The sequence below is a fragment of the Mytilus edulis genome, chromosome 10 (assembly GCF_963676685.1).
Source record: "Mytilus edulis chromosome 10, xbMytEdul2.2, whole genome shotgun sequence".
Taxonomy (NCBI): domain Eukaryota; kingdom Metazoa; phylum Mollusca; class Bivalvia; order Mytilida; family Mytilidae; genus Mytilus; species Mytilus edulis.
The window spans coordinates 19,025,919-19,098,007 of record NC_092353.1 but is presented as its reverse complement, the minus strand read 5'-3'; the positions used below and the strand labels follow the sequence as shown (position 1 = coordinate 19,098,007).

Sequence of the window (72,089 nt, the reverse complement as noted above, 5' to 3'; positions counted from 1 at the left end):
AGCATAATAATTCGGAAACCTTATAACATAATTTGTTATTTTGAAATCCAAGTTCTGTATGTAATCAATCGCACTTTCGAAGGTTTTTTTGTGTCAAATCGAAACTTAATTTCATAGTTAGCTGTCAGGAAAGATCGTGTTTAATTTGATTCAATTGAATTTAAAATAACATCTTAATACGGTTTCACTATGCTTGGTAAAGCATTATTGGTTTGGAATTACCACCTTTCAGTGACAGTGATTGTTTCCAAGAACTCTGGAAACATCCCTATGTCCAGTTCTAATAGAACATGTTACACAAGTGCGAATGTAAAATGCAAATAGAAAGTTTCGCATACAGAACAATATATGCTACAATGACCACATCATTCTAGTATTACTTGCTGTCCATTTTTTTTATGTATCAAACAATAATTATCTTCATTGATAGTAATACTAATGTAATTATACATGATTAAAAATAAACGTTTGTAATCTAAGCGTGCACGTGATTCCTAGACGGTAGATAGTGTATCCAATATTTAAAACTTTTTATAATAGGACTTATTGGATATAGAAATGTTAATGTTTAATTCGAACTGGTTAAATCTTATTTGTATAATATAAAATAATGTGCAATTCTATTCTACATATCTTGATATCAACCAATCATTTTGTTCGATCATCTGTATTACTGGTCACTGAAACCAAGAAATGATAAAAACTAGCAACTTAATTTATACTCACCAAATATAAGCGTTAAAACATCTGATATCGCAAGACTGAACAGGTAGTAGTTTGTTGTCGTCTGCATGTAATTATTTTTCACGATTACAATACAGGTACAAATATTGCCCACAATTCCGGATATGAAGATCAAAGAATAAACTATCAACAATGTTATTTCAACTGGTAAGTCATGTCGCCGAGGTCCAAAATTGAGCAACAATAAATCTTCAATTGAAATATTTGCACTTTGATTCATAAAACTATTGAAACTTCTATTTTCGGCCATTGCCACTTTTATTCCTTAAAATATTTCCAAATATCAAAGATCAATTTTCAAAAATGTCCTCTTGTATCAAATTGCTGCTTCGCGTCAAATCTTTCGGTAATCCATCATCATTAAAGACGAATGACGTCTTGAAAACACTTCATGAGTATCTAAAAGAGCAAAAAGTTAAAAGTGAAGCCATATGATCGATAGTAAATATTTTATGAAGCCGTTTTAACGCCAATACATTGCTGTATAAAATTAAGTATCAAGTTTAGTGACTATGCTGGAAATTCAAAAGCGCGGAAAGTCAATTGGAAATGTTATATATATGCTAATTGACAGACTATTCAATTAAACTTTCAAGAAAGACAAAGCATTGACAATATTTAATTAAGATGCGCGGTTGACATGATGCTTGATGGAGGAATACTAATAACATTTGCAAGATAAACAATGTATTTGTTTCGAAATCCTCAACAATGATTGTAAGAGATGACATCATTGTTGGTGTACATTTATCCTTGGTGCATGTATTACAAGTTTTATTCTTTTTTTTGCAATAACCATAAATAAACATGCAGCATGAAAACCGTTTTTCTCGATCGATGTTTAAAATTTTAATTGGCAGCTTAATTATCAAAATTAAATAATAAATACGCATTTTACCATATTTTTCTCTTTTAAATTTGATAGCAAAAACGAATATGTAAACCAAATTTTAAAAGTTAAAGAATGTATGAGAAACTTACCGATACTGACATCGTGATCTGCTTTACGAAACCTAAGCATTATTTTAAAGCAAATTTAACAGACCAGATGTTGCATGATCGCGTATCAGATTTAGTAATTAAGCTACACAATGGTTCCAATTAACAAATGTTCGTGCAATTCCTTAACTTTCGGAACAATATTTCCTTATATTAATGAAAGTTCCTGTAGTCGTCCTTGGACATATTCGTATCAATATTCATCTGTAATGTACTGTAAATATGGCATAAATGTAGATTATGGATCAAGATTATTAAGTTTGATTCGCCGACTCCCTAAAATGCGTTGATGTATTTGACTTTTTCTTTCTGAGTGGTCATTTATCTGAAATTATTAATCAATTGATTATAACGGTTCATGAATGGTCAGTTCTTGGAATTGTAGATCATTTGATTTTGAGTCAATTACCCCTGAATCAATTGTTAACGTATGACTGAAATTCATAGGACGTAAACAATTACCGACGAACGTAACGTTTATAAAATATGCCAGCGCTGATTTGCCTTTTTGTCTGTCATCTAGACTTAAGGTATCATTTAACTATAAAGATTAATTGTAAGAAAGTTGAACAGGAATATGTTTTCATTATTTTTTTACATTTATAAGCCTAATATGTCTATCCACTTTCGCGAAAAGACATTTTAATAAATGGAAACATATTGTAGGACAGCGAAAAATCTTTAGGTGTCATACCCGTCTCTGAAGAGCTTTAATTAATAGCTGATTGGTTCCGTGTTGTTTGTGTAAAAACAGTAGGACACAAACATGATTATTTTTTATTCTGTGAAATACTATCCTAGTAACAGATAAGTTTCCGTGAGATCTTATTCTAGGATAATAGCTAATCAAACAAAATGAAAATAATTTTGTAAGAAGCTATATTGAAAAGAAGATGTTGTGTGATTGCCATGGGTGTACCACTTCATAAGAGACCAAATGACAGAGAAATGAACAACTATAGGTCACCTATGAATATATGATTTCGAGTTCCTTTATAAAACCATAATCACTTTAGTTATCAAAGGTACCAGGCTTATATGTCATACGCCAGACGAGCGTTTCGTCTGCATAAGACTCATCAGTGACGCTCAGATCAAATTAGATAGAAAGCGAAACAAGTACAAAGTTGAAGAGCATTGATGACCCAAAATTCAAAAAAGTTGTGTTAAATACTGCTAAGGTTATCTATGTCTGGGATAAGAAAATCCAGTATTTCAATTAGTTCATACTTTTGCAATCAGGAAATTTACAAAAATGACCATATAATTGACATTCATCGCAACACCGATGTGTTAATTGACATTCAAGACTGATGTTTAATATTAAATAATAGTAAGACATCAAGTTAAAACGTAGACTCTAAGGAGAAAATGTAACGTTAAACAAAAATTATGCATGCAACTTTATCATCCCATAGCCTGAAGAGTTACAATAGTAATTGCTTGGCGTCCAAAGTTTATCTTTTTTCCCTCTTATGCTTAAAACAAGCTTCCACCGGTTATCAAAATGACCTCAATCCGACTAAGTTGTTACTTGAGAAAAAAACATAGAAAAAAAGATGACTAGCAATGACATACGTAAAAATATCTACAGAATCTGTCCATTACATCTTTTATAAATCATTGACCTAAGTGTTAACATAAAATATATTTTGTATAATTGTCAGTCCATCAATCACCTTTCAATTGAAGGACAAAGGTATATTTCGAAAACCTTATAAAATTATTTGTTATTGGAAATCCAAGCTCTGTATGCAATCAATCGCACTTTTGAAGGTTTTTTTTTTTGTGTCTAATCTAATAATAATTTTGATTCAAGTGTGTTTAAAATAAAATCTTTATACGGTTTCACTGTGCTTGTTATTGGTTTTGTAATACCACCTTTCAACGACAGTGATAGTTCCTAAAAACTCGGGAAATATTCCTATGTCCATTTTTAATGATGGATTTTACACTAGTGCGGATGTAAATGCTAATAGACAATTCCACATACAGAGCATAATATGCTTAAACGTCCACACCATTCTAGTTTGAATTGCCGCCAATTTTTTTGTGTATAAATTTTTCTTTGAAAAATTATGTATCATGTCTGTTCGTTGTAATGTCCAATATGTTTGGTACCTACTGCCTTCCTGTTATATTTGTGTGCATTATAAAGTCCTCTTTTATAATATGTTCTATAAAGAAGGTGTATGTTAACGAGTATCTCATCTCATCTGTGGAAATGAGCCCAAAACTGAAAGATATCACGTTTAAACAAATATCTATGAAATACGAGTTAATAAATTTCCAGTCGTGAATTTTCGGAAAAGTAGTGTACTTGTATACCTAAACTACCCTTTGAGAAATTATGAATAGTATTATACATTCTTGACACTGCAGAGCAGAAACGTCATTTGAGTTGTCAGCATTAAGTCATAAATATTTTCACATATTTAACTTTAACATATGTTTTGGCAAAATTACAAATGAGCCAAAGACTTAGATATAACAAATTTTACATTTTTACATCGTTGTATAACATAAATTTAAGATATTGTGTGGCAAGGTCTTGAATAATATCAAAAAAGTAATGACAAGACCTCAAAATAAGACAACCAAAAGGTTTGATATAGAATTATGGTCCTCCTTGAGTTTTCTGTCAAATGTAATAAAACCTTCGAGTCGAGAAGTCCGTTTGGCTATGCATATGTTTAAACATGCAACAATGTTCGGTCGGAATCGAGACATGAGTTGGAGCCTCGTTTAAATAGAACACTTTTAAGAAATTTGGAAAGAAAGTTCTTAGGGTCAGTCGGTTGCCTTTTTGGAGGTTTATAAAAGCACTTATTTCAATCAGCAGTCTAAATCTCAAGTAATTTCATAACGGTCGACCCATTACTTGCAGAACCAACGTGTTGTATTAATAGGGGTTTTATTTTCTTCAGAAAAAAAACAATTTTATTTAGGGGCCAGCAGAGGATCACCTCCTGGAGCAGGATGTTCTCGCTGCATTCAAGACCCATTGGTGGCCTTCGGCTGCTGTCTTTTCAGGTTATATTCCAGAGTTCCACTCTCAATTTTATGAAATATTTGTAACTGTTCGAAAAGCCATCCTTATGTCATTCATATATATATATATAACAATTATTAAGCATATATTTGTAACACATTAAGCAACTTTACATTTGTATCGTGAAAACCATTAAAGTTGTACTTCAGATCATGTTCCTTTTAGGAAAATAGTAGTCAACTCCAGTTATCGCCTATACAAATGTCTTGTTCGAATTTATGATAAATGTAGTGGAAAGATTATCAAATCCATCATATTTTCTTTTCAATAACTGCATTGTCAAGATCTTAATACGACCAGTGAACTTTAGTTTAATGAAATAAAAACAAACAATTTCGGATGAATATTGACATTTTGGTATTGATTTCTTTTCAAATAAAACCAAAATTATCTTAAGTTACCTCATAAACAGGAAATTAGGACAATTACTGCTTCAGTTTGGTAGACAGGGGCTACAATCATCTCAACAGATAAAAAATTTGATACTGTAAAATAGAAAGTCGTTCACACCAAGCTTCAACTGTTTCTAAAATTACACACAGGAAGGCAGGATGCTCTCCTACAGTATGTTTGACAAAATCATAACATTTTTCTGGAAAACAATCGGAAATATAGCATAATTATTCTAATTAGAATCATTCGAATCGAGGACGATTCTACTGTGATAGAGTTCCTACAAAAGGTCAATATACTAAATTCAGCATGTTGAATTTTGGATTGAAATTGCATGCTAGGAAAAAAATGTAAAATTACAAAAATAATGAACTCCGAGCAAAAATTTCAAAAAGGAAAGTCCCTTATCAAGAGCTCCAAACACATCAAATGAACGGATAATACCTGTCATATTCCTGACTTTGTACAGGCGTGTACGTATGTACAAAATGGTGGATTAAACCTAGTTTTATAGCCAGCTAAACCTCTCATTTGTATGACTCGTATCAAATTCCTTTACACTGACAACGATGTGTGAACAAAACAAACAGCAACAGTAGGTAACAATGTTAAAATAGAGGTACAGTAGTCAACATTGTGTTATAATCTTAATCACCACAAAAACAAACACATATTTAACTATATGATAGTTAGTTATAATATATTTGCAAAATGTTATCTTGGTCCTCGACATTTTCAGTGAAAAACGTTAACAAAAACGTTAGAAAAACAAATTAAACGTAAACAGAAGGACAGGGATAAGCAATATTATTGGACATTACAACACACTTATCACAACTTACTAATCTGAAAACATAAACTCTTAAATAAAGATCAACATACACTAGGAGTATCGTTCATTGCGCAACTAGATGTATCTTTAAATTATACCTTTTATTTCTTTATTTAAAAAGAGCAACTATACTGCGACATCACAATATTTTTATATCTATTAGCAACGTTCCTATCGAACCTGGCCCCATATGTCACATACATTAAATTCAGTCGCAGGGGAAGACGATAGTGAGCAGAGTGGAAAGATTTGGAGCAAAACATTCCGTGAGTCAACATTATTTGTTCAAAAAGGCACAAAAACAAGAAAGAAAATGAAATATTTCAATATCGCAGCGGTACCACAGCATTATAAGTTTTGTTTTTATAAAATAAATTGGTAATATCGTCCCTTGTTTCCTTTTATAGTAAGCGTATGTACATTAGTAGTATAAATGAAAATCAAACAAAACAATCATCAGACAATATTTAAACGAATATCATTAACCAAAACTGAAGTCGTTTGTTATACTAATGGACTTTCCTTTAAATTTTGATTACAATCCAAGACAAAAGATGGGTTGTTACATTCTAAGACTTAAGATGGATTGTTACATTTATGTTTCAAGTGTATGTGTTATCAAACTTGACTGAGTTGTTTAAAGAAATATTGTAATAATGTATGTATTATTTTTAATAGTTTTCTGATTGGTTTATTTTCTTGTTTATGTTCTCTAAACAACAATAACAATGTGATTTCAAGTTAATCAAACGTTTTGAAACTACTGTTCAAAAATATCTAATGTAATCAAAATGGAACGCAAAATTTATGATAATTGCGATTGACTAGTTTACCTTCCCAAAACAGCATGCCAGATTCATATTTATTCCCCATTTCCATTCTCAATTTTATTACCATCCCGTGTGCAGCTTAATCAACTTTAAATCATAATATTTGATTCGTTGATTAACTTGTTTACAGTGTCAAATATTTCAGGCATATTTAGGAATAAATAGACAGTTTCGGCAAAGTTGGTCCACCAGTACTAAGGGTATGACTGTCACTTAAAAATGATATTATGGATAGAAGCTAACAATTTTCCTTTCAATATATCATAGAGGTTCCTTTAAAGTACTTGTTGTTAGAGAACTTGAATATGCATGGAGTATATCTGATGCAACTGTCGTACAAGCAAAATATTTAGCGCTATAAAACCTGTTTCAATCCACCATTTTCTACATTAGAAAATGTCTGTAACAAGTTAGGAATATGACAGTTGTTATCCATTCGTTTGATGTATTTGAGCTTTTGATTTTGCCATTTTCTTAAGGACTTCCCTTTTTGAATTTTCCTCGGAGTTCTGTGATTTTACTTTTTACTCCGTTCGCACGATGCATATGTTTATACGTCCAAATTTTGACAAGACATTTTTACGCATCCCACTCAGTAAATTAGAAGGTCTTCTATAACAAGTGGTTTATTTAATTTTAGAGAGCTAGAGTTTACCACATTTCTATACACTTGGGCACATGATCACTTTCAGGAATAGTACAAAGATATTCTTCCCTCTTATTCGCATCATTTTGTTTGAATACACATCCTTTCAATGACCTAGATCTTTAGACAACAACGAAGAACCAAAAGCAAATAATTCAATAGGTGGTACACATGGCTATAGACTTATCATAGATAACAGGCTTCACATTTAGACAAGATTAAATTTCAATTTTAAATCGGCAACTTTTTGTTAAATAAGATTATATTTAGATGTTATTAGCAAAATTGTTTTTCTGTTTTCTTGATTTGTAAAAGTTGTCTTCTAACTGTTTGATAGCGCAATATGTGACTGACATAAAATAAAATGTTTCAAATGTCACTTCACAATTTACATGGGATGTTGATAATTTATGTCATGATTGTTTATTTAGCGATAAATTCCATAGTGTCAAAATTTTATATTCACTTGATATAATTAACAGGTCATAAAAACCTTTCGAAAACAATGTGTTCATAAAATTGATATAGAAATAATTGATTTGAAATATAGTTCTTCGAGCTCTCGCTAGATCAACCTGTTGTCTTTAAAATAGTTTCGCTCTAAACATGCATGTAATAATTGCCACTGGATGTTAAGTCATGCGTTAATAAATCATGGTAGTTAAGTTGCAATACATTACTATATAGTTTTTCAATAATTTAGAATTGGAGACAGGGTTGTCTTTAAGCAATTTAACTTTATTTTATTAGGCAGGATATAGAAGCATATCCAAAACTACATAGAAGGGGTACACACGCTGATGTTGAAGCAAGAATAAACAATGCCAGAGTCACTTTCAACATTCTAGAGAAAGTATTGAGTGGCAAGAACATCTCAAGAACACCAAAATGACCTTTTTCAACTCAAACGTAAAATCGAGTCTATTGTATGGATCAGAAACACGAAGAACAACTAAAACAATGTGGTCTAGACTCCAAAGATCAACTACTGCCTAATGAGAATCATGAACAGTATAAGTAAAAAATTAAGAAATATGGAAAAGAGCTAGACAAGAACCTATTGACGTCAAAATCATGTAAGAAAATGAGTGTTGATAGGCCACACACCGCGAAAAACATTTAGCAGCATTACAAGATAGGCACTTAAGTCGAATATGCAGGGGGAAAGAAACGGAGGACGACCAAGAAACACATAGCGCAGATACACAGATTTTGAAATTATGCAGCATTGACACAACTGGAACACTTTAGTAATACTGCAGCTAAATTGAGTTAGATGGAGGAAGTTCATCAATGTCATATGCTTCCCGGAGGAGCCAAGGGCCTAAGTGAATAAATAAGTATTCCCATGCTAAGTATTTTTATACATAGAGAAATAACTGTACAATATATTCATTTTACGCAAAACTGTTAAATCCCTTCTTGAAAATGTAAAAGGAATGAGGAATGAAATCAAAGAGCATCAGCAGAATTGCAAGCCCTAAAATAGATACATATTGAATGATTGTTTTGACACACTTAATGGTATCAGAGAAGAGGAAAGAGATGGTTTTACAACTTATCTTTGTAATTTTAAGAAATACATTTCTCGTTTTTGAATATCCATCAATGGTAATTGATATAATTTTCATCATTATTTATCACTCTGATTAAAAACAAATCTAGCATTGTTAACTTATGTTATAGTCTTATCAACTTTAGTTGACCTCGACCTATGAAATTGTCGTTTTGAAGATGTTATATTACAAATATGTTTGAGGGAAATATTTGAAGTCTCTTTGAGTATTAAATGAGTTAGGTTGTTTTAGATTAAAGATTAATTATGGACATGTATTCAAAATTATATATAACATACTGTTATGTTTTTAATATTTTATCCTTGATATCCATACCAAACAAAAAATACATGGAAACTCTAGCTCCTTTTGTTAATGCTCCTGTTGAGAGCTGCTCTAATTCATGTCTTAAGAAAGGTGTGGCAGACATTAAAAAGGGGATTTCAAGTCGAAAACAGACTGACAACGTTATTGCAAACAAAACTTAAAACGTCCAAAAGACAAACAAGCAAAACAATGAAAACTAAAAACAAATACCACTACCCGGTATGGTTGGTAGAGCCTGCTCTTAAGATTGTACCGACTTGTTGCTAATAAGTAAATATTCAGGGATAAGTCTAATTTGATTATGTAAAACTCGAGAAAATGGTGGCGGGGTTACAGTCACGACAATTGGAACATTACAATAATTGTCAGTAAAACAGATATGCCATAAGTCAATGAACTCGTGATTTTGTCCTTTATATTTTCGAACGGTATGACTGTAACGTCAATCCTTTGTTTAATATGTACTACATTAGAAACCAGTTCTGACAGCTCTACCAAGGAACTGATTCTGACGGATCTATCAAAAAAGCAAATATGACAATTCTTATCCAAAAGTGATTGTAACTGTTTAACCCTAGAACAGACGAGTATTTTGGATAATTTTGAGTCTGCGTAGAATGTCAAAAACTGGAAACTGTAAAACTTTATAAGTTCGTGTTAATTGGGAAGTTGCGCACACTGATAAAAGCATTATAAATATATATTTATGCGACGAGAAATTACATTAGGACAATTCTAAGATGAGGATTTAGTAGAAGCCATGGCTTATTTATGACCCGAAGATAATGTATGAAGTATATTTTTATATCTTGCTGTATTCAAATGAATTATGTAAATGGTCTTATTTTAAAAAGGACCAGGCAAAATGTCAAATACAACCATCACTCTAACCTCCCTAGCGTTGTTTGCGTTGTAAATAGAACGCGATTATTGTAGGTCAGTTTATTTATCAGTGACATATTTATATTCAATAACATTTGGCGAGTGCAGATTTTTCTCTTTTCTTGCATGGTGTATAGCATTTCAAATTACTTAATTTCAAACAATTTCCCTTGATTGCAAAACGTCTTTTAAAAAGTCGTCAAGTTTGAAATTGCATCATCTGCATGCTTCACCTCTTTAAAAGCGACATTATCACAGTAAAAAACCCATAGCATAGTCGATAACATGTTTAAATCACCGCAGAATATCCCATATTTTCGACTGAATTACTACCAGCTGACGTTTGTGACAATAACATGGAGATCCAATGAAAATTTGTAATAGATTTCTGTATTGACAATTACACAATTGGACTCATTTATAATATACGTATGACACGAATCGTTCATGATTGGTTTCAATGTCATTTATAGTAGCGAACAAGTTTAGCTAAATTTTCAAAATAGCCTTCATCACACTGACTCACTTGTCACTTGTTATTAGATATCAAACATTCCCTTTTTATTAATGAAAACAGTTAAGCTCGTAATAAACTATCAGCATTCTTGAAATCATGCATCCAAATGATTTGGTTAAATTACAAATGGTATTTTTTTTTACACTTTGCATGTTAAACAATATTTGTAATTATTTCATATTTGTCTTTTTCAGCTTGCTACATTATGTAGGTTTTGTTCTTTTTTACAGTCATGTAATAAAACGGTACGGAAGGAAGGCAACAGCTTGAATAAGAACTAGTAGATAATGGTGTGAAACATGCACGATCATGGCACTTTTTCTGCTTGAGTATGTAGTACACCTTCTTTTTGAAGATATAACTAATACTTCGACAACCAGTTGATCCGACATCCTGTAAAAAGTAAAATCACAAAAATACTGAACTTAGAGGAAAATCTAAACGGAATGTCTATAATTACATGTCAAAATCAAATTAAAAAACACATCAAAAAACGAATGGAAAGGATCTGTCATATTCCTGACTTGGTACAGGCATTTTCAAATGTAGAAAATGGTGGACTCAGCCTGGTTTTATAGCGCTAAACCTCTCACGTTGATGACAGTCTCATCAAATTCCGTTATATTTACAATGATGCGTGAAATAAACAGACAAAAAAATAAAATAGTCAAAATATGGGTTTAGCAGTTTTAATCGTGTAACAACTTTAAAAGGGACAGTTTAACAGAACACAAAAATATCTATCTACAAACACATTCATTGATTCGCGTGTCTGACGTCAGAAAATTTTATCCGTCACATATATTTGTCATTCAATGTATTACAAACAATTTTAAAATTACACATGTGCAACAATAGCATACAGGGTTAAAAAATCAAAAGTATGTAAGAATCAATTTCAGAAATAGACCGAGATTTAAAATAGTCCTAAAGTTATATAGAATTTATAAGAATCCACAAATAGTTCATTCTACTACGCGATTGAATAATTTTGACGTTTGTGGTTCAACGTATTTTGTAATTCATAATAGAAATATATCATAATAGAAATATATCATAATGACATATAAATAGAACAATATCATACTGACGGGATCTTTTAAAGTACAAAGTCACGTTATAAGAACCAAAGATACACAAAAAGTCGCATATACAAAACACACGACCAAAAAAATGAAAGATAATACAAACACATTGACGAGATGTATAAGTACCGAGCCACGTCAAACGGATATCACATAAAACCATTCAATAGTAAAAGTAATATTAAATATAAATCAATTGCTTTAAAAAAGCAATTGTAGGGGGTCTTTCCCCCTGTACAATTAATTGAATTGGGGGGTGTTTGTTTGTTTGTTTGTTTGTTTGTTTCTGTATGGGGTCTATATTATTGTTACCGGAGAAGTTTCATGTTTAGTTTGGAAAGTTTTTCTTTTATTTTAGGTACAGCGCGCGCGCCACATCACGTGACACGGGTTTATAATAACGAAAAGATAGTCTTTTTATTTCTTTTTAGGTGGGGACGTTAAACAGACAACATCTATAGAGATGGAATGTACACAATGTAATTTCTTTTGTCATTGTAGGAAATTGACATTTTGATGACAGTTCACAAGTAGTGCATGTTTTGGATTTAATTGATCCGGTGTAACTTTAAAACACATTTATTGATTATTTTCTGATAATGTACATTTTTCAGCACCTGTTTGTAACACAGATTAGTATTTCAAACTCGGAGCGGACATTTTATTGTAGGTTTTTACTGAGATTTACGGACCTAGCAAGCTATTTTTACGGCATTGCCATTTCTTTTCTCTAGGAAAAGCTTTGAGAGATATCTGCACCAAGTTTTTTTATAAACGTTTAGTACATGTATGCCCTGCTGACTGCAAATTTTGAGGTCGATTGTACTTGTAGTTTCAGAGAACATGTGGATTTTTTTTCAGAAGTGACGTAAGAACAATATTAAATTTCAATTTTTCTTGAATAATTGAGAGTTTGTTCCTTCAATAAACTGTCATGATTAAACAGTCATACAGATTGATTGATTGATTGATTGATAAGTTGGTTAGTTGGTTGGTTGGTTGGTTGATTGGTTGGTTGGTTAAACACGTTGGATAGGGTCAATTGAAACACGGAAAAAGAAACAAAGAAGATCTTGGACCCTATATTAAACACATGAGACGGAAACATGATTGATTGATCATGATCATGATTGATTGATTAGTTGATTGATTGATTAATTGATTAGTTGGTTGGTTGGTTGGTTGGTTGGTTGGTTGGTTGGTTAAACACGTTGGATAGGGTCAATTGAAACACGGAAAAAGAAACAAAGAAGATCTTGGACCCTATATTAAACACATGAGACGGAAACATGATTGATTGATCATGATCATGATTGATTGATTGGTTGATTGATTGATTAATTGATTAGTTGGTTGGTTGGTTGGTTGGTTGGTTGGTTAAACACGTTGGATAGGGTCAATTGAAACACGGAAAAAGAAACAAAGAAGATCTTGGACCCTATATTAAACACATGAGACGGAAACATGATTGATTGATTGATTGATTGATTGATTGATCGATTGATTAGTTGGTTGGTTGGTTGGTTGGTTGGTTAAACACATTGGATAGGGTCAATTGAAACACGGAAAAAGACACAAAGAAGATCTTGGACCCTATATTAAACACATGAGACGGAAACATGATTGGTTGATCATGATCATGATTGATTGATTGATTGGTTGATTGGTTGGTTGGTTGGTTGAACCCTATAAGAAACACATGAGACGGAAACATGATTGATTGATTGATCATGATCATTATTGGTTGATTGATCATGATCATGATTGATTGATTGATTGATTGATTGATTGATTGGTTGGTTGGTTGGTTGGTTGGTTGGTTGGTTGGTTGGTATGATGTTGGTTGGTTGAAATTCAAACACACATAAAACTATTTAGATAGTGCCAAAACCACATAATTTGATGACCTTGACCTTTGACCTTGTAACCTTCGTCAAGGTCATTGCTCCACAAGGTCATTGCAAAAGACCCTATGGGTCAAGGACCTTTTGTTTAAGAGTTTTGCCTAAAAATGGCCTTTTAAAAACCATCGATGGGAGTTATGTCCCTTACATGATGGTAAAATCAATATAGTCATAATGTAAAAAGAGTTGCCCCTTGAAGTACCAAGCATTTTTCACTGCTTAATTTTTTTGTATCTATAACCGTTCAAGAGTTATAGGGAAATCAAAGACATATGAAAATCTAAAATATGACCTTGACCTTTGACCTTGACCTAATTTTCTAAGTTAGGAATCAGGGGACTCAAATAAAAACATTCCAGGGTTATACGGTTAACGGTTTATGAGTTAAAAAAACATACCGACAAATTTATTCCGAAAAGATAGATAACTCCTATAAAATTTCTTCGAATCGCTTCGATCCAAATACGCCAAAAATTACTGAGGATGTAACAAACAATTTTGTAAAATAAATTTGTCATAATCTTTAACGGTTGCGAAGGAGATGCCATAACAAGGAAAACAGTGTTTGGGGAGATAACTCCTACAAAGAAAAGTATTCGTTTACGCAGGGTAAATTTCAAAAGCGCATAAACTGTTCGATATCATATACAAAATATCTAAGCGACATATTGCGAAACAAATGTTTATCGCAAGAACAAAATTAGGCGGAAGAAAAAAAAAATAATCAGAAGAAAAACAATAGGTCTTTCCACAGAAAAGTGGAAAGACCTAATAATAGAACAAAGACAAATGAAAGAACAATAAAACACGCTGTTAAGATGATAAACAACATCAGTACGCAGAATCTATACATCAAGACCATCATGTATTATTTGTGAAGTTGATACCGAATATTTATCTACAAGGTCTTGGTACCTTCCAATGAACTTTTTTAGAAAAAGAACGAGACGTTCTTTGACATAACCCTGGTAAAAGTAAGTGTTAATTAAGGTTCAACATAAAAGACAGCATACACGAAGTTATCGTATACCTTGGTCAAGGAGAAATGGAAGTGATGAAATAACCCATGGTTCTAGGATTGTAGGTAATTTACTTTCACAACCTATAATGCAATATTACTAATACATTTTAATAAAAATGTACAAGAAAATGCAGCACTAGATTGCACCGATACAACCTTATTCATTCGATTAGAATTACTATCTATCATATTTCTTCATATTGCTATCATTTAATTATTTAAGTAGCCATTCTATAAAACATACGTATAAATACTAAAGTGAATCGAAATATTAAGCAATAGAATGTGTCTGCATAATGACGTCATAGGATTAGAGGAAACTTTGTCAACACGATGAAGAAGACAAATACAATAATAAATCTTCAATGGGTGTATGGACAGATTGATAATGTACGTCTAGTGGCAATAAAAGAGAGATCTGATAGGTCTTTGCTCTACCTTTTATCATATCAATACCTACCATCTACATCATAGAGAGAAGCAGCGAATACCAAACTTTAAATCATTAGGTAACCTGACGATCTAACTTGAGTGACAACGAGACATATCCGAGGTGTAATAATAATTTGAAATTATTTGTTAAAGAACTTATGAAGTTAATGTATCAAATACACAAAAGGCAACAGTCGTAAAATGAAAATCCAGGTCTTGATCAAACATAAAACATACCTATGATTATTTAGGATTTTTTTCATTAGAAAGTGTCGCGGGAGTTTATGATGGGTTTTCATGTAAATTTGAATTACGTTATATACCATTATCAAACATTTTATATGTACAGCTTATTTATCCTTTGATAAAGTGTGCAATGAAAAAAATCAATAAAAACATTGCAAGCATGTGTCCATCTGTGCAATATACGAATAACCATTTTATCATAAAAAGTTGTTTAAACTTAACTCTATCTTTTATAAACAGTCTGTAGAGTCCAAAATCAATAACTAGAACAATATATGATGAAAATACATAATTTCAGTTTCGTTAACTAATGTAGCCAGATGAATCTGAATCGGGTACAAGTAATACATTGCATCTGAAATTCATCGGGTACAAGTAATACATTGCATTTCACCAAAGAGGAGAACTACTATGCAATGGCCTATTGAGTAAAATTCCTTATTTTGTATTGGTAATGTTTTCAGGCGGAAAAATTAGTAAACAATAAAACCAGTACCTAGTTTCTGTATAGCGGGTTAAACTACAATAATTTCGGATGTTTAAGTTAATAATATTTCACTAGCAGAAACTAAGGGGAGCGCTGATATATTGACTTTAAACAGATTCAATACGGATCCCTAAAGTAAACTTGAAGTGCCTTTTAATATGTAAAAATCTTAACAAGGGTCGACTGCTGTTTTGAAACATGGTCACATTGGCTTTTCCAATCCGGTAGTAGAAAATTTGAAAATGTATGCTGCTTTCGCAGCGCTTTTTTTAATTGACTCCTTACACAAAATCTCAACAGTTGATTATGTTAACGTTAAGAAATATTATCACCCCTGGATCAGACAATAGAACTCTAAGTGGAGAATAGGAGAAGTCCTGATGAACATATTTCTAAAGTTGGTCAATGCCTGGCTTTACTATTGATCTATTAAAAGCTGATCACAACTTATTTGTTTAATTTGCTGCAAAAGATTGGTTTTCTTTCAAAACTTTTCAAAAAACATTGTATGTATTTCTTCATTTATTTTATATGCACATATGATATGATGTGGACGTCACTGATACAGACTGCAAAATAACACAGTCGTTAGTTCAGAATCCAAGATCCAAGATCCATATATATACACACAGAATATAGCATATTTTGTCTTTAAAACATAAAGGGTACAATGTGTGCAGTCGTATCAGTTATAATTACAAATTTAGATATAACTCAAAATTGTAGCATACTGTTAATGTTGAAGATGACAATAAATCACTACTGACAATTGTAAAATCAAATAATTTCAATGCATCCGAAGCGCTTTTCTGGATTTATCTTCATCAGGAACGCTCAAAGCCAAACATTTGAAATCCGAGGATGTACAAGTACGGAAACCGTTGAAGAGCTATATGAAAAAAAATCCTAAAATTGATGCCAAATTCATCTAAAGTCAACTTTGCCTGAGTGGACATTTCAGTACTAATATCTATGACAATTAAGGCGATTTTTATTTTGAAATAAAAAAAAATCCCACTTGAGAAGCAATATACCAACTTCACTTGCAAATGACATATATATATTTCCGAACTCATTCAGTATTCAAGAACTTGCAGCTGCTACTTCCACTTTATAATACTTAACCAGTGTTTGATAAGAAAGTTGATGAACCGGGGTTATGTCATAGAGACTCTCAGGCTTTTTCTTAAAACATACCAAGCCCTTGATGATAAATATTCACTATCAACTTAAACAATAGTTCATGATGGTCTTAGTATGGATTGTAGGTTCTGACGTTGTTTTTCATCTTAATTAAGTGTTATAGTGTTATTTTTAAATGATAAATTTTAGGAATATATATTAAATCTTAATTTACAAGAAAACCACATAATCATATTAACATTACACTTTATAAATTGCGGGCATCCGTAAAGGTTATAATGATTTACCTTCACCAGAAACATTGACGCCTTTAAAACATTTCAAAGCCAGCTATATATAAATACATCGATAAATACGGTATTTATCGATGTATTATACGTATAAAACATTAAAAACTATATGATTAAAATGGACTTAAATAGAAATACAATATTTAGATAAGGCCAACTTAGAATGTATAATACTAAGCCGATTCATGTTAAAACATATATATTTCATTGTATGTATCTCAATTTAATAATTGAAAAAAGATACGATTTTCTTCTCAATTCTGCAATGCAGTACTATTAATCTAGGTTTTTTTTTATTTTTGGTTGGGAATAAATGAACTCATCATATATACCAGTATTAAATTGTGTATTTACGCCAGACGCTCGTTTCGTCTACAAATTACTCATCAATGACGCTCGAATCCAAAAAATTTAAAAAGGCCTAATAAAGTACGAAGTTGAAGAGCATGGAGAACCAAAATTCCAAGAGGTTTGCCAGATACAGCTAAGGTAATCTATTACCGAGGTAGAAAAGCCTTAGTATTTCGAAAATTCTAAAGTTTTGTAAACAGTTAATTTATAAATATGACCATATCAATGATACTTCATGGGAGAGTATGTGTCTGTTGATTCCAGCGTCACTGATTATTCTTCTGTACACAAAACGCGCGTCTGGCGATGTCTATATAGTTGTCGGTATGTATACATACGCAGACACATGCAGTAGAGATTGGTAGTCCAATTGGTGTTCTATACGCCATGATCATTTGTAAATTACTAGATTAAATAAAAACGTAATAGATTTTCCTTGCATTGTTTCACATTTTGCGATTTAGAAAATATTGAAATGTTGATTACTTGATTAAAGATTAACAAACTTACTTCATTGACATTCTTTTATTGTTTACGCTCGAAATTTTTATAGAATCAATGAGTACCAATAATCCAACAATAATTAAGGAACCCAAATTGTTTAGGATAAAAAGTTTAGTTCGGCATTTGGATGATGCTAAGTAGCTGTACAAATGTATTGTTATTTTGATTTGAAATTATTCTGATAATGAGAGAAGAAAACACCCAAGTCGAACAACATCCCAAGAAGAAGATTTGTACTAAACATAATACATTATATTATGTATGTTATGAGAGTGTTGATGTCATGTACATATCTTGAAGACAACCGCTTACTGTGTTCATTACTCGTAAATGAATTTGTACAACTCGAAAACAATCGCATTAGTTTTAAACAGAGCTAGACCTTATGCATCGAAAAATCAAGTTTTCAATAAAAAAAAATCACATTAGAGATAAGCATATTCAGCTAATTTACTGCAAAAGAATGGTTTTACCGAACACGAGATACAAGCGCTTGTGAAAATATTTAATATTGAATGACGGGACATCATAAATATATTTGTAATTTAAATTAAAGAACTTGATATTAAGATATTTTCCACAATATAAAATATTGATAATATCATTGAGTTGAAGATTAGTTTGTATCCTTTATTTTGTTCTTTTTTATTCGAGCGTCACTGATGAATCTTTTGTAGAACGCGTGTCTGGCTTACTAATTTTTATCCCTATTACAACACTTTTATTAAGCAAATAAACAGACGGGTTAATAAACGGCAAGAAACCGGATTTTCTTCTGATTTTAAATTGAAGGAGAAGTATAGTAAACATCAATGAGACACCAACCCAGCGACAAAATTACCATGAAAACATTAAGAGCTAAATAGTCTTCAGCAATAGACATGTGTTCTCGTTAACAAAAAGTCTTTGAATATTTCATATGACAACGACTAATACGAAACCGGACATGGGACAGATGAATCAAAATTTCCTATTTTTAAAATTTCAAACATTTCTCTTTATTATCTTGATCAGTAGAATAACAGAAAGTTCATAATGAAACAATTGTTTTTGTAATGCATTTTAAAAAGCAAATGAGGTGTTGAATGGTTTTGATCATGCAATCCCTTCGGAAGTTACTTTCTCATCGGAATAGATTAAACACTTGCGATCATTTATGTGTAGAGATATCGAACGGTAGTTACTTTATTGTGGTATTAACGACTAAACATCCATTAGATGGTGTTGATGAAAAACTTTTTTTTATTTGCTCTCTGCAACTTAAAGCGTATTAAGCTTATACAATAGCTTTTTCAGATTTTTCTACAAATATAATATTTGCCAAGCTCAGACAAGATTAATTTGGAAATATAGTTGAAAGTAACAAATAAACCGGATTATACTAAAAACTAGATAATTGGGAAAAAGTAGGTGACACATCGTGTGTCTTTCGTTAATGTTCATAAATTCATTTCAAACATTTTTGTGTATGTGAATAATCTACAAAGATGAAGAAATACTATTAAATAAATGGATTACGATTTTTCTATAAAATATATAAATATGTATGGGTAAATCATTAGAAAAATAAAAGTGTTTTTAAACCTCAGACGGAGTCCTGAAAGTCAATGTATAGAAGTAATTTTGGTTTCTCGTTGTTGTAATGTCTTTTACAACTTGCACTGGAATTACCGTCTTTATATCTAACCGGAAGTTATGCGAACTTTTTTTAGAATTCATCAAAAATACATAATGCACATTTTTGACTTCAGTACTAACTTTCGGTTAATGATTTTTTAGAGAAAACTTAAGCATTATGCCAAGCAAGATATGTTGATTTTTAAATAATCATACGTAAATTGTAGTATTTAAAAATGTACACACGTATATCCCGATTATACATCATAACACAAGTATAATTTGCTTCTTACAGAATTCAAAATTTGATTTGAAAAGCAAGTGCTTTCTTAATTGCCACATCCCTTTTAAGTGTGTCCTTTCGAGAAAATATTTTTGAGATTATTAAGGCACAAATCAATATAAAAAACAAAAGTTAAAGTTATGTTGTTTCATCGTTTTTTCATTTTTTTTTCACCTCGATAGGATAATCCCATATAAAAAGAATTGAGTTTTTTTTATAAATATCTAGATTGTATATGTTTTAACAAACAACATATCATACAATTAAATTATGACTGTTGTGGTGTTCTCCTGTCTTCAAATCGAGTAATTCTATGACAACATGATCTTAAAGGTGGGCAATAATTTAGAGCAATTCGTTTGCTACATTGGACAAAAAAGGTTGCAATCCATAGATTAATGGCTTGTATTAATAGTTATTCCTAGACATAGATGTAATCTCAAAGACGTCAATGGGAATAAGCATTGTGCTGATGCATTGTCACGAAAGTTATATCTCAACGTCTGACTGGAACTTACTGATAAGCGTAAAACTCAAAAGCATAAATCGTTCAGAGGATACTGCTATTGTTATCATGGTCATCATGTTTTGTTGGGATCAACAGACTTAAGATTTCGCTGACTGACATGATTAAAAAGTTTGATGTCAATGGTGATTGTTTATTTGCGTACTTTATGCCATAATTAGCTAGAAAAGGTTATGATGTTGTCGTCAGACAAGTATACAAAAAAATTCTAAATATAAAAGCCGGCGTCTATTATAATCAAAGGTACCAACATTATAATTTAAAACGCCAGACGTGCGTTTCATCTACATTCGACTTATCAGTGACTCTCGGATCAAAATGGTTATAAATCCAAACAAGTACAAAGTTAATCCATGCCTGGGAAAGAAAATCCGTAGTTTTTTCGAAATATTCAAAGTTTTGTAAACAGGGGATTTATAAAATTATCAGACAGTTGATATTCATGTCAACACCGAAGTGCTGACTACTGGTCTGGTGATACCCTCGGGACGAAACGTCCATCAGCAGTGGCATCGACCTAGTGGTGTTAATAGTCAACAAAGGTGTCAGGGTTATAATTTAATGCGCCAGACGCGCGTTTCGTCTACATAAGACTCATCAGATCAAAACAGTTTAAAAGCCAAACAAGTACAAAGTTGAAGAAAATAGAGGACCCAAAATTTCCAAAAGATTTGCAAAATACGACTAAGGTAATCTTTGCCTGGGATCAGAAAATCATTAGTTTTCGAAATATTTAAAATTTTGTAAACAGAAGATTTATTAAAATGACCAGACAATTGATGTTCATGTCAACATTATAATATTCAAAGTTGTTATACTTAGAATTATTGAATTCCATTTATCATTCAAACCCTATGAAACTTTGATAAGTGAGGATTGTTTTGTTTATATATATAAGATAGAGTTGTTTTTTTCGCGTCCAATAAAAAAACAGGTCATGCATATTCCGAATGAAACATCCAGTCAGATGAAGAACAAATGGAATGTTTTGTTTCTACCTTAAGTTTTTTATCAGCATGTCATATTCCTCCATTCCAATAACAATATCAATAGTACAATATGTTATGCAAGATTAAATCAGGTTATTATATAAAATATTGCTTCGATAGGTTAATGAACCACAAAATTCTATCATAGATAGAAAATGCGGTGGTTATCAATTTCCTGCATCGAAGCAAAGACATAACTTAAAATCTAGTATACCGTACGTGAGCACACACTATTGTTTGGTTAAACCTGAAAGATAAAGATAAGCACCAAATCAGAATGGACGAAATATTAACTCCTACATTGTTTTGACTTTACACAACCATATCTAGTGTTTATGAAGATTGCTGTGCACGCATTAACATTGTTTTTATGGCCGTCTAAACCGATTAATTTATTTATTACATTTTCAATTATTAAAATGAAGGAAGAAGGAAATGATTGTATAAAAATAAGGAGATGTGGTATGATTTCTAATGAGAGAATTATCTACAAAGGTTCACATAAAGTGGATGTTAGCAATTATAGGCAACTGTACGGCTTCAATAGTAAATTGGAAAAAAAACCAGTAGTGCATGTGCCTTTCTAAAGTCAGGAGCTTCGTTACTGGTTGGTTCGATTTTGACATGTTTATAAAAATTTTTGCTTTTGCTTTTTCTTTCCGCCGACGTATATGTTAATAAATAAACTCATCGTAGATACCAGGACTAAATAAAAGATCTTTTCTTATCTGAATACATGAGTTCACTAGAAATTATGACTCTTTGTTATTCATTTTGAATGGTAACGACATTAAAATCAATTCGATAAAACAAAATGAATATCTTTATATCTTTAATGTACACGTGCTGAGGTTCAGTTACTCCAACACTTTGCAGAACTATCGTAGGTTTATACGAAATTGTGTATTAATAATACAAAAGTTACGATATCCAGGGATAGTACTAAACAAAGAATATACATTGGATAAAGGTATTAAATATTGGATTAGATACAGAAGAACAGTTTTCAATATAATAAGAAACAAACTAGAACTTCTACAAGTACATGGAGCTCTTATTTATGAATTAAATAATATTTACAACGACCGAAATTGTATTCAATGCGGTTCACACAATTGATAATTGTAAGCAGCACACATAACGTTGTTTTCATATGAATATCAGAAAGTCACCAACTCCTTATTAACTTCATAGATAATGGAAAACATTTTCGATAAGACGTCAATTCCCCAACCCAATTATTGACACTATTCTTATTTTAGAAGCAAACTAATCATAAGAAAGGTGCATCATTTCTCATATTCTAATTAATAAATTCATTGTTGGAACTTTCAAGAATTCCTTAGAAAATATAAATTTTACAAATTTATGCTTCGAGGATAATATCGATGGGTTAAAACAATCTAAGTTCCTGCAATGTATACGAAGTACTATTACAATCTAAGTTCCTGCAATGTATACGAAGTACTGTTACAATCTAAGCTCCTGCAATGTGTACGAAGTACTGTTACAATCTAAGTTCCTGCAATATAAACGAAGTACTGTTACAATCTAAGTTCTTGCAATATATACGAAGTACTGTTACAATCTAAGTTCCTGCAATATATACGAAGTACTGTTACAATCTAAGTTCTTGCAATATATACGAAGTACTGTTACAATCTAAGTTCCTGCAATATATACGAAGTACTGTTACAATCTAAGTTCCTGCAATATATACGAAGTACTGTTACAATCTAAGTTCCTCCAATGTGTACGAAGTACTGTTACAATCTAAGTTCCGGCAATATATACGAAGTACTGTTACAATCTAAGTTCCTGCAATATATACGAAGTACTGTTACAATCTAAGTTCCTCCAATGTGTACGAAGTACTGTTACAATCTAATTTCCTGCAATATATACGAAGTACTGTTACAATCTAAGTTCCTGCAATGTATACGAAGTACTGTTACAATCTAAGTTCCTGTAATGTATACGAAGTACTGTTACAATCTAAGTTCCTGCAATATATACGAAGTACTGTTACAATCTAAGTTCCTGCAATATATACGAAGTACTGTTACAATCTAAGTTCCTGCAATGTATACGAAGTACTGTTACAATCTAAGTTCCTGCAATATATACGAAGTACTGTTACAATCTAAGTTCCTGCAATGTATACGAAGTACTGTTACAATCTAAGTTCCTGCAATGTATACGAAGTACTGTTACAATCTAAGTTCCTGCAATGTATACGGAGTACTGTTACAATCTAAGTTTCTGCAATATATACGGAGTACTGTTACAATCTAAGTTCCTGCAATATATACGGAGTACTGTTACAATCTAAGTTCCTGCAATATATACGGAGTACTGTTACAATCTAAGTTCCTGCAATATATACGGAGTACTGTTACAATCTAAGTTCCTGCAATATATACGGAGTACTGTTACAATCTAAGTTCCTGCAATGTATACGAAGTACTGTTACAATCTAAGTTCCTGCAATATATACGAAGTACTGTAACAATCTAAGTTCCTGCAATGTATACGAAGTACTGTTACAATCTAAGTTCCTGCAATATATACAAAGTACTGTTACAATCTAAGTTCCTGCAATGTGTACGAAGTACTGTTACAATCTAAGTTCCTGCAATATATACGGAGTACTGTTACAATCTAAGTTCCTGCAATGTATACGAAGTACTGTTACAATCAAAGTTGATACCTTAACAAATTATTAAGCCTAATGACGCATGAGGGAGCGAATTTTTTATTTGCGATTTTGACCTTTATGAGTTCTTTTCTGTTTTAATTTTCGAACAATACTTTAATGGTAAAGAGAAAAAGGCTCATTGTTGAAGGCCCTACTGTAACCGATACTTGTTAATTTCTGTGCCTTGGTGTATTGTTGAGAGTTTGGTCATTGTAAATATCTTAGTTCCCGGATATCTTTACCATGAACTAAGTGGTAAAGGTCTTTTTGTATAAAAAATACACTTCCCTTACTTTTGGAAGTGACCAATTATTCCTTTTTGTTATAGATTTAATGAACGTAACCGCAAAAAAACACATTTAAACACAGGAGTTTTCTGATACAAACAAATCATATCAAGATATGAGTAAATAAATGAATATATACCAAACAATAAGTAGACAATCAAAACTAAAACTGATTTAATTTTCTGATATATTTTTTGTGTCAGCCTTGAGAACCAGAAATATCCATAAATCTCAAAATGCACACTCAATTACTGCTTTTAATTAAAAACATTTCATCATAGAAATAAGATCTATATCGTTTGATAGATTTATTGAAAGTTTATGGAAATACATTTCTGAAGTAACGGATATTCTGTGTTCTGTGGATTTGTTTTTTAGTAAAATATGATTATATCCGTATTGCTTTGAGTTGAAATATGGTTATGTTTTTTACTTTCATATGATTTAGACATCAGGAAGGAACAAAGTAACATACAATCAAATATATATCCGTTTGTATCTGATCCAGACATTTCCCGGTGTTATATATTTAGATTAATCAACACTAGGTCTAATTTGTTTCCTTATAGTGGCATACATCAAAGTTAAAATGTGATAGGGTGAGAAAAAATCAAGAATGATGTACGAGCTATTTTAATGCATGTTATCCAAATCTATTTGGTCAGGTAGGCTGTATTGACCGACAATTATATCTGGTGTCAATGTCCAACACATATTATTACAAAATTACAAAATAATTATCTGTGTTTGACAATTAGGATACTAGAACAAAAATAATCAGTCCTTGAACATCTGTATATTAAAAAAAGAAACGTCAAAAAACCGTCAAAACGTCTACTTCTGCTTTTCTGAATATACAAAAAAAATAAAAAATCGATCAAAAACAAAATATGCAGCTTAACCAACAACCGAGGCTTTATACCGGAATTCAGTATGTGTGTTTCATATTAACCATGAGTTTTGGTACCACAATAAAAAGACAAGTTGGTATATGTGAGGTAACAACAATAGGCAATAGAACCAGAAAAGACATCAAAAAGGTAGCATACTAGGGCGGCCATATCATATACCGAACTCTAGACTAAATCTTTACGATATAAAAAAGAAGATGTGGTATGATTGCCAATGAGACAACTGTCCACAAGAGACCAATCTGTAAGAAACATTTTTTTAACAATACATTTAGATATGAACATCTTCATATATTAACGAAATAACTGATTTGGTATAAGCACATTTACATGTGGCATGGTATAACTAGTTTTATTAGCATTTACAGTACCAGAGAGGCATTTCAACAAATATTGTTTCACTGAAGTGATGATCGTGGCCTATTTAAATTAAAGTCCAAAACCTAGCGATAAACTTTACAACAAAAGATATTGTGGCATCAACAAATACGTTTTATAAGAGTTATACCCTTGAAAATATAAATATATGTTAACAACATTGTTATCGATCTTCTACCTACATGCCTTGTTATACATTTATTAAGAAGTGAAAAGAAATTGTGTTTTATACTTAGTTTAGCCCTTTGATAAAACAATATGTGCAAGGAAGAGTACATTAGAACTCTGTTCTTTTACTTGTCGTTGACTTAGAAAACCCGTCCAATCTGTTTATCAATATGTAATTGTTTTCAGGGAAAACATCTCAGAGTATTTGTGATGACCAAAGTGTTTATTCAATATCGTAATATTCAATGGCTTTATTTAAGTACTCAACATCATAAAACTACTATTTCTACCTCAAAAAATATTTCCAAAATTATTTCAATAAATTCAAATAATCTTGAGATGATATAAATCCTCATCTAGTAAATGATAAACAGATGTTCAATGGCATTCTGTTCTTAATCTAACAGAAGAAATCTAAATTATAGTTAATAAAACTCAAGGTTAATGACAGCTCATTGCACTTATGTGTCATGGGTATACATAAACTACAAATTACTATAACTGGACTCGTGATTTTTAGTTTTCCAGAGAATTGAACAAGGCTGGAATCTATTGTAGTGATTATTAGAAAACTGTTTACACTGTTGTCACAAAAAAATTGATCAGTAGTACCTATATATATAAATATATGTTCATAATTGTTAACTTTTGATACATTGTAACTTGGATGAAGAGTTTTCTCATTTACAGTCATATCACTAATTCTTATTTATACTCAAAAACAATAACTATAATTCCTTCAACTATAAAGTTCTACTGTTGAAGATTCAGCTGCAATAACCGGGAGAGAAATGCACAAAATGTTTTAACAAAAGCTTATATATACTTCAAAGATGTCAACTGAAAATAACAACGCAATTAATTTCATGATATGCGCATACATCAACGATAAAATGTGATGGGGTGAACACAACAAGAATGATATTCATTTACAAACGTATCAACCGTATCGTATACGTTGATGTATCCGTATCCGTATCTGCAGATATATCAAAAAATATTATGTGATCCCGAGCTTATTAATAAGACATTGCTTCATTAAAAAAAAACCTAAATGGAATCTCTTCGAAACAATCAAACATACACATAAAAATAAGGGGTTCTATCAACTACTTTAACATGCCCTTAAAAAGGAGACAATGTAGGGCAGGTACACGATATTCGTACACAATCCTTTAATAATCTAGTTAAAAAAATATTTCAAGATCTTATATGAATATACACAAAAAAAATTCAAATGTACTGCTTATACATGTAAGGGACTTTGAATATTGTTCATTTGCGATTTTATCAAAAAAGGTAATAGAAAAGAACTGAGTATCACTCTATGTATCAATTAACAATTTTGTTCTACGTGAGCACATACACAAACAAACGATTTTACCGTATTCACTCCTATCATGCATGTAAACTGTTCCAACTATCCGGAATATCTTTAAAAATCGGGTTACATATATTCCACAAAAACTCGATATTTCCTAATTGTTTTGTAAATTTGATTTCCTGCATAAGAAATTAATCAGTAGCCCATTTGCATTATTAAAAGTACATAAAATTAAAGCTCGGGATCATATACTGGTTGGTTTTTTTTTTTGGTATATCTGCAGATGCAGATACGTCAACGTATATGATACGGTTGATACGTCTTTAAATGACCGACCTCTATTACGATATTCAAATATATTGGGTAAGGTAAGCTATATTGACCGACAGCTATTCGGGAGTCTTGTCAAATAAAGGCAACAGTAGTATACCGCTGTTCAAAACTCATAAATCCATGGACGAAAAACAAAATCGGGGTAACAAACTAAAACTGAGGGAAACGCATTTAATCTTTAGTTTTCTATGTTGTGTCATGTGTACTATTGTTTTTCTGTTTGTCTTTTTCATTTTTAGCCAGTGCGTTGTCAGTTTGTTTTAGATTAATGAGTTATACTGTCCCTTTGGTATCTTTCGTCCTTCTTTTAATATAAGAGGAGAACAACTACACAACATTAAAATGTAACACACACACAAGGAAAAACCGATTGTTATGAAAATATAGTCGGTGTTGGTGAGGTGGATACTGATAACAAATATACATAATATAAGAAAAAGTCACTTTTGCCTTTATGGATATACATAGAATATGACCAACGGAGATAATTATCTTGTTCTTTTAATAAAGGTAAAATTGCACTTAGTGTTACTGTTTATGATCAAATAGACTGTATTATTATTATGTAATACATTACTTCTGAATCAGTATAGCATCCGCCTTCGAGAGAAAAGTGGTGTTTAAAACCCCCAAAGTAAGCAAGATCGTATAGATGTAGGTATGTCTTGTCGATACAAAACTGAACGTCTGTCGATGATTGATTGACGCTTAAAATTTCATTTGAACAATAGTATTTTTAATCCAAGTTTTGCCATTCTTTGTATGTGTAAAGTATTCATGTCAAATTCTTTTACCAGATAGGTCTCGAATAAAATTGAAAATCAGTTAACAGTCAGACTATTTGCCGGATTTGTAATAACATAAGCAACACGACGGGTGCCACATGTGGAGCAGGATCTGCGTACCCTTCCGGAGCACATGAGATAATCCCACGTTTTTGGTGGAGTTTGTGTTGCTAAGTCTTTAGTTTTCTGTGTTGTATCTTCTGTGCTGTTGTTTGTCTTTTTGTTTTTAGCCATGACGCTGTTAGTTTATTTTCGATGTATGAGGTTGACTATCCCTCTGGTATCTTTCGTCCCTCTTTTATCAGGAAAAATAATTTTTATGAAGAATTGGATTGTAAACGCTCTAAGGCATACGTGTCTCGAAGGATTGTTCGTGAATTTATAGCCAAGATATATATGAGCTATGTCTTGGACACGATCGAATATAAAAAAGAAATTGCATTGTAGGCATTTTTACGTGTACAATTTAGGTAACATTATTATTAAATATATATGTTAGACCCAGATCGACGTCCGGCCTCTAATCGACGTCTGTACCTCAAATCGATGTCCAAATCTGGCGTCACATTCACAAATCGACGTCCAATATTTTAATACTCTAATCGACGTCCAATTTTAATGTTTTACGTTACATGTTTTCACTGGTATTAAAGAGATAATAGTAACTGCAATTACGATTATCCCAATATGGCGACGGTAGATATAGGTAAAATCTTTACACTCATTTTTCTTAAGTGTAGCATGCTTTTGTCAATAGTTACTCAGCTGCAAGGTTTATCTATACCAGTACATCATATTTGAATCGTAAAGGTGCACTGGATTAGTCTAAGCGCTTTGAAAATTGCCGTCGAAAAATTCGGGATGATAATCGTAACTCGGAAAAAAAGATAATCGTAATTATGGTATTTAAAAATGGAAAGATAATCGTAACTGGAAAGTGTTTTATTGATATTGACACTTAAAACATATATCTAATAGCATATAATGAAGTTATGTCGATGAATTATTTACGAAACGTTCCAACATCTTATAACAGCTTCCATTTGTAATTGATTATTTCCAAATGATCAAATTCTGGGTCTGGCAAGTTAAAAAAGAGACATTTTCTAACTAGTCACTACAGGAACTTTGATATTCAAAGACAAATTGCATATTGCTGTTATCAAACAGTTCACTGTACTCCTCAGATCTATTGCACAAACAAAATATCCGTTTAGCATGTTCAACACTTCTGATAAGCTGCAATTTTATTTTAATTTTGTTAAGACCCCTTGATTTATGAATTAAATTAAACTATCGAAGCTTTATAATAAAAGACTTATGAATCTTTATTCTTATTAGAATTCTTTACAGAATTACACTGGTATTGGATACTGTAGTCGATCAGAATTTTGTTAAGAATTACATTCAATTTGGTATTTGATGCGACCGTCTTGTTAGAACTCTGTAAAGAATTACATTGGTTTTGTATGTTGTAGTCTTATCAGAATTCTGTTAAAATTACATTCAATTCCGTATTTGATGCGACCATCTTATCAGAATTCTGTTAAGATTTGCATTGCATGGAACTGGATGCTATAGTCTTGTCAGATTTCTGATAAGAATTGAATTGTTATAAGATGCTATAGTCTTATCAGAATTTTGTTAAGAATTATATTGGTATTAGATGCTATAGTCCTATATATCAGAATTCTTTTAAGAATTATATTGGTATTAGATGCTATAGTCCTATTGGAATTCCGTTAAGAATTATATTGGTAATAGATGATATAGTCTTATCAGAATTCTGTTAAGAATCATATTGGTATTAGATGCTAGTATAGTCTTATCAGAATTCTGTTAAGAATTATAGGTAGAATTATATTGGTATTAGATACTAGTATAGTCTTGTCAGAATTCTGTTAAGAATTGTATAGGTATTGGATGCTATAGTCTTATCAGAATTCTGTTAAGAATTGTATTGGTATTGGATGCTAGTATAGTCTTATCAGAATTATGTTAAGAATTAGATTGATATTAGATGCTAGTATAGTCTTTCAGAATTCTGTTAAGAACTGTATTGGTATTGGATGCTATAGTCTTATCAGAATTCTGTTAAGAATTACGTTGTTATTAGATGCTATAGGCTTATGAGAATTCTGTAAAGCTATATCATGATTAAATTGCTATTAGATGCGACAGACTTATCAGAATTCTGTTAAAAGTACCTTTTGTTTGAAAGGCACATTTCATCATTGAGAATAGCATCTTTCAAAAATTAAAAGGCTTTAGCACATATATAGCTCAGTGTGCTCTGAAATACATTTACCGTGCATGCTAAATAAATCTGATATATTTGTGTTTAAACTTTATTCCTCTTCAAACGTTGAATTACCATAGCAATAAGGTAATTCGTTTAAATAAAAGGCGAAGCTTTATTGGATACATCAGAATATTCATAAGATCACAGTTTTTATTGTATTTTTCTTATATAAATATATTAGTATATGGTTAACTGGATCAAACACTAACTGAAAACAAGAATATTAAAAAAGCATAATCATATCATGGCATGTCATGTTAGAAAAATGCTTGCCTCGTATACTTGAAAAATTAGAAGCACCGTACCAAAAATAAAATCATTTCAGTGAATAAAAGACATATAAATGAATGATTACACATTACATATTCAACGGGAATAAATAATTAAGAGAATTATCAAAGAAAAATAACTGCCTTGCTGATCTGAAAACCGCTCTAGACATTACATCAACTCATTCATTTATAAAGTAAGCCGAGTAATATGTAACATAAGTAACAAATGCTATGGACATATCCCAGGACAAGTTAGTTGCAGTGAACTCCTCTGTGCAAGTTTTGTGCTGTTTAAGCATATTTATTTGCGTGTTATATAATCCAGCGTTATATACCCGCTCAGGTTTAACAACTTTTCAACTTTTTTTTACACGCTAACTATAGAATTGTCTTTCCAATGGTGTATCGCCTTCTGATCTTGTGGATTCCAACTTCTATAGTTCCTCCTTTATATACCGGGTAGTTAAGAACCTTCAAATAAAATACAATATTGGATATAATTTCATATCTTTAATCATTTTACTAATATTTTTTTTTCGATCACATGCATGTCAATTACAATTACAAATTGTACATTGCTTATCATAATTGAAGGTGTAAACTTTGAAGAATATTTCATTAGTTTAACATGTTTATGCTAGATTTCAGATGCCGTTCAATTGGGTCTGTTTGTTGCCACCACATTATCTGTGATCAATATATATCCAGTATTATATCCGTTTTAATAAGACAGAGATTCAAAAACAGGAAGTAACCAAACTCAAGATTTCATTATACCTAACTCTTGGAAGAAATATTGCAATCTCCTTGTCATTCAAACAAATATTTCCGTAATCTTATTCTCAGAAACTTGATAAAAGAATGACGTAATATTTGTAGCTAGAGCACAGTTTTCGGATCTGTGGGAGTTTCTCGCTGCACTGAAGACCCATTGGCAGGCTTCGGCTGTTGTCTGCTATTTGGTCGGGCTGTTGTCTCTTTAACACATTCCCCATTTCCATTCTCAATTTTAGTGTTTTGTCAATAATTGAATAGGCTGCAAAAATCTGCTCTTCCGCAGAAAGTAATTATCTATACTAATATAAAAACAAGAAGACGCGGTATGAATGCCAATGAGACAACTCTCCAACAAAAATCTCAACAACTACAAGGATGTCAACTATTTTAATGTAAGATATGTAAGTCATTCAATAATGAGAAAACACATACCATATAGTTAGCTTTAAACATGAACATGTTAAAAGAGCAAAAGATCAACCTCTTTTTTTATTTCATATTTTTGTATATTCTAATTTCTGTGTCGTTTTGTCTCTTGTGGACAGTTGCCTCATTGTAAATCATACCACATCTTATTTATTATAAATAAAATAAATCACTATTGTTCGTCTGGTTTTTTTTTTAACTTTTTCTTGCTATAATTAACAGTCAAACTCTGGAGGCATTTGTATGTGCCTCGTCTCTACTCAAAGAGGAATGTTTGATAGCATCAGAAATAAGTCATTGCAACAGGGCATTTACGGACACCTATGAGAGTTGTCGCGATTTTTTTTTAAAGACGAGGCCATTGTGGTGCTTTCTGTACCCGAGGTCATCGGATTAAACATATTCATAAAACAAGAGCGGATGTGGCTGTTTATTTATACATCCCGAACAAACATACCTACATATCTAGACCCCTGCGCTTGAGTCGTCGCCTCTCAAACGATGAACTGGGGCCATTCTCTGTCTTCTGTAATACCAGCAGGAGTCTAAAACATATGCATAAAATTGAGAATGGAAATGGGGAATGTGTCAATATATGCTTCTATACTAATGAATGGGAAGACGTGTTTTTATGGTGTCCCTTTTTCGATTACAAGTTAAACTGAGTCAGTAAGACAACTTTGGAGCCTACATGCACAGTCATGACAGTGAAGTGTTTAATTATTAGAAAAAGAAAAATGATTTCCATAGGACTTTCAAAAATATCATATTGAATGAGCGTTTCATGTTTATATACTAAACACAAATGAATGAAGAATTTTAATTTAATTTGTAGTGCTGGTTTAAATTAAATAATTGTTTAACTTCAACGTGTTGAACTAAGTTTTATTTAACATTTGTTTAATATAAAATTTAAGAACACATTTTTTGGCAAATTAGTGAGCAACCCCGGCTTCAATTAGAATTCATACTTATAACACATACTCACGCCTCAATTTAATTGCAAGCCCTGGCAAATACTCTAGAATTTATTCTATTTTCTTATTTTTACCCATATAAAATTATTTTTTGATTATTTATTTTTTCTCGTATAGAAATAAAAGATGATCGCCTGGTTATAGAGTAATAATACATGAACTTTATAATATTCAGGCTAAATAATCAAAGGTATTATATGTATTTAATAAATTAAGTCAGGAAGATTTCAAGAAGGGGAGCGGGGTTACATGGAATAATAAATGTTTATATGCACGTTAATTCCAGCTGCTTTATTGACCGCAGAGGAATATTTGTGAGTTAACATCCTTCTGATTAACCAGGTCACCGTGGTCACTGTGATCCCTACAACACCATGTGTTACTCTTCATGCTCTTAAAACTTTGGACAAGGTCAAGTCATAATAAATTCATCTTTTACATTTATTATATATTTTTTATTTTTAGCTAATATTGATCCTTAAAGGTCTAGCAAACATCAAACGCTTGCGCTCCTTAATTGACAATTTTGACTTATTTATAGGTCTTACTTTGCTGAACATAATACAGTTTATCTCCATCTATAATACTATTCAAGATAATAAGCAAACACTCAAATTACTTTAAGATTACCAATTCAGAATCAGAAACCCAACAAAAATTTGGCTGATTTTTCTGAAAATTTCAGGCCAGATACATGAAGACTTGACCACATAAACAATTTAACCCAATGTCAGCTTTGTCTAAATGCAAATTGATTCGGAGATATAGGCCAAAATCTGCAATTCAATATTATGTTCTATTTTCAGCCATGGCAGCCATCTTTGTTGGCGGGCCAGGATGTCGGACACATATCTTAAACTAGATACCCTTATGATGATTGTGGCCAAGTTTTATTAAATTTTGCCCAGGAGTTTTTGAGGAGATTATGATTGTGAAAGTTAATGAACGACAACGACGGACGACGTTTGATGGACGCCGCCAAGTGATAAGATAAACTCACTCAAGGCCTTTTAGGCCAGGTGAGCTAAAAAGGGGAAGGAGACAACTCCACAAAATTAATTTGCTAAACACAGACTCGTCATCAGTGAAAGAAAAATATCTCTTAGAATTGATCTCATTCACCTCCCCCTTTTTTATTCTTTCATTTCATTGACTAACAAAGGAAAATGGCATTTCAAATACATTGCCCCCTCCAAAAAAAATACCCCAAAAAAAACCAAACAAATCAAATCAAACATTATCTTTCTAAATTGTAAACTTTGAAACCCCTTAAAGATCCTAAAATTGAATAATAACACCCAAAATACGGTGTAATTTTAAAGTTAAATGAATACAACAGAATTCCCAGTTATTTGATCTCTCTCAATAGAGCTCGGTGGCGGATTTAGGAGTGGAGTGTCCCCGATCGGTCTCTTTACTCAGACAAGTTCATTGTCAATAAAAATAATAAAATATTATATAAATTTTGTCATTAAATTACGATTATGATACTACAAAAATTTTGATAAAATGTGAATGTTCTATTGTTTAATGGTTTAGAGTCTATGTTTTATCCGATAAAACGGTCTTCTATTCTGAATTTAATGTATTTTTTAAAATGTTAGCGTATCGCGAATAAAACAGGCAGTTAGTATTTGAAAATAAATAAATATAGTTCAAGATATATACTTACGTCCCGATATATTACTTATGTAAACCACGATTGCACAAACTTGCGCGAGAATTGACGAAGCAAGTTTTTTTTTTAATATTAAGATATTGAGACTAATCATAACTGTGAATCATCACCATGCATCTGCTATATATGTCTCATGGTTTACTCCCATGTTAGGGGTACAGTGTCATGGTCATGATGGTTGTAGCTCTTAATTTCTGCGTCATTTGGTCTCTTCTTGAGACTGTTGTCTCATTGGCAATCATACCACATCTTTTTTTTATATACTGAAAGTAAACCATCACTGTATATAATCACTATCAGACATGGGTACTCTTGACCTGGTTCCCTGCTCTTTGTCTAAGAAAAACAACATTACTGTAGTCTGTACATATACCTACGGCCAAGGGTACATATATAACCCTACCAGACAGTATACACCTTAAAATTATGTTCAAATATATTAAATCTATTGCATATAGCATTTATATATTGTATATATATATATATATAAAAAATGACTGCGAAAACTTAACCTTGCTCACTGATCTAGATCCGACTTACCAAATATAGTTTTCCTTTTTCTCATATTCATATGACAAAAATATATACAGGGTTGAAGCAGTCGCTGAACTACGAAAATTTGGGCAGACACAATGAACATATGAAACTGCGTAGCGTAGTATATATGCTAATGCATATATACTTGTGCAAAAAGGTATGAAGCATCCAGGTTTCATATACTGAAATATAAAACTTCATACGAATAGTTTAGCACACCTACAGCATGTATGTCTCGCATTATGCTGTTTTGTGGAAAGAGATAAAAATTGTGCCAAATATGTATACTAAGTCACAGTGCTATCACAATAAAACAATTCGTGTGGTTTTTTTTTATATTTTGTTACACGAAATACCGTAAGGATTAGTCAAATCGTTTTGGCATATTTTTATTAAACTTTTTGCCAAGGAAATTAATTTAATTGATATAGTTTTCTTAACGTACAGTGGCGAATATTTCATTCCTATTCGAAAGGAAAATAAACGTTCTTTAAGGTGCAGAGAGAGAGAGACAGCTAGAGAGATAAAATTGAGAATGGAAATGGGGAATGTGCCAAAGAGACAACAACCCGACCATAGAAAAAAAAAAACAGCAGAAGGTCACCAACAGGTCTTCAATGTAGCGAAAAATTCCCGCACCCGGAGGCGTCCTTCAGCTGGCCCCTAAACAAATATATACTAGTTCAATGATAATGAACGCCATACTAATTTCCAAATTGTACACAAGAAACTAAAATTAAAATAACGCAAGACTAACAAAGGCCAGAGGCTCCTGACTTGGGGACAGGCGCAAAAATGCAGGGTTAAACATGTTTGTGAGATCTCAACCCTCCCCCTATACCTCGAGCCAAGTAGAAAAGTAAAGGCATAACAATACGCACATTAAAATTCAGTTCAAGAGAAGTCCGAGTCTGATGTCAGAAGATGTAACCAAAGAAAATAAACAAAATGACAATAATACATAAATAACAACAGACTACTACATGTAGTAGTTAACTGACATGCCAGCTCCTGACTTCAATTAAACTGACTGAAAGATTAAGTTTCATCATATGAATATCAGGCACAATCCTTCCCGTTAGGGGTTTAGTATCATACCATCATAACATATATGAGAAGAACATAATCTTTTTTACAAGGTGATTGTTTGAAGGCAACAACCATTTAACATGTTTAACTTTAAGGGGACCGGGTATTGTTTTTTTTTTTTATTCTTGTTTATTGTAAAATTTGTGTTTCAACAAATGGACACATTTATATTCTTTTTTTTTTTTAAACAAACGAAATCATTGCTTTCTTACGTAGTATAAACAAAATATTTTTTGGCAATACTCCGAATTAAAAATGAGTGTGTACTCCTATGAAATCAACAGCAGTAAATAAAGCATTAATTGGTATAGATATACATGTAGTTGAATACCCACATTAGGGGCGTATTGAGGGTCCAAGATAGGGGTGTAATTGTCCAAAATGGTGAACAAATTTAAATTTTAGCAAAATGTTGTATTTTTTTAACAGTAAGTGGTACACCCTCAACAAACCCCTCCCCCGAATCTGCCACTGGGCGTTTGTTGGATGCACATGCATTGTTTATATTTATCAAAAGAAAAATGCTTTGATTGATGCTCTCCATCTTGATGAACGATTAATAAAAGGTCAAGTATGAAGAAAACAAATCTGTTCCAAACTAAAGAAAGTTAGGTAATATGTAAATATGGCTAAAGAATTTCTTAAAATAATTAGCATTTTTCAGTCAACTGTTGAATTATTCATTTCGAATGCCTATGCAGGTGATCTTTCCCCATCACTAACGTCCATCTTATGTTATCGGCCGTCGTTGGCGTCAGTTGTTCGTTAACTTTTAAAACTATGCAATACGTCAAATTTAAGAATTTGAGTCAATTTAATGAGTAAGAATTTAGAAGCAGAAGTCGTTTGTGTCTAAAATACTCTTACATATTTCTTTATTATTTGATATTATTGACTCTGACCTGGCTTTCAGTAACTGCGAGTTGTCCCTGGGTTGTATACAAAGCTGTATTTTGTTGTTCTGGGGATGGATAAATACCCTGCCACTCTGTTTTTTGTTAAATGTATTTCTGTTTTGTATCAATCTGACGAGTTAAGCTCTTCTCAACAGATTTTTTTTCATATTTTTATGCCCCATTTATGGGCATTATGTTTTCTGGTCTGTGCGTCCGTTCGTCCGTCGTACCGTCCGTTCGTCCGTCTGTCCCGCTTCATGTTAAAGTTTTTGGTCGAGGTAGTTTTTGATGAAGTTGAAGTCCAACCAACTTGAAACTTAGTACACATGTTCTTTATGATATTATCTTTCTACATGTAATGCAAATTATAGATTGTTTCACATTTTCACGGTCCATTGGACATAGAAAATGATGGGGCGGATTTGGGCATCCGTGTATTATGGACACATTTTTGTTTTCTAATGTTGCTCTGTCATGTTTGTTACATCACTGTTCAAGGTTTGAGCCTTCAAACTATAGTTTAACCCTGCACATTCTGTATGTGCCTGTCCCAAGCCAGGAAGGAGCCTGTAAGTCAGTGGTTGTCGTTGGTTTATGTACACATCATTTGTGTTTCATATCTGGAATAAACTTCCGGCGGACATAAACAACGTGACCACGTCATTTTCTTCAAAATTTTGGGTTCGTTAGATATCAACTTGCTGTATACGACACAAAACAGTTGAACAGCTCGGTAAACCTCGCCCTTCGACTGTTTTCAAGCCTCATGCATACACGTTGATATGTTTCTGACGTGCAGTGACCGAATATTGTATAGTTCTACATTTGTTTGTCCATTGTTCGACATTATATTAGTGTTATGTAGTTCCTAAAATAAAACTAGTTCAAGTCTATCAACTGTTCAAACGCTTGCAATTAGTTGTCTTTTGTCATTTGTACATATCAATGTGTAGTTTTGGTTTTTATTATGACTGATTGTCCTGTTAATCGTACATTTGTATGTCAGTATCAACGTGTCTTTTCGCTGTTCGTGTCATTGGGTTGCTGTCTTATTTTCATTTTCACACCCCATACGTACCTTACTCATATATTTCGCAAATAAAGGATATTAATGCGCTAAGGCGTTGTGCACGATGTTCATACAACACGACGTTACACCAAAAAAAGGGACATCAAAGAGTATTTTTCTGAAATTTTGTCATCGATTAGTTAAATTTGTAAATTTTTGTGATATATTTGTACCATGAATTACCTCAAATAGCGGAAATCTATTTAAAACATTTACCCTTAATTCACCTAAAAATTCTGTATTGTCGTAAGAAATGTAGGAAGGAAAAATGGGATAAAGGTAAACGGTTTCCCAGCAATATATTAAAAGGATCTACTAGTATATCTATTTCATGGTACTTCCGCAATGTAACGAAAACTTCGCCTTTTACATATCATTGCATATAGAGGACTGTTTTGGTGTCTCAAAATAGAACATTTCATTGGCATTTTGAATGAAAAGTGTTAGCCTCTAGCAACAATAAATCGATTAAAGCTATAATTGATAATAAAAATAGCAAGATTTAATCTGTATCGAATGTATGTTCCGAGTCTGTCAGCAATCTGTGTCGAATGTATGTTCCGAGTCTGTCAACAATCTGTGTCAAATCTATGTTCCAAGTCTGTCGACCAACAAACTGTGTCGAATCAAATATGTTCCGAGTCTGTCAACAATCTGTGTCAAATCTATCTTCCGAGTCTGTCAACAATCTGTGTCAAATCTATCTTCCGAGTCTGTCAACAATCTGTGTCAAATCTATCTTCCGAGTCTGTCAACAATCTGTGTCGAATCCATGTTCCGAGTCTGTCAACAATCTGTGTCAAATCTATGTTCCGAGTCTGTCAACAATCTGTGTCAAATCTAATATGTTCCGAGCTCAAGTCTGTTAACCATCTGCGTCAAATCTATATTCCGAGTCTGTCAAGAATCTGTCAAAGCTATGTTTCGAGTCTGTCAAGAATCTGTGTCAAATCTAATATGTTCCGAGTCTGTCAAGAATCTGTGTCGAATCTATATTCCGAGTCTGTCAACAATCTGTGTCGAATCTAATATGTTCAGTGTATGTCAACAATCTACGTCAAATCTATATTCCAAGTCTGTCAATAATCTGTGTCAAATCTATGTTTCGAGTCTGTCAACAATATGTGTCAAATCGAATATGTTCCGAGTCTGTCAACAATCTGTGTCGAATCTAATGTGTTCAGAGTATGTCAACAATCTGTGTCAAATATATGATCCGAGTCTATCAATAATCTGTGTCAAATCTAATATGTTCTGAGTCTGTCAAGAATCTGTGTAGAATCTATATTCCGAGTCTGTCAAGAATCTGTGTCGAATCTAATATGTTCAGAGTATGTCAACAATCTGCGTCAAATCTATGTTCCGAGTCTGTCAATAATCTGTGTTAAATCTATGTTTCCAGTCTGTCAATAATCTGTGTCAAATCTAATGTGTTCAGAGTATGTCAACAATCTGCGTCAAATCTATGTTCCGAGTCTGTCAATAAACTGTGTCAAATCTAATATGTTCTGAGTCTGTCAAGAATCTGTGTAGAATCTATATTCCGAGTCTGTCAAGAATCTGTGTCGAATCTAATGTGTTCAGAGTATGTCAACAATCTGCGTCAAATCTATGTTCCGAGTCTGTCAATAATCTGTGTTAAATCTATGTTTCCAGTCTGTCAATAATCTGTGTCAAATCTAATGTGTTCAGAGTATGTCAACAATCTGCGTTAAATCTATGTTCCGAGTCTGTCAATAAACTGTGTCAAATCTAATATGTTCCGAGTCTGTCAAGAATCTGTGTTGAATCTTTATTCCGAGTCTGTCAACAATCTGTGTCAAGTCTATGTTCCAAGTCTGTCAATAATCTGTGTCATATTACATATGTGTTCCGAGTCTGTTAGCAATCTGTGTCGAATCTATGTTCCGAGTCTGTTAACAATCTGTGTCGAATCTATGTTCCGAGTCTGTTAACATTCTGTGTCGAATCTATGTTCCGAGTCTGTTAACAATCTGTGTCGACTCTATGTTCTGAGTCTGTCAGCAATCTGTGTCGAATCTATGTTCCGAGTCTGTTAACAATCTGTGTCGAATCTATGTTCCGAGTCTGTCATCATGCACCATTCTTATTTTTGACAGCCTTTGATATTTTTTGGCAAATTTCACCACACGATTTGTTTATTTATCAAGAACATTTATTTATAACGTCAGAAAAAAGCGAGGTTTTTATCAGGTAAAAAACCCCACATTAATTGCTATAACAAATAGAAAATTAACTTGGACCAAATGACAACCGCTTGAAAAACGACTGTATCACGAACAATGAGGCAAATTATGTCATTACGTACTTTTGTAAAAAAGTTATTATTTTTATTTCACTTTATTGACATTTTTCTGATATATCTCACTTTCAGTCGTTGGGTTAGCGAAAAACATCGATGGACATTTTTCTTATTCCAGCTTAATATGCAGCCGCCGAGCCAAATGAAAATTGACAAAATGACGACTTTAATGTCACAAAGAACCGACACATGTCATTGTTCCCGCCAAGTTTCAGGAAGATCAGATATAAAGAAATAGGATCTCGCTACATACAGATATACATGACATAACAGTTAAAAAAGTTGTTCAAAAATGTAACGTTGGACATCCGTTTTTTTTCTACTTAGTTTTGTTGTTTCAATCCTTAAATTTACAAGATATTACTATGCATATGACCAAGAGCTATAGAACATAATTGAACACATATTCTGAATTTGTTTTTATAGTGGTTAGATAGTGCTTGCTAACATTTTTTCTTTATTTTAGCGGAGGAAATTTCGAAGATTCTCTTTTAAATCCTATGGGTTGTAGGAACAGAGTGCGGTAACGTTTAAACAAATTACATTTGCTATCTGTCCTCTACCGTTATGAACGTATTTATTCAATGAGCTTCTGAAAGCGACAAGCGAAAATACAAAAAAAAACCAGTTTCTATAACCAATTCAGTGTCAACTTTCATTTGTTTAAAAAAAAAAAAATTGGGGGCAAAAAAAGGGGGGGTGTGCAGTTTTTCCTGCCTCTCCTAATTTTGAGAGCCATTATTTCATCTTTCTTAAGAAGTATTTCATCCGATAAGAAATGTCGTTGTAACACTTTACAGTTGGAAGCCTCATATCTCGAAGAACATTTATTATTATATCTCTCAATCCATGTGTATGAACCATATGGTTTTCTAGCTGTCTAAACGGTGTTTGTAATTTATAGCGTGTGTCTCCCGCCAAAATACAGCACACGGTTTGTTTGTGAAACCTATACACAGTTATTTTACTCTTGGGATTCTTAATGAAGGTAGGTATATACTATTTTTAACATTCAAATTCATGAAGATATTATTTTAATAGTTTTTTTGTTAACCTTAAAATATTCTCATAGATGTTTTAAAACTTCAATAAGTATTAATTGAATAAATGAATAAGTAAAAATAATTATATATCAATACCCGTGTGTCTGGTCAAGAACAACAAAAATAATAATATAACATGTATAATCATGGTAATACTATTTCTGATAATAATAATAAAATAGACGATGATGATTATGGTGTGAATAAAAACATGCTGAAAGTATTTTAGTTTTAATAGCATACATGTACATGTAGTGCAGAACTTCACGGACGTATGATAAACTGATTATTTTGATTCTTCCGTTTCTGCCTTAGAGCAGACATTTTTATTAATGTTCTTCCTTTTTTTTTTTTTTTAATTAATATATATTTTTTTATGGCCAAAAGTTTTATTCATATTAAACAAATGATATTCAAATACATAATTATATATAAGTTATAAAATTAACTGGTGGGGAGGTTCGTGTTGCTCAGTCTTCAGGGTTGTGTTCTGTTGTTTGTCTGTTTTTCTTTATAGCCATGTCATTGTCAGTGTATTTGTCAACCTACGAGTTTGAATGTCAATTTGGAATCTTTCGCTTCTTTTTAAAATGTCTTTTTGGACTAAAAATCACTAAACATAATTGGCAATTTCGTATAATGACAACGAAAACTATGATATTACTTTCTGTATGATATAAGTCAAGAATTAAGAAACTTCAAAATGAAATGCGAACCGAAATTTATCAGTTAAAAGATTTATATTGGATTTGTTATACCAGTTCAGGGTCCAAAAGGGGGGGGTAGAGGTTCGGAACCCCTGGTTTTGGACGATCCATGCATTTATATGGGAACTTTTATTTGGAACCCTTCCCCCTTTTTCCTGGGTTGGAACCCCCTTTGAAAATCCCCCCATGTTCACATAATTTAGAAAGGGCGAAGTCGAAATGATGATTTACTGGTTTAATTATTGTATTAGTTAAGATATTTTGAGAATTAAACATTTATTTTTATAAAGACACTTTGTGAATGAAAGAAACACTTACCATTTTGACTAGTTCCATCTCCATAATTGAACTTCTGTCATAATAATGTAAAGTCTTCCCAAAGTATCACAAAAAGATGTAAGACTTGCTTGTAAAGATTTCACCACACTGGTTGATAGATATTTGCATTGTTGTTGTTGTTGTTGTTTTTAATTCCACAACACAGTATATTCCAAAAATTGTGTATGACTAACTAACACGGTTTCACAAGTATCAATAATTTTCAATTTGTAATTTGTTGATACGAAACAAATATTCAGTATGCATAATATATGTCTATAAGTTTTAAGATTATCATATGGCGTGCTAACATTTTTATATTCTGTAACTATATTTCCAAACGTATTTCAAACATTTAAAGTGGAACGGAAGTAGAGTAAGTTTGAAAATTTTGAAAATAAGCGACGTATACTCATTGGTTCAAAATTCAAATTCGATTCCAGGTCATGGAAGGCAATATTGAGAATGTAGTCAATATATTACGAAGAGGACGTTTCAAAGAAAACTGATAAAGGTGAGTACAAATATTGTATACATATTTTTCTTGTAATGGAAAAAAGGTTATTAGAAACGTAACTTTGTAGACGTAACTATTTTGTATAATCGAGAATGGTCGTAACAAGCCTTCCCAGAGATGGTGTCCTGTTAGTCCAAATAATTATGACGTCTGCCCCTGTCTGGCAAAGCTATCTTTTTCGGGGACGCCTTCCTACGACGAGCGTCCCAGATTTATTTTTTAAAATAGCCTTGCCAGACGTCATAATCATTTGGACTAGTGTCATGTTGTAGCGGAAGGAACTTTCACTTAAATATTTCGACAGATGTTTTCAGTTTAAAGTTCTGTTTTTTCAACTAGTGATTCTTGTGCATCATTTATATTTTCTGAAAAAACTAACAGATGGGGTTATCTCACCAAGCCGATCAATGTATTCGTGTACAAATCCAATTTTATAAGATTTTTTTATAAGAAGTGTTATTTATAGATATAGGAAGATGTGGTGTGAGTGCCAATGAGACAACTCTCCATCCAAATTATAACAGTTTAAAAAAGTAAACCATTATAGGTCAATGCACGGCCTTCAACACGGAGCCTTGGCTCACACAGAACAACAAGTTATAAAGGACCCAAAATCATGCAAACGGGAAAACCAACGGTCTAATCTATATAAAAAAAAATATAATTATAATTTCTACATATGCCTCTTGTTTTTTTGAAATTATAAATACAAAACTTGTCTGGTGTATTGCAAAAAGACAGCGAACAAAGACTAGAAGACAAACTTTAAAACGCATTGTGTCTGCAATTTACCAAATGGAAGTGTAATATATTGAACAAATTAATATATGTGACAAACACGTTTTTCAATTGTTGACAGGGGCTGATATCATGGCTATATAATTTTGCTGCTGCTATGTCTAAGCAATCTACACTTATTAAGGCACTTGTGAATATATCAAGTTTAATATTTTTCATGAATCACGAGATTATTATATGTATCTTTTTTTTAATTATGTTAGACAAAATAGAATGTCGTATTTAATGTACACACTATTTAGTTGTAATACTAGCGTCAATGATAAACGCAACTTTTATATGACAAATCAAATTCGTATAACTAAAGACTATTTTGAACATACGCGTAGCTACGTTTACGTCAAAACGCCCGGGCGTACACTTGAATTTGGTTAAAAAAATTTCATATAAATAAAAATAAAGGAATTGGTTCACAGTACATCAACATTTTAATTCTTTCTTCAATGGCTTGTAATTGCGAATAAAAGTGACGAAAATTAGTTTCATATTATTTCTGTCAAATTCTAAATCTACCGTTAATTCTATACTCTCTCTCCTTATTTTTTTAAGCAATTCATTATGAGCTAAGATTCGATTCAGTGGCGGATCCAGAACTTTTCAGGCTAAGGGAGGGGGGCCCGCTGACTGACCTAAAAGGGGGGGGGGGCTGGATCCGGCTATGGATATGTGACTTTCATTTTTTGTCGAGCCTTGACATTTATGTCGCGAAAGCGAGCTATTTTGATCATAAATTTCGTCGGCAGTGCCAATATTATAACTATGTACATGCAGGTTCATTACGTAGTTATAGTTTTAAGATAAATAATTTTGTCAAACATTTGTGAAATTTTACGGTAGCTGGACAAAAACTGTTCATGCTCAAACGAGTATCCAGAGCATAATGACGAAATTATATATATATGATGAGTTTTCCCGTATTTTTTTTTTTTTTTTTTTTTTTTTTTTTTTTTTTATCTTTTTTTGCCTTTACAGTCTGACGTTAAAATTTATTACATAACAATTACTTAAACCTTCGTCGAATTCACTTAAACTTTCTTGAAGTTTTTTTTCATGGTTAATTTCAGAAGCCATTTTTTTCCGTTTCTATTTTAGTTTTAGCGCGATTTAAGTCAGACGATCTGGTCACCGTTTAGTAACATATTGCAAGCTTTCAAATACTTGTAAGATTTAGTTACGTTGTTACATCAGATCGACAGATGCAGAAGCCATCGCTTTGCTAGGTTCAATTTCAGATGAAAACACTTTTCTGCGATTGATCCATCTTGTTTTCATAAAGTAAAATAATTCTAAATGAAAGACCACGCATACTGCTTCGGTAATGATTGAAGGTTATCCACGGCTCCCTTTAATCATAGTTTAAGGTAACTGGTTTGGACGTTTACTCCAAATTAAACCAATGACCGTCATTAGATTCATTCTAAATAGATTTTAAAAACAAAAATAGATTAAACATAAAAAAAAAAATTATATTGAATCTAAAAAATGTTGTTTTGGTGAGTTTTCAATGACAGGAATTTTATGACATTCTCTATTACTCTAAAACTTCCGGAGGCTTGTCCCTGCTTATCAACTTCCAGTATTTATTTTTTTTGGCCTGGAACCTTTTGGGCATTCAGGCCACCGAGGTTCGGGCGTACACGTAAAAATGACCTAGCTACGCCACTGTTGAAGAAATTGAATAATTGTTAGGAAATTTCTTTTTGTTTTATGAAATAGCAAATGCTATTAATCTTGCGAGTGGAATAAACCATTTTGGGAAATAAATATATTCCTACATGATGTAGTATCGTAAATTTCTTTGTTCTCTTCTCTGAGATTCCCACCTATATACAAGGGTCACTGCATTCATGAAATATATTTATTTTTCTATTTTATTTCAAATTTGAATTTATTTATATTTAAAAAAGTGAGGGAAAAAAGAAAAATGAACTTGTATTTAGTACACTGTATATACATGTGTTTGAACTGACAAGAGATTCAAGCATTAGAACATTTCTAAAATAAATAAACGTGTTGATAAAAAGGAGGTTGAAGATACTAAGGGATGAATTAATTAGCCATTCTTTGGTTTATGAGTGGATTAAAGTAATGTGGTTTATCATTGTTAAGATCGATGGACAGTATTTACCGCACCGCTTGTGGTTTCTCAATTTTTATATCAATTTGAAATCTAAAAACTAGTATTTATAAAAAAAAAAGAAGATGTGGTATGATTGCCAATGAGACAACTATCCACAAAAGACCAAAATGACACAAACATTAACAACTATAGGTCACCGTACGGCCTTCAACAATGATCAAAGCCCATACCGCATAGTCAGCTATAAAAGGCCCCGATAAGACAATGTAAAACAATTCAAACGAGAAAACTAACGGCCTTATTATGTAAAAAAAAAAATGAACGAAAAACAAATATGTAACACATAAACAAACGACAACCACTGAATTACAGGCCCCTGACTTGGGACAGGCACATATATAAATAATGTGGCCGTGTTAAACATGTTAGCGGGATCCTAACCCTCCCCCTAACCTGGGACAGTGGTATAACAGTACAACATAAGAATAGTATTGAAACAAATACTTGAAATATACACTATTTGATTATTGATAAGGACAATCTCTTGAGAATTTTTGCTTGTCTGATTTGACAATCCTTATCATTTTGTTTGCATTTAAATTATGATAATATTAGCCAAGAAATCCTCCGGCATACTAGAAAAATAATCATATGGACTTGAGCTCTTAAAATTGACTGCTGCTGACACTGAATTTCTATATAGAATTTTTTATCGATTTCATACATTTGTCATATGACTGCAAAAAAAAAATACGTTCGTATATTGCTATCACGTCGTCGTCCGAAGAACATTTGGGTTCCGGACAATAACTTTAGTTTAAGTGTTCGGATCTGTATAAAATCAAAACCACAGAAGGGAGGTTGGGATTGTATATGGGAGGTGATGGTTACATACCTATAGAAAAAAAAGGGCCAAAAAGGGGGCCAAAAAAAAGCATTTTTCGAGTTTCAGGACAATAACTTGTGTTTAAGTATTTTCATTGCTCGAAAATTGTACTACAAGGTTCAATACCATACGTAGAAGGATAGGATTCATTTTGGGGTTAATTGTCCAAACCGTTCAGGAATCAGGTGCCAAAAAAAGCATTTTCTAGTTTCAGACAATAATTTGTGTTTAAGTGTATGGATGTCTCTTACAATGTAAATTGAACCACAATTTAGAAAAAGAAAATTTCTTCAAACACATTTTTTTAGGGAAAGGGTACAAAAATATTTTTATTTTAGGGGTCGGCGGTCAAATTTTTCCCTCCGAAAATATGAGAAATTATTTGTACAAAGGCAACTACATTTTATCTAAATTTCATTTTCAGCTTTTTTTTTGTTACTTCTTGGTATTTCTTTACATATCTTGCACTTATAATGAGTTTTGATGATAATTAGTTTTATAAACAAATGCACGTGTCTTACTGATACAAGATAAGAATATGTGGGCAGTACATTGTGGTTAATCAATATAATCATTTCATAGCTTTATAACTACTGACACTTTTGAGATCATTATTAGTAGGTTTATCCTGGTGGGCGGAGTTTTGGCCATATCAGTAGCAACTGACTTAAGTTATAGCAAGGTCAATAATGATATAACATCTCCCGCCAGATCTGATTTTCGATGCATAGGGTGTGCATTTCCATTATATATTTAGAATAGCTGAAATGGAATGCTTTCTTACTGGTCAAAACCTAATTGATATATGATAATTAAAAGGCCAATCCTGAAGTATCTCCATATTTTACATGTGTGAATTTAATTGAATTTAATGGGGTGCAAGTAGGAAAATCCTTATTTAATCAATTGTCACACATTCATTGTTATCATGAAAATGAAGTTTTAAATGAAATTAGCTCATAGATGAGTGCCCCTATATTCCTGATTTTCACACATGTTGTTCCTTGACCAGTTATCTTCAAATTTTGTCTTAGATTTCCAAAAACATCAATGGAACAAATTGTATACTGGTATCTAATTAAATTAAGGTAGCACTACAGTCAGAATTTTCTGACTCCAACCAACAGTCTTTAAAGATTAATTTCTCAAAAACTACTCAAGGGATTTTTAAAATCTTTAGCTCATTATAGAGGTGAAATATTAATTCTTCTTAATCTGTAAATAAATTATTGGTATGAATAATCTCAAACTATAGCTCCTTAATTGCCAAAAAATCGGATGAAAATGACACATTCAGGTCAAATGGTAGTGAAAATTTGTTTTCATCGCTTTAATCAACCATAAACTATAAACAAAACCGTGTCTCAGATTTTTGATATATGCCTCCAGTAAGAAGATATATATTGATTTAACTGCTGGGTACCACACCTCATTTCACCTTTCATCTTTGGACAACTATAAATTCATTTAGAAACAAATTATCCAAAAACTGGGACATAGTATTGTAGAAAATACTCCCTTTAATCACATATATCAAAGTCAAACCAAAAGGGGTACCAATGAAGTTTCTATTTTCATTTTTTGCTAACAATTCTCATGAAAATTGTTCAGAGAAATTACCTAAAAACTGAATTTCCCCCTTAGAACCCCTATAAATGCATCATTAAAACAAAAGTTCCACTGAGAACACCCCAGGAGTGTCCTGACACCATTATTTTATCAATATAAACACACACTTTGTGTCTTTGATGCTCTAATACTGTAAATTTTGAATTATATGTGCACTGACCAACACTAACTTAGCATTTTGCGGGAGTTTGACGTCACAGATTTGACCAACATCTGTGATGTAGCAATTTTAAAATATAGACAAAGCTCCGCCTCTCTCGAGACAGTCTAAGATAAGAGAATAACAGGAATGACCAGCTGCATAATAACAATTTTTAACATCATTATATTCACTATAAAGAATGATTTCATTTGTATTTTAAAAAGAAATATACTATGAAATTAGCTAGAACATTAAAATTATGCAATAAAAGACATGTCCCAAAAAAGATCAAGACCTGATCCCCCTTGCTGGAAATAGACTGCCTCACATGATTCTTCAGTTTTATGGAATTTAAAAATTTCACATAAACTTAAAATTGGTTAAAGTGCCTGAAACTCCTAACAAAAGACAGATTCAGAGACATATACTTCTTGTTTGTAGTAAGAACCTTAAATGTTTAAAGTTTGTCAGAGGCTTTCAAAGATACTTTCACACTCTTATCCTTATATATATAGTTTTGTTCATTTTAGTAAGATTTTTTTCCCTTTAGATTTTCTCCTTTTTAATAACTTTCCCTTTTCACTGTTTACTTCAAAGCTATATAGATTACTTTGTTGCAATACACATGATACAATGAGATAAGACCACACTATTCTTCTTGTGGTCAGTGATTAACAGCTGGACACTGGCATTAACAGATGATTGACATATTAGACTCTCCTAAATGCCTATATATTTAGATTAATTACCATGTGCCTTTATTTACATAATTTCATTATCAATTTACTCCCTGTTGTGATTTGAAAATAGATTTTTGGATTTTTACAAACTGTGCAGAATAATACTTACTTTAAAATTATGTGATAAAAAAAATATCTTAAAAAAATCACTGTTAGACTGTAGTGCTACCTTAAGAGATCTCTTATGAATTGAGGTTGCAAACTTCGTTGAAGGTTAATGAGAGAATGAAATACAATAGAAAAAATCCGAGACACTCTTTTGGAGGTCAAACTGTGTTGTACAAGAATCTATAAAATATTTTGGTTTGGTATGAATAACAAAGAAGCTAATTTCATTCTAGTGTGAACATCCCAATACTTGCATGGCGCTTGCATTTATTATGTTTTTACGCAAAATGTGTATCTTGAAACATGAATTAATATGAAAATGAAGAGATGTGTATTGTAGTTTGTTTGGATCCTATATTAGTTATTTGTCTCTGTGACTCGTATAATTAAAGAACTGAAGTACTGAACATCGGATGACCGCAAGTTCTCGTGGATGGTCAAAAGCACTTGCCACAGAAAGAAATCACATCTCTATACCTGATACTGAGGTTAATGTACAGAGATAAATTTTTTTCTGAGACAAGTTCGAGCGTGGATGATGAAGAAATGACAGGAAATTCAAAATCATGTAATAACTATTATATTGTAGTGATAAAAATCAGTATACACTGGTTTGTTGTTATATCTTATATTAATATATCAGTTACATGTATATATAAAAAAAAAAAAAAAAAAAAAAAAAGTAAAAACACAAAAATACTGAACTCCGAGGAAAATTCAAATTTTCATCCATTTGTATATTATTATATTTTACTATACTAAAAATAGTGCAGTGCAATTGTATGGTGGACACTCTTCTGTAGACATTCGATTTTTTTTCTAAAGGATTGGATATATGAATAGGCATCCTTATCTTCCCGCAAACACAATCTTCTATGCAGAGTTACCGGTCATTGCCGGGATTGCCGCAACATGTTCTTGAGATATCTTCCGCATGCTTTGTGCATAGATATTTACAGCTTTTACATTAATGCTAGCAAGACAAATCTTTGTTTGGCTTGCTTGCTTTGTTTGTATCAGTGTTTGCTCAAGCATGGTAATTAAGATAGGCGGGGCTTCGGCTTGTATTCATCATACTTAGATTTTATTGGACGTACATAAGTCTGAGGTTAAGGACACTTAATTTTAAAACATCACATGACAAATATTCTCACATGTTTTCTCACCTGTAAAAATACAATAATGTGTCAATGAAAGAAAAATATAAACTTTTTTTCTTGTATAAGGCTGAGAAACTGGCCTTTAACATTAATTGACCTAATATTGTTTTTATAACATATCAATCTATTAGTTCAGTCAGTTATTTCCATGTCTGTCCTTCGATTATGCAACTCGAGAAAATATTCCAAAAAATGGGAAACAATTGTATCGAAGAGAAAATCGAGTGCACCTTTTTTATGTTAGGGTGTGTTTGAGATGAAAATTTTGTCTTGAAAATGTACAAAACAAGAGTATTTGATACATCATCTCGCTTCAGACTCTATCATTTTATATAGCAAAGCTACAGGTTGACTTTATAACATAAAAAAATCACAGTACTAAAAGATGAAATATAGGGGTCAAGTGAAATACCTATCCAATGGATCACAAAATCAGAGTAGATGTGTTCGAATAGCTATTTTACTAAAAGTGCTTGATGACAGTCTTTAAGTTGGATCTCTGAAAAAAAAAATTGTCTTCCGTTTCTACGATTGTGAAAATGAACTGGCGAAATAGGAAGATAATTTCGACGAAGTAGAATCCTGTCTGTATTGTATATTTACAGGTAAGGAAACATGAGAGAATACGTGTCATGTGATGTTTTAAAATTTAGTGTCCTTAACCTCCAACATAACGTCCAATAAAATGTAAGAATGATGTATACAAGCTGAAGCCCCGCCTATCTTAATTACCATGCTTGAGCAAACATTGATACAAACAAAGCAAGCAAGCCAAACAAAGATTTGTCTTGCTAGCATTAATGTAAAAGCTGTAAATGATTTTTTACTTTACATTACAAGGAATTTTATTTTGCACTCGTTTATGTGCGCGTATTTATCATGTTTAAAGATCGGTTACAAACCCGAAACGAAAGTTACGTAATGGAAATCTAGGCAATAGCAATACATCAGAATGCCCTCACGGTCATCGCGATGTAAAAATATGTTCCATACATTACATGTACTTTTTTAAAATTGATTTAAATATTGTATTTCAGGTTACCAAGATGATTTGGATGAGGAGACTGACCAGATGACCAATCTACACGAACTCAAAAGATAGGTAATCCTTATTAATCATTTTCAAATGAAAAACAAACAGAAAACATTATAACATTAGTAACTATAATTGTGCAACTATATTTGTTGAATATTTGTATATCTATATTTTGAGGCCTTTTCAAAGGTCCAAATAATTTTCTTGTTTGTTTTTTTAACCTGGCAGCTCTTAAATATTAATTTCTTTAAATAGTGTAACTCTTATGTTCATATCTTCTGTTTTCTAAAAAAATAACAATCAGATACTATATGTGTTTACAAAACTGATCATCTTCAAAACTCATTAACAGAGCAATTTATGGAAGTATATGTGTCGTCTGTGGTTGAAAATATTACTAGGTAACAAAAGCAACTGGAAAAGAAATTTGAAAAATCGTATTGTTATACCTGAATATCGCTTTTCTTCGTACATCAGACCACAACAACGAAGACCCAACCCCTACGAGAAATACATATACACAGACAAAAAGCAGAACATAACACATACTATTAGTCTAGATAGACGGTTTTGCTACGGGCATGACATTTTGTAAACTAGTGTTGCGTGTGCACAAACGTTTACAATGTACTCATCTATAATACAGTCCAACTTTAAAATAACTTGCCTAGTATCTTTGCAGAGACAATTAATGTGTTTTAATCAAAGAATATATTTCCATACAGACAAAGGTGCTTGTGGTTCATTGAATGACCGTCATGATCTCATTGCTTGTGGAGGGTGTTTGCCAATATCTCAGGATATGTGTCTGTCAAGATCGCGATGCTTGTGGTGTATGAAAATATCTCAAGTAAGTTACCGTCAAGTTCTCGATGCTTGTGGCGTATGAACATCTTTAAGTTGAGTGGCTGTCAAGGTATCGGTGCTTGTGGTGTTAGAACACGTCTCAATATAACTGACAGTTACGTTCTTGGTGCTTCCGTTATTTTACTGTTTCTCCAGACAAGTGACTGTTAAGTTCTCGGTGCTTCTGTTGTTTTACTGTTTCTCCAGACAAGTGACTGTTTAGATCGTGCTGCTTCTGTTGTTTTACTGTTTCTCCAGACAAGTGACTGTTTAGATCTTGGTGCTTCTGTTGTTTTACTGTTTCTCCAAACGAGTGACTGTTAAGATCTTGGTGCTTCTGTTGTTTTACTGTTTCTCCAGTCGACTGACTGTCAAGATCTTGGTGCTTCTGTTGTTTTACTGTTTCTCCAGTCGACTGACTGTCAAGATCTTATTGCTTCTGTTGTTTTACTGTTTCTCCAGACGAGTGACTTTCAAGATCTTGGTGTTTCTGTTGTTTAACTGTTTCTTAAGATGAGTGACTGTCAATATCTTGGCGCTTCTGTTGTTTTACTGTTTCTCCAGACGAGTGACTGTCAAGATCTTGGTGCTTCTGTTGTATTACTGTTTCTCCAGACGAATGACTGTCAAAATCTTGATGCTTCTGTTGTTTTACTGTTTCTCCAGTCGACTGACTGTCAAGATCTTATTGTTTCTGTTGTTTTACTGTTTCTCCAGACGAGTGACTTTCAAGATCTTGGTGTTTCTGTTGTTTAACTGTTTCTCCAGACAAGTGACTGTCAAGATCTTGGTGCTTCAGTTGTTTTACTGTTTCTCCAGACGAGTGACTGTCTAGATCTTGGTGCTTCTGTTGTTTTACTGTTTCTCAAGATGAGTGACTATCAAGATATTGGTGCTTCTGTTGTTTTACTGTTTCCCCAGATGAGTGACTGTCAAGATCTTGGTGCTTCTGTTGTTTTACTGTTTCTCCAGACGAGTGACTGTCAAGATCTTGGTGCTTCCGTTGTATTACTGGTTCTCAAGATGAGTGACTGTCAAGATCTTGGTGCTTCTGTTTTTTTTTTTATTGTTTCTCAAGATGAGTGACTGTAGAGATCGCAGCGTTTGTGCTGCTTTATTGTTTATCAAAATTAGTGACTGTGAGTCTCATTGCTTGTTCTGTTGTACTTCATATCCTGATGAGTGACTATTAAAAGATCTCTGGTTTTGTGTTGCTTTACTGTTTCTCAAGATCAGTGACTGCGAGATCTCGGTGCTTGTAATTCTTTTCTGTATCCGAAGATGAATGACTGTCAATATTTCGGTGTTGTTTTACTTTACTGTATCTCTTGATGAGTTACTGTGAGATCTCTGTGCATAGATGCATTATTGTATCTGAAGCTGAGTGACGAACAGGATCTCAGTGCTAGTGTTGCTTAACTGTATATTTAGATGAGTGACTGTCAAGATATTAGTGCCTGTGTTGCTTTGTCGTTTCTCGTAATCAACGACTTAGAAATTTTGGTTCTTGTGATTCATTATTGTATATCAAGATGAGTGATTGTCAATATTTGTCTTTGCTTGTGGTGCATTACTGTATCTCAAAATGAGTGATTGTGAGATATCGATGATTGTGTTGCTTTATTGTTTTCATGATTGACTGAAATATCTCAGTCATTATTGTATCTCGAGATGAGTGACTGTCAAGAGTATCAGTAATTATATCGGTGCTTGTGTTGCTTTGATGTATCTTAAAATACATGTACCGGTGTATGTGACGCATTACATAATCTCAAGACGGTTGACTTTAAGAAAATTTTGAAATTTTGTTTTTTACCGACCCAAGTTTATATTCCTGCTTAAAACCGGTAACCTCCTCAGTGTTTCCTGTAATTTCTATTGATTTTTATTGTGTGTAGATTTTGGTGTTAAGTGCAAATATTTGGAAGTTTAAATGATCTGAACTCATTTGTTCAGAAATCGATTCGAACGATATTAACTATACATTATTTTGTTGAACAGGTGTTTTGACATTCAGGATGTGGTTAGATTGCTGGTCTCCTCTTATATTTAATGCGTTTCCCTTGGTTTTAGTTTGTTATCCCGATTTTGTTTTTTGTCCATGGATTTATGAGTTTTGAACAGCGGTATACTACTGTTGCCTTTATTCATTGACATGTACCTCACTCCTCCTTTTATTCATACTTAATGTATCGAAGAAACTTTAAAATAGGGTGTTGACGTTTTATTTTCTTTCTTTTTCAGGCAACATTTCCTGGTTTAGAGAAAAACTGAAACACCAATATTGTGTGTACATGTTGCGATAAACAATTATAACAACACAACTCATTTGTTCTCTTGTTAGTTTGGAAATACAAGTTGACGTCGGAAAGGAAACTGAATGCCCTACAACATTGAAAAAAGTGTTATATATAGTGCTTCTACGTGTATGTGTGTGACTATAAATAACTCCAAACAAGTATCAGCAGCTATTACATCATGTATTAGGAGGATATGATCCAGAATATATACATATATATGAGGATAAGATTTACAAATCCTTAAAGTGTGAATATTGTACAAATGTACAAAATTGTCACTTACAATGTGCAGAATGTCTTACTTACTATAATATTCAAAGACGTGTACCAAAGTTTCCAGCTATAATTTTTCCAGACGTTTAAGGTCAAATTCAATTCTATTTGTATCTTTCAGTAATCATTCATAATCTTAATTGGACACATGACAAACATATTGCTGTTGTATGTGTGTACTTTTAATCAGACAGTAGCCTAAAATTAAAATTTATTTAATGTGCTTAAGGGAGTTTATTAATGTTTATCAAAATGTTTTTGTAATGAAAGGAAAGGATTTAGTGTTTACCAATCATTTGTCAATTTTTTATTCTACAAAGACTTTATCACAAAGCAACAACTCTCACCTCGCTGCAAGGCCACCACAATTAATTGAATTCATTTATTATTATAATATTGCTTTTAAAGTAGATGTATTTTCTTTTCATACGATATATACATGTCTATGTTTCGTTTTACCTTGTTAACACTAATGCCCTTACCATAATTCTAATAACACTACATTGTGTTTTTGGTCAGAATTCTGATATACATTACATGTCAATATTATTCATGTCCTTCTGAATTCTGATAAGAAGCTAATATAGTAGCAATGAAACCTTAAAAGAATTCTGATAAGACTAACATCTGATAACAATAACCTTCTTAACAGAATTTTGATAAGACAGTCGCATCTCAAGCAATAACCTTCTTAACAGAATTCTGATAAGAATCATCGAAAATAGTACCAATGAAACCCTTAACAGAATTCTGATAAGACTTACATCTGATAACAATAACCTTCTTAACAGAATTTTGATAAGACAGTCGCATCTCAAGCAATAACCTTCTTAACAGAATTCTGATAAGACTTACATCTGATAACAATAGCCTTCTTAATAGAATTCTGATAAGAATCGAATATATAGAACCAATGAAACCCTTAACAAAATTCTGATAAGACAGTCGCATCTCATTACAATAGCCTTCTTAACAGAATTCTGATACGAATCGAATTATATAGAACCAATGAAACCCTTAACAGAATTCTGATAAGACAGTCGCATCTTATAACAATAGCCTTCTTAACAGAATTCTGATAAGACAGTCGCATCTCATAATAATAGCCTTCTTAACAGAATTCTGATAAGAATCATCGAATATAGTACCAATGAAACCCTTAACAGAATTCTGATAAGACTTACATCTGATAACAATAGCCTTCTTAACAGAATTCTGATAAGACAGTCGCATCTCAAGCAATAACCTTCTTTACAGAATTCTGATAAGAATCATCGAATATAGTACCAATGAAACCCTTAACAGAATTCTGATAAGACTTACATCTCAAAACAATAGCCTTCTTAACAGAATTCTGATAAGACAGTCGCATCTCAAAGCAATAGCCGTCTTAACAGAATTCTGATAAGTTAGTAGTATCTTGTATCGATGGCTTTCTAAACAAAATTCTTATTTGTCTGTAGCATCTAAGCTGGTCTCTTATGGGATATTGTTCTTCTGATAAGATGATTGTTTCTGAAATACATATTTTGACTCTATCAGAGTTCTGTTAAAGCCTCTTAAAGTTTAATTTGGGTAAGATATCTAGTGATCTTAGCAAAATTTGGAATCAGTTTACAGCTTATAACAAGTGTTAAAGTATGTAAAACTGATATGCAAGTAGTGAAATAGATCCAAGGAGTACGTTACACAGTAAGATACATATCATGTGGCAATTCTTCTTTGAAAATTAACGTTCTTATAGTTGCTAGTTAGAAATTGTCTCTTTCTTAACTTGCCAGACCCAGAATTTGATCATTTGGAAATAATCAATTGCAAATGGAAGCTGTTTTATGACATTTCTTTTTATGCATATATTATTAACAGTTCTTAGGAAAACAACTACATATGTGTATTTATTTATGTTTTTTGATTGAGTTAAGTCTGCCAATTGATATTTTCACGTGTGTTTTTCTATGTTGTGATGTTATGCTATTGTTTTTTTACACTAGTAATTTTGGGGCCCTTTATAGCTTGTTGTTCGGTGTGAGCCAAGGCTCCGTGTTGAAGGCCGTACATTGACCTATAATGGTTTACCTTTTTATAAATTGTTATTTGGATAGAGAGTTGCATGTCTCATTGACACTCACACCACATCTTCCTATATCTACATACTAGTATATCATAAAATTTAGTTTTTTTAATAAATAATGCCGTTAGTTTTCTTGTCTAAAGTGTTTTACATTGTCATTTCGGAGCCTTTTATAGCTGTCTATGCCGTATGGTCTTTGCTCATTGTTGAAGGCCGTACGGTGACCTATTTTTGTTAATATCTGAGTCATGTTGGTCTCTTGTGGAAAGTTGTCTCGTTGTTAATCATACCATATTTTTTGGCATTTTAGCTACTTCATGACTGTCACTGAAATTTCGATATCTCAGAAAATAACTATAAACAACACAAATTTAATTTTGAATTATAACAATATGACATCCTTAAAACAGTTAATGCTATATAAGAATAGAGAAAGGTTGGGATTTTTTGTGTATTATGAAATTAAGTAACGTGGAGTTCTTTGACAAACATGGATTTGTGTTCTCTTATAGTTTGGCCAAAAGCCCGAAAATGAAGTATTGAAGTTGATGTGGCTTTAAATTGTCTTACAAGGAATACTTATTCAAAGAATGACTGCAAAGTGGAGAATAAAATAACGCATATTCCGCAATATTAGAAACAAACTAATTCAAATATTCATAAATACTCGGTATATGAAAAGTATGATGCATACATATGCATGGAAGATATTGTAGAGACAAATATTGAAGGTACTAAACAAGGAACATTTTTGTATTTGCATACTTGCCATACAATAAGTTATTTTTTATTAAATGAAAACAAAAATTAGCCTAACCTAATTGTCATGTATTTTTCTGAAGCACAAAATATTTGTTGTAAAATCTATAAAAATCTTTGTAATTAAACAAGTTCCGACTGTGATGATGTATATGCCTTCTGATGTAATTTATCAATATACATATTTGTGTGTGTTTTTTTCAGTCCGTCAAGTGCTTCGTATTAAGACTATAGGTAAGGCTAAAAAAAACAAAAAACAAAAGTAACTATAAACAAAAGTAACAATAAACAAAAGTAACAATAAACAATAGTAACAATAAACTGTAACTATTTTAGATCCTTTACCATACACACTGTTTAAAGAAACGTCCTAAAATACATGGGTATTTGATCAAAACATTTGAAGTAAATTTTTAAAATCATATATTATATCAGTATAAAATAGAAAAAAGGGAATCAAAGGGGAAAAAATGGACGGCTATATTTATTGAATTATAAGGAAAAGGGAAATATGAACACTCATATCTACCGATAAAGGTATCAACTGCTAAAACCGATAATGCAGTTATAAAGTTATTGACAGAAACTTTTGTTCATTTTGCGCAGAATTTTAATATAAACGTGATATTGGAGGCAAAACATATATAAGACATATGAAAATGTGGTATACGTGACTTTCATTTTGAGCAATGAATTGAAAGGATTGCACTTTTGGGATATGGGATATAGCTAATCCCCCCTCCCCCTCCCCCCTAAAAAAACACAAACAAAAACGGACTTAAACGCGCACACAACATTGAAACTTTGAAAAAAATCAAAATATCTACTTACCACAATAGCTGTCTCGACAGCTGCTTCATTTTCCGTATCTTTAACAGGTACATGTATATATCAAAAGGTTCACCAGCTAATAGAAATTTATTATAGGATATGCATGTCACTTGATGATCGCTGTATAACATCTCTTATATTATGTGATACCTCGAAAGCTTTTGATAGGGTATGGCATAGTGGCCTCTTAATAAAACTAAAAGCGTATGGTATTGATGGAAATCTGTATAAATGGTTTGAAAGTTATATTTCAAATAGAAAACAAAGCGTTTTCGTTTCAAATGCCTATTCGCCTTTTGATAATACTAATGCAGGAGTTCCGCAAGGCTCTGTATTAGGTTCCCTACTATTTCTTATTTATGTAAATGACATAGCTGATAATTTGACAAGTCTAACTCGATTGTTTGCTGATGATACATCTCTTTCTTATTCCAGCAATAACCCTTACACTATAGAGGATGTCTTAAACAGCGATTTAGAACAAATTTCAGTATGGTCTAAAGATTGGCTTATTAACTTTAACCCTAATAAGACAAAGGCTATGATATTCTCCTGCCATACTTCCCCAGATGATATTGAAATAGAATTTCAAAACCAATTAGTAGAATTTGTCTCCTGTCATAAACACTTAGGGATTACTTTTGATTCCAATGATAAATTCCATACACATATAGAAAATATTTTAAAGTGTGCAAGCACGAGATTAAATGTTCTTAAAAAAATGAAATATGTATTGAATAGAAATTATCTTGCTCGTATATATTTAACTTTTATAAGACCCGTTATGGAATATGCATGTGAGTTATGGGATGGTTGTACTCAACAAGAAGCCGACAATTTAGAACATGTTCAGTTAGAAGCAGGGATGTTAGTAACTGGGTTGCCCGTGTTTGCTAGTCGGGAAGCTATATATTTTGAAACTGGCTGGCAATTGCTTGTGAACAGAAGAAAATCCAGAATGCTCAATATGTTCTATTCTATACATAATGAGACTGCCCCTGATTATCTCTGTGATTTAATGCCCCCGCTTGTTGGTCAAGTATCTAACTACGATTTGCGAAACAGTAATAATTATGTAGTACCCGGTTATAGACTAGACATAACTAGAAAATCCTTTTTCCCATCCACTACTTTTGAATGGAATAGCCTTCCCCCCGACATACGTACGTCCAAAACATAAATATTTTTAAACGAAAGATGAAGTCCAAATTGATACAGACACCTTCCTATTTTAGTTGTGGGGATAGAAAATTAATATCATTCATACACGTTTGAGAAATATGTGCAGTTCTTTAAATTCAGATTTACATCGTGTTAATATTAAACCCAGTCCCGCATGCAGCTGTGGCCACCCTGTTGAGGATAGTATACACTATTTTTTACAGTGCGCTCTTCACAACTAAGCCAGAGAAATACTGTTTTCAAAATTAGAAAGTTATGCTATATCCATTGAGCTTCTTTTAGCTGGTGACGGTGACCTTTCTTTTCAGCAAAACAAAGACATTTTGAGTCCGTACAATCTTATATCAGAATAACACAAAGATTTAAAGCAGTCAATTAACATTCTAAATTTCTACTTTACAACCTTTCACTTCAGTCTAGTTGTTTCATTATTATTCCTTATTATATTGTATTTTTTTTTTCTTTTTTCTTTTTATTTCTAATTTTTTTTTGAAGTATGTATTACATGCATTACTACTATGTTGTGGTTTTTTTTCGCCATTATCTAATGTACTGTGTGTTTATATTTATATTGGGAGAGGACGTCTCTAATGTTGTTATAACTTGTGTCCAATCCCTTTTGCTACTTTTGCAAGTAAAATATGTTTAAACTAAAAGGTTATGCATATTGTTGTCAGTTATAAATAGATATACAAGTTGAAATGATAGGACTTTTTTTTACTGGGAACTCACTTTAGTCCCATGACTGTATATATATATATATATATAGGTAAATTTGTCCTAGATATTAACCTGTAAGTTTCTTCATTTATTTTTATATGCGTTTATGTCATCGTTAAACTTGACATTTGCATTTTTAACACACAAAATACCATTGAAATGCTGAAAGACACATTTATTATGTTTCAGTTACTATTATCCGATAAAGAAAATAACGATTATCAAAGAAGAAAAATACCATAGAGTTACGATTATCATACCAAATTTTTCAACGGCAATTTTCAAAGCGCGCAGACGATTCCAGTGCACCGTTACGATTCAAATATGATGTACTGGTATAGATAAACATTGCAGCTGAGTAACTATTGACAAAAGCATGCTACATTTAAGAAAAATGAGTGTAAAGATTTTACCTATATCTACCGTCGCCATATTGGGATAATCGTAATTGCAGTTACTATTATCTCTTTAATACCAGTGATGTTTTGTAGGGTTCAACATTATGGCAAGTAAATTTTCAAACATTTATAAATACTTTCCATATATATATTTTTTTAACCCGAAATAGGTAACATGTGTATTAATATTTATCTTGATAAAAGTTAGTCAAATCAATCTACATTGTAGTACATGTATGTCATTCCTATTCATATCAATAAATGACATGCGTGTAAGTGTTAGTCAATCAAAAACATAGTGCTCACACACAAGTTTAATCCTGCCAAATTCTTTGTGTGCCTGTTGTCCAGTGGTTTTTTGTTGGTTTATGTATGTCATATTTTACCTCGGAATTTTTTTGTAATTAAAAAGGGGCGAAAGATACCAGAGGAACATTCACAGAAATTCATAGATCGAAAATAAATTTGCAACGTCATTGTTAAAAAAGAAAAAGACAGACGAACAATAGTACACAATACACAACAAAGAAAAATAAGGACTAAGCAACACGAAACCTACCAGAAACTGGGGTGATCTCATGAGCTCCGGAAGGCTATAAGCAAGGATATAAGTCTTATAAATAAGACCGTTTGTTTTCTAATTTGAATTGTTTACATTATTCATGCCTTTTATAACCGACTTTACAGTATGGGTTTTTATCATTGTTGAAAGCCGTAGGGTTGCCTATAATTAGGCTATAATTGCTCATATTTACTGTATTTGAACTCTGGTGGATAGTATTAGTTGTCTAATTGTAATGATATTACATCTCCTTATTTTTATGCAATTTTTGAAATTTAAAAAAAATTGATATCACAACTGGTTTACATACTATAAAAAAAGAAGAATACCGGTAGAAGGTTATACATTAAAAAAAAAATAGATTTCATTTGTCATGCACATGCTACATTATATATGTTAAAAGTCTTAAGACTTCATCTGATATCGGTTCAGTTAAATTGTGTAGTTTTTGTCCAAAACGGACTTCGATTAGAGGAGCTAAAAATTGGACGTCGATTAGAGAAGCTTAAAATTGGACGTCGATTTAAAATGTTATTTTATTGTGACGTCAGATTTGGACGTCGATTTGAGGAATGGACGTCGATTTGAGGAATGGACGTCGATTAGAGACCGGACGTCGATCTGAGTCTTACATATATTTGCACTTTTAAATTGGGTGAGTTCAAAAAACATCGCTAATCTGTAACTTTTGCAGGAGTAATGCTTCTTTAAAATATAATTTATATTAAACATTTTTTTGTAAGCAAACTCATAACTAAATTTCTTGGCGAGTTTTATGAAGTTTAAATCAAGTACTGATATTTGCAAAGTCTTAGAAGAGTGTTGACAAATTATTTTTACATGATGTATGCCTGTTGTAATACCTACATTGCTTGTCCGATAAATATGAAATAGTTAAACTTTTATTTTATATTTAGCAATGTATTGTATAAAATTGTTCCTCTAATTGATGTTGACTTAAAATCTCACGTTTAAGTATATCAATAATGATATTTTGACTGAAATTACGGGAATTGTTTTCAGGGAAAATATCTCAATTCACAAGATGTGTGAGCCAGCATAACAAGTTGTTTATTGTAATGATGTCAATTATTGAAATTCATTTTACGTCCGATAATAAAGAAACCACATATGTTAGCTGCTTAATTTAATCAAGATAACTGAGCGTTTTACAATTCGGTTTTATACGGTATTGTTACTTTTTCTAAGGTTTTATATGATAACCTAACATCATAAAAATATTATGTACGATGTAGATCAACAAATGTTTTAGAATTGTCCCAATAAATTCAAATAATCTGAAGTTATTATAAATCCACTTAAAACTAACGAAAAACATATTTTCAATGGCATTTTATTCTGAAAGTTGTAAATAATAAATATGAAGGATAGCGCAGAAACCTCAAGGTCAATTTTAAGTTATCAATAGTGTATTACGGTGAATTTCAAATTACTTTATTAGGAATCATGATGAATTGTTGTGAAGAGGATTTCTCACAAGTCTTGTGACAAAATAGACGCATCAAGTAAGATATTATGTGGAACTGTGCGGCAATCGTAGACTTTGGTGTGAAAAATTGCAATATCAGACTAGTTTCACTGTTTTACTTTTTTGTTTGTTTGGAGTTGTTTTTTGTTTTGTTATGCAGATTCTGATTTTGTTACTAAAATTGACATTTCATCTCCTTGTTTTCTATTACAAGTATTTCTTCAATACGATTGTTATAATTCCTTTAATTAGAAGCCGCAATAAACGAGAACAGAAAAGGACAAAGTGTTTTAATAGAAGTTAACCTTATCTCAAAGTGGTCTGCTGCGCGTGTACAATCAAACTAAAATGCAGCGGCCTTAAAACAGGGACGAAAGATACCAAAGGGACAGTCAAACTCATAAATCGAAAATAAACTGACAACGCCATGGATAAAATTGAAAAAGACAAACAGACAAACAATAGTACACATGACACAACATAGAAAAATAAAGAATAGCAACACGAACCCCACCAAAATCTAGGGGTGATCTCAGGTGCTCCGGAAGGATAAGCAGATCCTAATCCACATGTGGCACCCGTCGTGTTGCTCATGGTATTACAAATCCGGTAAATAGCCTAATTCGGTAGGTCTCATTCATGAAAGGGAATGGGATTTTTGTTACGAAAAAGGAATATAACCGATATCATTTGTAAACTATAACCTGTAACCACAACATGAAAAATTTGTTGATAAACCACGTTTAGTGGTGGATATAACATACATATAAAAACAACGTAAATGTAAAAGTATAAACAAATCTTATTCTGATGAATCGAACTGTGTTATGCTCTTTAATTATAAAAACACATTGCTATAGATAATATTAAAAATACAAATGAACAGTTCGTTGTATAGTTTTCAGTGTTAGTCATATAAATTATAAACTGTTTTGAAGTTCCTGTTTACGTTCATCGTCTGGTGTATAGACGCCCAGGACGTCTCCAATCCGGCAGTAACACTTGCGCGAGATTTTAAATACGTAGCCACGTCGATCGGAATTTAGATGATTTAAGGAAGAAACAATATTAAGTTAAGTACCTATTTCTAAGCTAACAATTAAATTTCTTAGTATTGAAGCATACTTTCTACCAATTCTGCGGTTGAATATAATCTATATATAAAGAATAATTTAGGTCTTAGTGTTGATCAATATTTCAAGGATAAAAAAGTAAGTCCATCCACATGAACTGCTGTTATAACTCGTTTCTTTAATGAACATAAACATGTATCCAAGTGAGACAAATTGTTTATCGTATTGTAAATGACATATTTAGATTTTCTCGAGTCGTCCATTAATTGGAAAACGATTAAGAGCATTTGAACGGACATTGCCTATTCGTCATGTAAATTATCCAGACGATATGAAGTGTCCTTGATTATAACGAATGAGATTTGGTTACCATTTTAAAAACCCTCGACAATATAACAATAAGAATCTCCATACTTATGCCAAGTTGTAAATAAAAAATGCTGAATATAGCTAGACATTTTAATACTACTATACAATTGTTCCTGTAATCAATTATATACGTAACTATGTTTCTATTCCTGAATTCAATGCCGAATATTGTAGACAGAGTAAACTCGTTTTATTGTTACATACAATTTCCAAGGTGAAGTGCAGTATGTAAGGCGTTGCTCTTTTTATTTCGTAGTACTAGTATTTAATGAGATTGTTATCTTATGTCTTATGTACAGAACTATGATTCTTGTGATTCCTAATAACATGTTTTGTATTTGAAATAAGGACTAAAGTTAATGGCTCTTGACAGACCCAAAATATTTAACACAAGGTTAATAATGGTAATTTGAAGCTCAATAAGGAGCATTGCGATTACTATATCTTCATATCAGTAATTTATGTGTAACCAATTAGATTATAATTAAAATCCTGTTGTTGCAAAATACCTTCAGCATAAATCTTACATTTGGTAGGTGTCGATAATGAAATGTCATTAAGGAGGTTTAAGACAACAGCTAAGGAAACTGAAAGGAAGTTTCCATACCACGGAAGTCTTTTACTATGGAGATTAAACGTTGTCTTTAAATAAAAACACGACAAGAAAACTGTTTGATAATAATATATAATGAACATTCCCCATTTCCATTCTCAATTTTACAATAACAGGTCCACCCAGAATAACAACAAAGTTTTTTGAAGCCAACAGCTTTCCTATAAGGTTAACAAAAATATTCTTAATAATGAGCATGCTATCTGCTATCTGTTCGATATTTTAAGGAACAATCATAGTTTGGTAGATCTTTATAAAAAATTTGATTCAAAGATTAATGAATGTAACAATTGCATTATAATTTTCATGGGTGTCTCTAGTGGAACATGATCTTTGCACCGTATGAAACATCGAAGCCTTTGCTTGCATCCGTGTTACCCAATCTTCAGTTTTCTGTTAACTGTTCAATGTTTCTTCTTTTCTGTTTATTTCTTTGAGTCATAGAATTGTTCAAATTTAACCCCAAAAAAGATAAATATTTTTCATATCTACAAGGCTAATGATTTATTATGTTATTTGTTACATAGACATTCTTTTGAAGAAAAAAAACTGAATATATTAAAAAATCTTCAGGAAATGAACTGCTATTGAATTGTTGTCATCTTTTATCTACAATGTAACTCGCCAACAGCTCTCTTCCGTAAACAGTTACCTTTAAATATGACGCTTCCTGTCTGAAATTCGGCAATTGCAATGCGCAAAAGTACAAAGTAAAATACGTGTTGAAAGAAAAATTAACTTCCTATTTTTTTTATCCTGTCATTCCATAGTTTCAAAATTGTTACTTAATCAAAACTAAGTCTAATTTGTTTCCTTATATTGGCATACATCACGTAAAAATGTGATCGGGTTGAGGAAAAAAAACAATTATGATTCACGAGTTATTTTAATGCATATTATTCAAATCTATTTGGTAAGATCAGGTATATTGACCGACAGCTCTATCTGGAGTCTTGTAAAACCCGATAATTGGAAACTGAAATACAAATTAGTCCTTGAAGTCGATAGGAAACTACAAAATACAGGCAAACAAGTCATACTTCTGTTTTCGTAGATATACAAAAGGATATATTAAAGCAAGAAGAAAATAGACAGATCAATGGGTTGGATTATCTTTTTCTTTGAATAAAGTAAATTGTTATAAGTTCTTACATACATTTATCTATAATATGCATCTGAAACAATCTTTTCCCCTATTTTCCTAAATTCGTTTTCTAGTGACAAGTGTTGTTTCAAACCGCCTATTATAGTTCTATAAGGTCTATAGGATTCTCATCCAAATCCAAAAATGGAATACGAATTTTAACCGTTTGGAGCACCAAAGTTTTTGCTTGAATTCGTGTTGTTTATCTCCATTTTCTGTTGGCTGTTCATAAATCGTTTTTTATTATTTCGTTGAGTTGAATGATCCTTCGAATTAAATATAACAATGTGAATAGCCGTTATATAAGTGGCTAGGTTCAATGACTAGTTATTAATTATAAAAGAAAATAGAAATCTTAGATACCAGAGGGATAAACACTCATACATAGACTTTCTTGTAAAGACAATTTTTATTTCATCCATATTATCAGGAAATATACAGCTGTTAAAGTATTGTCCTTTTTCATCTAGATCACCAACAGAATTTCTGTATACAGTGATCTTAGCATATGCAATTTTAAGTTTGAAATCCAACCATTGCACTACGCGTGCAAAGGAACAGTGATGGAAGAGATAGTGAACTTGCATTAAAGACAGATTGTATTAACTGATCGGAAAGGAAAAATGAATAGGCCAAATCATTATACAATTTTCATGATTGTTTCTCAAGGTTAATCGGCAAATGAAGTAACACAATTTGTAGTGTTAACCTCGTCATCAAAGCCCAAATGTTAATAAAAGGCAAAAATATAAGATCAATAATCACCGAATGAGTTATTATTTTTCTCTCTCAATTAAACGTAATCCAATCAATGCAAGTGTTCAGGGTTATGGAAGGATTCCTATAATTATGAATTCTGACATTTTGGGACTTATGGATACATGCATCCACAAATATTAACTGCAATATCAAGTTAGTTATATCAACTTCTAGTGACAGAGAGTTGTCTGATGGGCACCCATATTGTTTGTGTATCTTATTAATTTTAATCTTTTACACACTTTAAACCGCTACACAAATCTTCATCACAATGTTTCCTTGTTTGTATAGTTTACTGTCATTTTAAGATCAGTTACTTATTACATAATCTTGGTTTAGCCGAACATTGTTGGATTGCGGTACTAAGTTTATATTCATCCCTCATCGGGATCTGAACGTAATTTTTATCAAAATGTAAGTGTCGACAAAGTGACTTTATATAAATCAACCTATTAAACACAATATTTAAACAGATTACTTTCATTTAAGATTTCTGTTAAAGTTTTCAATATCTTTTTTCTTGCTCCTTGTTTGAGCTATACACTTTTTCTTTGACGTAATACGTATCTTTTAGACCAATATTCTGTATTTTAGATAAAGACAATCGTTGAGACGAATGCTACCAGAGACGTCGCTGGCATTCTTGACATATTTATATGACCTAACACTGATCTGATTGATTTAGGAACTTTATCTGTATTTTTTCCACTAACGATGTCCTTCAAGAACGTTTATTACCACCAATAAAACTCCCGAGTAAGATGAGCAATCAAACATTTGTAGCAAGTTAGATTAGAATGATAATCAAAATGTCAAAATAATTATATGGACGTTCTGTGGTTATTGCGCAAACAAGTTTTGATGTTTAAACATTAAACAGTCAACCCTGTTAATGAGATCTGGATAATTCAGTGCAGCTTAAAAATTGTTGAGTACAACGTTGAAGCAAGTTCGAAATAAAACGACATCTAAAAGCTTATTAACAATTTGCAAAGACAGATACGCGTCCATATAAACAATTCTAGCTTTAAATGCTCAATCATAACTACGCGGCAATTCTTGCGCGACGCCTATAATTGTTTTAAATAATGATATTGTAACTGAAGCGAAACTGCATTGGACTAAGGTGTGATAGAAGACATGACAAACATTTGGGATATCTTTTCCTCTGTATTGTTTGAATGGATTTCATTTAATTCAATATAATTAAAAAAAATATAAAGAGAAACAACAGAATCATGACATGGTCATAGTTGTGTTGAAGTACTAGTAATACAAAAAAGGTATATACCAAAAATATGGGATATCTTTTCCTCCGCATTGTTTGAAAGGATATCGTTTAATTCGATGTAATAATAAATATAAAGAGAAACAGAAAAATCATTGCATGGTCATAGTTGTGTGGAAGTACTAGTTAAAACAAAAAAGGGATATAACAAAAATACCAAACTCCATGGAATATTCAAAAAGAAAATTCCATTATCAACGGCAAAATCAAAAACTCAAACACATCAAACAAATGGAAACAGATTCCTGACTTGGTACAGGCATTTTCTTATGTAGCTAGCCAAATAGTTTGCTTGTATGACAGTCGCATCATATTCCGTAATATTGAAAACGATGGGGGAACAAAACAAATAGATATTTTAGGTAAAAATGTCAAAATAAAGGCATAGTAGTCAACACTGTTTTATAATCTTAATCACTATAAAAACAAACACATATGTAACAAAGAAGCATAAAAAGCATACAGACAAAGCATATAAGAATAAATGAAAGACAAGAATATAGAAATATTACAATGGCATAATAACACAATGACGGGATGTACATGCACAGAGCCACGTCATGTGTACCAAAGAAGCACAAAAAGGCACACAGACAAGCACATTAGCAATCAAGAAAGAAAAGAATACAAAAATCATCATAGAACGACATCATAACGACGGGATGCACACGCACAGACCTCGCCACATGTATTATTTGTTATAGCAATTATAATAGTTGTTGGTATTTTAATGTTTTTCTAATTCTAGTTCCACAAAAAATAAAAATGTAGTGGAATTTATTTGTATCGAGTTGAACAAAGAAACAAAGCTGGTTTGAAACATAACCATAATGGTAAAATATTAGTTAAAGACAAGTGACAAAATAAGAAATGTCCCCGTTACAATTGAACTGTTATCTTCTGAATATTCTGAATATCAATATTTGTTTCTTAAATATAGTCGACTTGAGACTGTTATAACTGAAAGATGTTTCTATTTTTAAAGTAATGAAAGTACAAACGGTTGATGGTCATAATTTGTACTCTATGGCAACTATTTGTCTACTCCTTGATATTTAATTGGATTTGGAAAACTGGTCCTACTATCAAAAGTGCACTTAGGTGTGGAAAAGATACTATAATTGACATTACTATTACGAATAATGTCTCAAGATAGCGTGTGTATTAATGGTAAACAATTTTGTTTTGGGAATACTCTGCGGATGAAGCTTCTAGTTTTATATGAAATAACGTGACAAGATTCCCATTTTTTCTGTTTACTGAAATATTATATATGTTCAAAACATAACAATTTCTATCGAATACAACTTTTTGACACATTTTATGTTATACTATTATGCTAATTATTCCAATTTATATTCTTAAATTTGTCTATGATGTACCTGTAAACAAAACCAACCAGTTGAAATCTGCATGATTCAAGAAGAAATGTCTGTTTGTTTTGTGGTAAACAAATAAATCTGTCCTAGTTAAATCAGAGTCGTCACTTAATTATCCTAATATAGTGTGAACAACATACGTACTATTCTATTTGCATAATTACTGAATCTTCTTTTAAACAATTTATCTAAAATAGACAAGAGTTTTACGTCGCGTGTTTCATTATGCTTGAATTTGTTATACCTTTGTTTTAATTCAATAATAAAACTTGAAAGTAACAGGCAAACACATATCTTCTTCTCTCCATTAACCCTTAACCATTATAATTCAACGGACAGAGTTTTTGGATTTGGTGTCTTGTGTTGAAACGGGTGTAACACTAATTTCGACTGATTTTTACTATAAATAAAGGCAACGGTAGTACACCGCTGTTCAAAAGTCATAAATCGATTGAGAGCAAACAAATCCGGGTTCATATTAAAACCGAGGGGAACACATCAACTATAAGAGGAAAGCAACAAAACAGTAAAAACAGTGAAGTGTATAAAAATACAAACGACAAGGCAACATACATAGAAACGAACTATTAGATAACAACTGACATGTTCCTGAATTGGAAAAATACCGCTTAAATGACAACATTTAAATGACATGACAGGAATGAAACGATGTTTTCAAAATTCATGTGACCTTTAAATTACATTGTAATTGAAAAATTTGTCTTCTGGCATTTAGAAATACCAAAATAAAACACATTAAAATTTGTGTATGACAGTAAGAAATTTTAAGGGTTTGATATTTTTGGTTGATAATCGAAGGTTAATTTGTCTTGGCAGGAACTCTGATCTTGATCTAAGATGTATGTCTTTTATCCTTCGCTAGGAACATCCAAGAAGTTTCAATATTTAATTCAAAGTATATAAATGCATTAAGCACTCGACATTTTGATGTTTGCCGAAAATTCTTTTTTTTCAATTTTAAGTCAGTTTTACTGAATATGACTTAAATTATATCTTTCAATTATAATGCCAAATAACGTTAGATATTGGTCAGAGCTAGTTTCCTTGTTTATACTTCACAATTGGAACCATTTTAAAAAGGTAATTGAATTCTTTTGAGACCCGAAAATAACATTAACTTTTAAATAAATTATAAACGATACACCCTAGCAGAAGACCACAATTGGATCTAGTTTTAAGAACTAGTTCTCAAGATGTGTTCCCTCATAAACAGAATTGATTATTTTAGTGGCTCTTCTTTTAAACGTTCACATAAATATGTAAAATTTAAAAAATGTATAAATTACGTTCCTTTCAACATCAATGTTAAGACTTAATTCCATATTCATTTGTGATCACTATAAAGCTATGCAATACCACAATTAGTATTTCAATGAGATATTCTTCAAAGGTTCCATTCGTTAGCTGTATATTTATTTCAAAGTTCAGTAAGAAAGTGCAGATTAAGTAACAGTATTTATGTGTAACGTTTTATATTGATAAATAAAATGAAGGTTTATGTCAAATTATTATTCTATGAATGAAGTAATACAGTATTTGATATAATAATTTGACATAAACCTTCATTTTATTTATCAATATAAAACATTACAAGTGTTACAAGAAAGATAACGCAGGCATGGAAATAACTTTTACGTGTTTCTGAAAATAAAGGCATTTGCTAATTTTCCCGTTAAATAATTTGTTTTTCGCGTTGTTTTAAACAGTCATTTTTTAAATTGCTTTTTATAAGTGATATTAAAGGCTTCAAAAGCAATAAAAATTTTGTGTTGTATTTTGTATTGCATTTTTAAAGGAATTTTTTAGTGTATAAACTGGACCAAGTCACTCACAAACATATCATAAAAGTCATTTGGTCGAGTTTATACACCAATAAATTCCTTTAAAAAGGCGTTTAGTCCTATAGTATATCAAAAATACCGAACTACAATTCAATATAAAAATCCAAGGAAGCGAAATCCA

At 31.9% G+C, this 72,089-nt stretch overlaps 1 protein-coding gene and 1 long non-coding RNA gene across 2 annotated transcripts in view; one reads left to right on the top strand and one right to left on the bottom strand.

The window, feature by feature from the left end:
* The window catches only part of LOC139492376 (pyrokinin-1 receptor-like), a 20,692-nt gene extending 19,371 nt beyond the window's left edge, over window positions 1-1,321 (bottom strand). Inside the window, exon 1 of the mRNA XM_071280583.1 lies at window positions 727-1,321. Within this exon, the coding sequence (XP_071136684.1) occupies window positions 727-994 (268 nt within the window). The 5' untranslated portion in view covers window positions 995-1,321. The remainder of the gene's footprint in view (window positions 1-726) is intronic.
* Window positions 1,322-43,285: 41,964 nt separating this feature from the next.
* LOC139490593 (uncharacterized) lies at window positions 43,286-55,662 on the top strand. Its single transcript, XR_011656366.1, has 3 exons — window positions 43,286-43,468; window positions 52,052-52,116; window positions 55,141-55,662. It is a non-coding gene; the product is annotated as an uncharacterized lncRNA (long non-coding RNA).
* The last annotated feature ends 16,427 nt before the right edge of the window (window positions 55,663-72,089 follow it).